General features: G+C 38.2%; 4 protein-coding genes, 1 long non-coding RNA gene and 1 pseudogene across 9 annotated transcripts; 1 reads left to right on the top strand and 5 right to left on the bottom strand.

Annotated features, from left to right (window-relative positions):
• Nucleotides 1-4,729: 4,729 nt before the first annotated feature.
• Nucleotides 4,730-32,239, bottom strand: LOC104457283 (TMV resistance protein N). The gene is made up of 6 exons (XM_039299297.1): nt 31,599-32,239; nt 28,552-29,647; nt 28,177-28,452; nt 26,034-26,846; nt 5,941-6,498; nt 4,730-5,540 (listed from the first exon to the last, which is right to left on the bottom strand). Exons 1-6 carry the CDS (start codon nt 32,120-32,122, stop codon nt 4,947-4,949), a joined length of 3,861 nt encoding a protein of 1,286 aa, XP_039155231.1. The 5' UTR covers nt 32,123-32,239; the 3' UTR covers nt 4,730-4,946.
• On the bottom strand, nt 6,509-13,696 carry LOC104429465 (disease resistance protein RUN1). Its single transcript, XM_039299298.1, has 4 exons — nt 13,052-13,696; nt 8,727-9,831; nt 8,350-8,625; nt 6,509-7,981 (listed from the first exon to the last, which is right to left on the bottom strand). The coding sequence occupies exons 1-4, from the start codon at nt 13,690-13,692 to the stop codon at nt 6,866-6,868; spliced, it is 3,138 nt and encodes a 1,045-aa protein (XP_039155232.1). The 5' UTR covers nt 13,693-13,696; the 3' UTR covers nt 6,509-6,865.
• A 5,082-nt stretch (nt 32,240-37,321) lies between the features above and the next one.
• Nucleotides 37,322-44,019, top strand: LOC120287076 (annotated as a pseudogene).
• Nucleotides 44,020-45,125: 1,106 nt separating this feature from the next.
• Nucleotides 45,126-46,042, bottom strand: LOC120286791. The gene is made up of 2 exons (XR_005545507.1): nt 45,735-46,042; nt 45,126-45,655 (listed from the first exon to the last, which is right to left on the bottom strand). It is a non-coding gene; the product is annotated as an uncharacterized LOC120286791 (long non-coding RNA).
• Nucleotides 46,043-46,048: 6 nt separating this feature from the next.
• LOC104456698 (cyclin-H1-1) lies at nt 46,049-51,830 on the bottom strand. Of its 5 annotated transcripts, none has more exons than XR_005545506.1 (9): nt 51,324-51,830; nt 50,451-50,632; nt 48,654-49,783; nt 48,175-48,233; nt 47,938-48,022; nt 47,693-47,781; nt 47,523-47,606; nt 46,959-47,402; nt 46,049-46,233 (listed from the first exon to the last, which is right to left on the bottom strand). XR_005545506.1 is itself a non-coding variant. In XM_039299300.1 (8 exons), exons 3-7 carry the CDS (start codon nt 48,990-48,992, stop codon nt 47,552-47,554), a joined length of 627 nt encoding a protein of 208 aa, XP_039155234.1. In that variant the 5' UTR covers nt 48,993-49,783; nt 50,451-50,632; nt 51,324-51,803; the 3' UTR covers nt 46,782-47,385; nt 47,523-47,551. The 5 variants fall into 5 exon arrangements, 1 of the variants encoding a protein (XP_039155234.1); XR_005545505.1 differs by having other exon boundaries at nt 46,049-46,280; nt 46,959-47,385; nt 51,324-51,826; XR_005545504.1 differs by having other exon boundaries at nt 46,959-47,385; nt 48,654-48,722; nt 51,324-51,818.
• Nucleotides 51,831-61,016: 9,186 nt separating this feature from the next.
• On the bottom strand, nt 61,017-69,454 carry LOC104416776 (disease resistance protein RUN1). The gene is made up of 6 exons (XM_039299299.1): nt 68,736-69,454; nt 65,607-66,711; nt 65,230-65,505; nt 63,192-64,001; nt 62,249-62,812; nt 61,017-61,521 (listed from the first exon to the last, which is right to left on the bottom strand). Exons 1-4 carry the CDS (start codon nt 69,212-69,214, stop codon nt 63,690-63,692), a joined length of 2,172 nt encoding a protein of 723 aa, XP_039155233.1. The 5' UTR covers nt 69,215-69,454; the 3' UTR covers nt 61,017-61,521; nt 62,249-62,812; nt 63,192-63,689.
• Between the last annotated feature and the right edge of the window lie 2,141 nt (nt 69,455-71,595).

Here is a 71,595-nt window from a genome sequence, read left to right as displayed (position 1 = left end):
TCTTTCTATTCTTTTATGATGAATCAATCACGAGGATCTCATTGGCCTCAATTGACAGTGGCGCTTGATGAGGCTCGCGGCCTCAATGAGATTGAAAACTTTCTTCAAATCCGACGGCTTGGATCTGTGAAGGTAATCGATTTTTTTGTCAATCGGTATCATCCAATGGTCGAGAGTTGGTGGTGTACAGTATAATACTGAACTGTAGAAGTGTTTCATGAGACCATCACCAGAGTCATTAGAAGCAAAGGAAATCAATGCGATTAAAGGGCTTGAATGGTCGCTGGTTTGTTTGCAGGCACTTTTGCTATCAGAAAGATTCGAAGTAATCTTTGCTTTTGCTCTATATGATTTTTTTTTTTTCTAGGGGTGCTACATATTATGGGAGTAAGAAAGAAATTATCATGCCAAGTTCCAACATACGGGCGCACCATCACATGATGAATTGCTCTAGAACTTCATCACATTAGATATCCACCAGTGTCTCGATCTCTCTCGCTCATTGAAAATACCATAGCATCCGAGGTTCTTCCAAATTGGTGGACTCAGTTTATTAGAACTGGCTTGGCCTGAGTAAGAGTGAATAAGCCAAGGCCAGATGAAGATCTCTTACTGATCCCCAAAAAGAAATTCCATGGTCTATAAATTACACAGACCAAATCCACATACGTAGTTGATCACGAACATGCCCGTGAAAAATAAGCCGATGATATTTGTCATCAAGCAAGGAAGACAAATCACTTATTGGAAAGAAACAACGGAAGCTCCACTAATTCATAACATGGTTAGATTATATTGTACACAGTACACCTTAAACAAGCTCCACATCAATCCCCTTTGACCCTTGCATGCCTCTTTATTTTATAAAACACAGCAAGGAAGATTGAGAGATAGCAATCTCCTCAAATCTCGTCTTATTTCACACTAAGAGGCACATGGCCTATTCAATCTGAATTAACCACAAGGGAAAATTGGCCAGAACTCCGCAGTAGGACTTGATGAGGCTCTCGGGCTTGGTGCGGTTGTTGATAGCGTCATGGTAGCCAGGGAAATCGATGTGATTGAAGGGCTTGAATTGGCAAGGGTGTGCTTCATCGATGAACTCCTCGGGTGTCTCGATCATCCCAGTGACGTGCGAGAATGTCCCCAGAGAGTATCTCACTTGACTCTCTTCTGTAATCACTACTCGGTGGTCACAAGCCTTGATCCTTCCGTTACTCCATACGTGATAAAAAATGAGCCACACACAATCAGAAAAGATTTCAATGCACTAGCCCGAACCAGTGCTTAGAAGAATTTTCGCGAGCAAATAAGTTACTCACCACACATGCATCACCAGCCATGACCATGAAAGTAGAAATGAAAGATTGCTCTCCATTAGAAGCTCTCTTGTTCCATCCATTGAAATCAACACAAAGAACTTTAAAATTTATGTCTCAAGTTTGAGCCATCTATGTGACCCGACCCTCCTTGCTTTGTAGTGACGCCATTGAACATTGCCCCTTTTTTTTTTAAAGAATTTTCCTTATTTTGTAGGGAACCTGCTTAATTTGTAAACAATTATCCTTATTTGTAGGGACCTTATTTATTTTTGGTCATTCAATAATCCTCCATCCGCCCTAATAAAAGGTGAGAGCACTGGTTGATTCAGAACAACCGATCACCCCAAATTCAATTGTTCACCCCAAATTCAAGTGGAAAAGCAGCTATGCAATACATACCTCTAAACACGTACACCTTAACCAGCGTCATTTTTTATGCATCAGAAATGAAAAAAAAAAAAGCCAAGAAAAATTACTTAATTTCGGATGACATCATCCACCTTTTCCATTCATTTTTTTTAAAGCCAAGCAAGTTAATTTCAGATACAAAGTCCATCACACATATTATTTCTTGTCATTCTTAATGATATATATTTAGAAAATAAATTCAAATCAAAAGGGAGAAAAATAAGGCATATAATATATATTTTATTTTTCAATTTCTTGTATGTGATTATGAATTACATGGAAACATTGCAATGATAAACAAGATATATATATATATATATATATATATATATATATATATTTATTTATTTATTTAAATTTTGGCAGAAATAGGTGTGTTAAGTGGAGTGGTAATAAATTATAAACCTAACGTGAATCCTCAACGTATTCTTGCTCCTCGGGTTGTCAATGGCACGGAAAACCTTCAATTGAATTGGCTGCCGCTACGCGATTGTGTTGTCGAGGCTAATTCAGTCATAAGTTTGTCCCACCATCAATAACCGTAGAAGCAATAACACATTAAGGATTGCGCATTAGGATCTTTAGCTCCTTACCACTTCACTCATCACTCCTATATTGCCAAATTTTCCAGGAAAAAAATCTTGTTTATCACTACAATATTCCAACGTAATCGTAATACAAAATAAAAATAATATCATGTGCCCTATTTTTCTCCCTTTTGATTTGAATTTATTTTCCTTATATATAATTATAAAATAAGAATAATTAAAAATGATATCTGCGATGTACTTTATGTTTGAAATTGACTTGCTTGGCTTAAAAAAAAAGAAAAAAAAAAAAGAAAAAAAGAATGATGTTATTCGAAATTAAAAAAAATTGAATGATGTATTCGAAATTAAGTAACTTTTTTGGTTTTTTTTTTTTTTTTCATTTCCTATGCATTGAAAAAATGAGTTTGGCGATATGGAGAGAGGATTTCCTATGACCGAGCAAAGTGGAGGTCATGGAGCCCAAGGCACCGCAGATCAAGGCATACTTGTTTAGAGGCATGTTTTGCATCAATACTTTTCTACCTAAGGGTCCGTTCATTTCACGGAAAATATCATGTTTCCGGAAAACATTTTTCTATAAGTTATTTTCTAGAAAATGATTCTATTTTTCTGTTCGTAGAAACACAATTTTGAGTGGAAAATATTTTCCACCGTTCGTTAGCTAATTTAATTGTTTGGGAAAAATAATCAAAAATTGAATTTTAATATTTTTAATTGACCAAAAAATTAGTTTTATTTTATATTTTTTTAAAATGAATTTTTAATTATTTATATTTAAAAAAATCAAAATTTTTATTATTTATTATTTATTATTTTTCTTTTTTTCTTTTTCTTTTCCTTCCTCCTTCCTCCGCCGCCGCCTCCTTCCTTCTCCTTCTTCCTCCTCCTTCCGCCATCGCCGCCTCCTTCTTGCTTGACGATGGCCTACCGCTCCGTGGTCGAGCTCGCCGAGCCCGGCAAACCTCTCGCGAGCTCGGGTGAGACCCGAGTGCCGCCAAACTCACTTTGGATTTGGCGAGTCGCGAGCCGCCTCCCGGTCGGCGAGAGCTCGCCTCGCCGTCTGGTGAGGCCCAATCTCGACTTCGCCGGATAGGGCTAGGCGGAGCCTCACCGGCCCTAGGGCGAGGCTCGAGCCGGCTTGTGGCCGATCGCCGACCATGGCTGGTCGCCGGACACCGATGGGCTGGTCGCCGCAAAGAAGAAGATGAAAAGGAAAGAAAGAAAAAAAAATTAAAAAATCGATTTAAAAAAAAAAGAAAAATAAAGTATAAAAATAAAACGAATATGTATTGATAAAAAAAAAGCAAGATGGAAGAAGTTATGGAAAAATTTTCCACTTCTCGGGAAGTGGAAAATTTTTCTCACTTCAAATGTAGTTTTTTTCCAATGATGGAAAACATTTTCCTTGACTAGTTCATTTTCTGTGAAACGAACGCCGAAAAGTCCGGAAAATGTTTTTTCGGAAGTCATTTTTCACGAAACGAATGGATCCTAAATGTGGGGTGATTGGTTGTTTACATTAATCGGTGCTCTCACCCCTTTGTAAGGACAGATGGAAGATTGCTGAAAAGAGGGTCATCGTTCAATGTCTTTTTATTTATTTTTCTCTTGTGTCTGAACATACAGTTTCCATTTTCATTATATTATTTTATTATTATTATTCATACTGTATTGTTATTTACTATTTTTTTTTTTTTATTAAAGATGCGCTCGGTCCGCATATGAATTGCATTGGGACTTCGCGAATCTAGCCGTGGATATAAATGGGCTAATTATATCCAGCCCTTTTCAATCTTAACCTCACCAACCTCAATCCCAAATATAACCATACTAAGCCCTTCTTTTATTATAGTCGCACCAAGCCTATTTTCCACCATAATCACCCTAAGCGCACACTAAGTCCATTTTCAACTATATATTATATTATATTATATTATATTTCTTTTTCTCCTCAAACTTTCTTGGAAATAAATGCAAGCAAGATCAATGTTCAAGCCTTTAGGCAGAAGCATCCGTGCGTTGTCATCTACTACCTTTGGCCGTCGCCGGAGTGCCTCCGTCGGCCACCGTCTCGACTACCACTGATTCAGAACTCACACGCACGGCCGCAGCATAACCCAAACAAACAAAATAAAAAAGGAACGCGATGAACAAACCGGCGCCAATGAGTTTAGAAGATTAACACGGAGGCCGTCATTTTCCGGTTACTTCCTCATCGGCGACCACCAACGAACGCAGTGGTCAGATTCAATCTCGGCAACGACTGTATCCGACTGAAATCGTGCTCATCTCGAAGTAGAATATATCTCAAGTCGAGACTATTCCAAGGAATTGCTAACGTCACTGAAATTAGTAAATGATATGTAACAAAACATGCCGTGCAGAATATGACACTTATGAATGAGATCACGATCCGATTGACAAAAAGATATGGAAAAACAAACCCACTTGCGATGAATGTTGTGTGCAAAGTCACCCTCTATCGATTTGCATATATCTGAATCTCACATGAGAGATTGAACTGAATGCCATCCGTTACTTCAACAAGGACACAGATATCTTAGGATATCAGGAAACATGTGCCACCCCAAATTTGTTTTGCTGGCTTAATGATTAATTCCTTAAGGTCTGCAAGCCACCCCATAATGCACTCGCCTCTTCCCATTTAATCTGTTTCACTCTCACTAGCTTCCTGTTTCTCTCTGTGTGTATGTGCGAATCTGCGTACAAATTCTTCTCCGATTTCTTCTGGATATCCATCACAATCCTCATAAAGTATAGCTGGATCCACTAATTGATTGTTTTCAAGCATCACCTTTAAATCATCTTCTAGTTGTGTGCATCTTAGCACATATCCCAACCTTTTTACAATTCCACCCGATACACTAAGTTTAATGCTAAATTGTAAATATCTCTCATTAAATTGCCCAAAATCAACTCCTCCCTCCAACACTCCCCACAACACATTTGGTTCGAGATACTGAATCCACACATGATCCAAATCAAATGAACCGAGAGTACCTGATAGCACATTCCGCCTTTGCCCGTGAACTTGTGGCACGATGTCAAAAGATATTTTCTTTTCTCCACCTTCTACACCGATAACAACACAGAAAGCCAATCCTCGAAACTTGTCAAAGAATTCCCGTGAAGCCATGAAAGATATGGTACTATCTTTAGCAAAGACAAACTCCTTTGGCATCTCTCCTCCAGGGCAAACAATTCGAAGATCAGGAGAAATTAAGGAATAACGCCACTTCTGTTAAATGATCAAACTGTTAGAAACACCCAAGTTGTGATAGTTGAAGTAAAAGAGTTTGATTTGAGTATATTGCTTTTAATACACGGGATAGCAAATCATTCCCTTGCAAGTGTTTTAGCCACCCCTATTACATATACATGCATCACTCTAAATTAGATTTGTTTGTTTGTCTAGAATTTTCAGCTTTTGCATTATACCAACACAGTCCAACACAGTGCGCCCAACTTTTAGTATCACCATGCGCGCGCAAAGAGAAAGAGATTGGGAGAGGTCAACCATGTTCATTCCTTATGTGGAGTAATTTGTTGAATTATCTTCTCGTGTGGTCATTTTACTATTTGAGAGAGAGAGAGAGAGAGAGAGAGAGAGAGAGAGAGAGAGAGAGAGAGAGAGAGACCTCAACTGTGAATTCGTCCATCCATTCTTGGGATGGTTTGATTTCCAGGAATGATCTGCTTGTTAGATAATCTTCATTTTGAATCTCATAAAGTATAGCTGGATCCATCAATTGATCATCTTTCAAATCGTTCTCTAGTGGCTTGCATATTAGGCGGAATCCACACTCTTTCACAACTGTACTATCCGAGTCTGCTCTAATCATAAGATGGAATTGACTCCTGCCAAAGACATCTTCTAGTATTTCCCATAGCCACGACATTTCGTAAATCTGAAGGCACACATGATCCCATAATGATGAAGTGACAGTGTTCATATAATCCATCCTCCTTTTGCCATTAATGAGTGCATGGAGACACAAATGAAAATTCTCCATTCGCTCATCTTCTTGGAATACAACATAGGCAGCTAACCACATGAACTTCTTAAAAAATTCCTTTGAAACTATGAAAGATATTTCACCCTCTTCATTACCGCGCAACCACTGTGGCATCTCTCCTCCAGGTAGAAGAAATTCGCTGCTACCATTATACTTATAATGCTCTTTGGGATTAAAATGCTGTCATAGATGTAAGCTATTAGATAATTTTTCTAAATTGGCACATAAAAAAGAGGAGTTTCAATGAGTTAAGGGTAGTCCTAGAGTTTAGCTCTAGTTAGCAATAGCATTACAAAGGTGTTTGGTAATTAATTGGTGGAAACGGGATATTTATTGTAGAAGATTTTGTAATTGGATGAACTTGTATTGTTGACATATATTGTTGAAGCTTTTCATTCAGTGATCCTTGTAATTCCATAGCAAACTAGAGTTCTATAGATAGAGAAAATGTCATTCACGTTGCCCTATTGCCACCTCCACTAGATATACATACAGAATCACTTTATATATATTTGCTTTTCTTAATTAGCCGATCAATCCTGGATTTTCATTGTGTGTGTGTGTGTGTTGGGGGGGGAGAGAGAGAGAGTCTAACCTCAGGGTTGAACAAATCAGAGAGTCTAACCTCAGGGAGGTTGAACGAATCGGAGAGTAGTCTAACCTCAGGGTTGAACAAATCAGAGAGTCTAACCTCATGGAGGTTGAACAAATCAGAGAGTCTAACCTCAGGGTTGAACAAATCAGAAAGTCTAACCTCAAGGTTGAACAAATCAGGGAGTCTAACCTCAGGGTAGAGGTTGAACAAATCAGAGAGTCTAACCTCATGGTTGAACAAATTAGAGAGTCTAAACTCAGGGTTGAACAAATCATTCATGGTCAATCCACTACTAACTAGTTCATAACATGAATTTAAGTGGACATGCTGAACATGAGATATGTTGGAGGCAATTTTACTCGGAGATTTGCAACTTTTTGCTGACAATCCAATCAATTGTGGCGAAATATTGTGGATCTCTTTTAGTTTTTGGCAATATGAAACACCCAACGAGTCTAACTTAGGAAAACATGAAGGATTATGTAGGAATTCTACTTCTGATAGATTGCATCCACCAAGTTCTAGGCGCGATAGCTCACTAAATCCCGTCTTCATGTGGGGATCACTCAAATCCTCCTCCATCTTTGGAAACTTGGTTAGTTTTGAGCAGCCACTGAGATTCAAAGTTTGAAGTTTGTTCAACCTGTAAATGCTAGACGGAAGGATTGCCAGTTTCTTGCATTTATCTAAATATGCTTTTTCCAATGAGACAAGATTTTCTATGGATGCAGGAAGTTCCTCAATTGAAGTCCCAACTAAAATAAGTTGACGCAAGCCTTTGATTTTATCTGGAATATCAGGGAATCTTTGCAATTTTGAGCAATAACTGAGATAAAGACATCGAAGATTCTTGGATTGGAGTACATTGGGGAAATGATGAAGTTCAGAGCACCCACTCAAATTCAACAATTGCATATTTTCATGATATCCAGTTGATCCGTGGACACGCTCCAAGTTTTTGCACTCACTAAGATCCAATTCCTCGAGATTTGGAGTACAGCTGATGTTTGGCATACAAACTAGTGACTGGCATTTATGGAAGTTGATGTACTTTAATTTTTTAAATTCCTGCAAGAAATATCCCGCAGAAAAAAAACTGAGTTAAATATTCATTTAAAATATCTAGCTCCGATTTTTCCCACATCATAATTCATAAGCATTATCGCAAAACTTTGATGAGCAAGTAACTACTTCTATTTTATCGCACTATGTATGTATGTATGTATGTATGTATGTATGTATGTATGTATGTATGTATGGACAATTCTGCTGTTCAGTAGGGCAAAAATCAAAACATTGTTCCGTGTTGGGAAAAGGTGAAATAATATGTTTAAAAGAATACGGTAATTGGAGATGTTTTCCTAAGAACAATAACAAACATCATAAGATTCAATATATAGCTATAAGTAATGAAAAAGCACCAAGTAAATACGTACCTTAAATTGTTTGGGCTCTACCTTGATCTTGCTACTCCGCATATCAAGTCCGACTAATTTCTTTGGACCATGGCTAAATTCTAGAGTCGAACAACAATTAGGCCATTCAAACCACCTTAACCCATTAGGGAGATGAATGGGACCTTGAATAGAATTATTTACATTAAACAAGATGAGCAACCGCAAATTTTTCATCTTTGTGAAAGCATCAGGACCAATATACATATCTTCTGGCTTTGGTAGCTGCAAGACTATGGCTTTTATTGCTTTTGTTTCCTGCATAATTTTATTGAACATATTTAGGTTTATTCGTAACTATAGTAAACACAAGTCAAAGATAAGAATTGATTATGAATAAATACACCAACAAGTCTTACCTTATCTTCTGATAGAACATCAAGAACATCATCACGAAGCCATAATCTACTGCGGTTTATGGGATCATCACGATCTTCATCTTTAACAATATCCATACCCATTAATTGTATTAAGTCATGCATTTGTATTTTCTTTGCCTCTTCACTAATCAAGCAGCGCTCAAGGAGAATTTTTATTCCAATGGTCGTGTGAAATTCACAACTATCAAGAACTTTCTTAATGTATTCCTTACTCCTCCCCTTGAAGAAACATGCAATGTGCAAAAAAATCTCCTTTGCATAAGGCTCCAATCCATCATAACTTACCTTTAACACATCGTTGATCTTTTTATTAGGACTTTTGGCAAGTTTTTGTAAGGTACTTTCCCATTCAGGTCCTCTTCTACCACACAAGAAAGCACCCAACACCTCAAGAGCCAAAGGAAGGCCTCTTGCATAACATAATACCTGATTAACAAGATTCTTGCTTATTTCTATTTCTTGATTTCCTCGAAAAGCATGCTTTCTAAAAAGTTCAAGAGCATCACCATCCTCAAGAGCTGTAACTTCATATATATGACCCTGATTTATCCCACAAGAAGTTAATAGATGCTTATTTCTTGTTGTGATAATTATCCTACTTCCTTTACCAAACCACTTACAATCTCCAGCTAAAGCGTTTAACTGGAATGCATCATCAACATCATCGAGAATGATGAGAACTTTCTTATTACAAAGTTTATCTTGAATTGACTGACTTCCTCCACCAACACTATGGACTATTAATTTCTTCCCTGGTAATACCTGCGATAGCAATTTTTCTTGCAAAGGAACCAAATCAATGGAATTTTTGGAATTTTCTCGAATGCGTTCCAAGAAACAAGCACCTTGAAACTCCCTAAAAATAGCATTATAAATGGCTTTGGCAAAGGTTGTCTTCCCCACACCTCCTTGTCCCCATAATCCTACCATAAGAACATCATCCTTGGACTGTAGATTTAAGATTAGTTTAAGCTCTTGTACTCGGGAATCTATCCCCACCGGAAACATGGCTACATTTATTGGCCTTCGATCCAGTTGAGTTGAGATCTCCTGTACGATATGTTGTATAAACCCCGCTTCATTTCTATCAAGGAAAAATTAGTTAAAATTGTTTATAGAGTAATTCAAAGAAATGAATAAGTAATTAAAGAGAATTGTTGAGGAAGAAACCTAGGTAGCACCGACACGCGACACGCGACACGACACGACACGACACGACACGCAACACGCCATTTCTCAAAAAGTAGAGAATTCCGACATGTTCGACACGTTAAATATTAAATAAATATTTTTATATATACATGATTAATTATTATATTTAAATTAATTTATTCAAATTCATAAATAAAAAATAAAATAAAAAAGAGCCTATAATAAATCTATACTAATAACATTAATAAATTTATTCATAAAAATTTGAAAATACATTTTTTTACTTTAACAAAAATTATCGATGAAATAATTAACTAATGAAAGATTAGAGTCAAAATAAATTTATATTTTTCTATGATGATCAAAATTTATCACTATTTAATATCTAGTGTTTTTATTTTTGAAATAACTTTTTAACCTGTCTATTTATTTAGTTTTTAGCCTTATCATGTATTAATGAAGTTATTTAATGTTTCATATTTCTTTTTAGGATTTAAATGGGTCCCACCCATTTATTTCAGCACATGTTTTCTTCCCCCACCCTCACCCACCCCTGCGCCTGTCATTTCTCCTGCACTTGCGCCTGTCGCTTCCCTTGCACGAGGCTTTCTTTCCCCAGAAGCCGTCGACGCCTCGTCTCTCTCCTTTCTATTCTCCCTAAAAACAGCCCAAAGGGCAAAAACCCTAGCAATCACCATATTTTTCCTCTCCTTTGCTCGGTTTGACGTCTTCACCTCTCTCGCCGCTGCCTCGCCTCCGTTCTTCCCTTTGCCGTCGAAGCCTCGTGTCCAGCCCTCCATCGCGGTGTTGCGGTTTTTCATCTCGGCGTTGCAGTTGGTGGTCGCAGCCGACCAAGACGATCAAGAAGGCTTCTCGGCGCAGTCGGCAGTTGCAGCCTTCTCCGGCGTTGCAGTCAGTGGTCGCAGCCCTCCCTCGCGTGAGCGACGGCTCCCTCACCCTTGCCTCCACCCTCCATCACCTTCTTCCTTCGCACTTGCAGATCCGCCATCCGGACACCCTCCGACGTGCGTGTCGAAAAAGTTGATGTCGAAAAAAGTTGACCACGTGTCAGAAACTCCGACACGCGTTGACCGCGTGTCCGAGCGTGTCCGACACGTGTCAGGGTGTCCGACACGACACGGAGGCCTTTTGAACGTGTCCGTGCTACCTAGGAAGAAACTATCCACAATATATCTAGAGATGATTGTCCGAATATGTTCAACTGGTAAGATGCCCATATCTACATTGGTCTATGACTCTATTTTTCATCTTATTCTTCATGTTATGTGTTAATTTACTATTGCATTTATTAAAAATTCAAGTTAATTATTGGATATGCTAAATGCTGATAGGCATTGTCTTGATCTCTTTACAAAGTTCATCAATTTTTTTTTCCTTAGATTTTCCGAATGCCTTCCGTTTTATCTGGTATTTCTCTTAGCAAAGCAGTAGATGTGATGGAAACCAACAACGTGAAGTCCAAGTTAGCATTACCATGGGGTAAATTCTAATAAAAATCAGAGTGTTTTATCCTTTGGGATGACTTGACTCACACTTTTCAAAGTGGACAAACAAAGACACGTACGCCCATCGTTGGGACAAAGAAAACGATCTTTTAATTACCTTCTTGCTCTTTAGAGCTTCAAGTATTTACAATAATGGCATTAGGGGCCGCATTTCCTTTCAAAAACCTAGTTTTTCATTCTTTCTTCTTATAAAAAAATAAAATAAACATTTCTAATAAATAAAAAAGAGGTCCATAGAAGACAAAATTTATCTTCTGCTATGTATGATGGATACGTAATGAGGTCAATACTCTCTTGACACAAAATTTCGCTCGAGAAAATGACCATGTGGAAGGATGGGAGAGATGCTATTGCGAGAGAGGTGCCCATATTGGTCAATGAAAGGCTTAATGTAATTGAAACAGACTAATTTAAAGAAGCCTGAGGGACAAGCTTCGACTCAAATCCTCGAAGTCCAGAAAATGCAGCAAGATAAATTTGTTTCAAGATATTAGTCGAAAATTTGTTTCAGGATATTTCTTATTTTCGTCTTTTAAAAAAAAAATTAGATCAGCCAAAATAAAAGATTCAATTTACCTTGGTAATTTTACTATCATGAGTTTTTTTAAAACAAAAATATTTTTTTTACAAATGTATTTTAAGATATATGACAAATCACTAAACTGATGCTAATTAATCATATATGGGCCATATGACACAATTACGCTATGTGTCTTGCCGTACCGTGTGTTGCCACGTGGCAATGACATAGCAAAGTTCCCTGCCACATGGTGTACAAATGAGTGAAAACTTTCCCAGCTTTAACTATATATAGTAGATAGAAGATGTCAATATAGATTAGTATACGTTAGTTTTTTTATATAGATTAGTATATGTTAGTTTTTTTTATGTATTATGTACTGTCTTTATATCAGAGACACTTGTTATATTGGACAATTGTGCAATTTTCCATTTAAAGGATTATCAATTTGCAAATTCAAAATTTTGGGTTTCGTTAAAAAAAAAAAAAACATTTCATATTTGTCTGGAATTTTAATATTTAAAATCTACTTATAAAGGGAATGGGCGAGCCGTGCCCCGGCCCTCAACAGGGGAAAATCACGTTCCTGGCCTTCGCCCCAGCCCAGCAGCCTCGCAACCGCATGTCCCCGCGATCGTGACATGCCCCTCAACGTCGCCCATCCTCGCCGTTGTCGCCCGTCTTTCTCTGTGACAGAAGAAAGTCTCAGCCGTCGTTGCCGACCTCCGGCGACCATCTCCGAAGGCTACCCACCCCTCGATCTGGGTTCGACACCCCAGATCTGAGGACGCGAGTGGTCGCCTAAGCCCCTTGATACAGAGAGACGGAGGGGTTGAGGTGACGCGGTTGGGGCTGCGTGGGGACGTAGCAATCGGGCGGCGGCGTGGCCATCGGGGGGCTTTGAGGGGACGAACGGGCTGCTCTGTCTCGCTCGCACATTGTGCTTCGTGTGCTAGATAAGGCGTGATCCGTGTTGTGTGAGTGTGTTTTTGCTTGAGAGTGAGGGGTAAAAAAAATTACCCGACTTTATAGGATCCCAAACCTCGGAGAAAATCAAGCATCAAAAGATCTAGACTAATAGAAGTAGTATAGTTGTTCTCACATACCCATCAGTAAAATGCCACCCGGACAAGCAGCCAGCGTCGTAGAGAGCTTTCTTCCATCTCTTTACCTGCTCCGAATTCTTCCCAAACTTGACCTCATGCTCACCCATAGCTTGTCCATAGTTCTGTTTCTGCCCTCTCACTTCTCTTGGTTCTACTTTGTAAAACACAGGATGGACCATGAGGCCTTTCTTCTCCTTGCACTCCATGATTTTCGTTATCTCTTCCAAACACCATGTTGAAGAGGTGTAGTTCTCAGAGAAAACCACGATTGCAATTCGCGATTCCTCAATCGCTTTCGTAAGTGCAGGTGATATTTGTTCTCCCTTCCTCAGCTCTTCATTATCGATGTAAGTGAATATACCTACTCGATCTAGAGCTGCGTAGAGATGACCGAGAAAGTGATTGCGGACATCTGGACCTCTGAAACTCAGGAAGACATCGTAACTCTTTTTGGACTTCTTGGAGGAAGAAGAAGCCATTACATCGTAACTCATTTTGGGCTCGGAGGAGGAAGAAGAAGCCATTACATCGTAACTCCTTTTGCGCTCCTTGGAGGAAAAAGAACCCATCAGAATCAAGGAAGAGAGAAGGTTAACAATGAGCAATGAGTTGCCTAAGATTTGGTCCTTTGTTTGCACCATTTGATCTTCTCCTCATTTTCTTTATGGGGTGACTTTCTTTTTCAAGGGTCAACGAAGAATATTATATTAGAATTTCAGAAAATGAAAGTGCTTAAGGATGAGCCGAATCTTAGCATGGGATTTTACCGTGTGCTTTAGGTACCTATAGTATTAATAGTAAGACTTTTTTTTCATTTAAGATTACATTTGACCGAGATGTCTTATTAGCACAAATTTTTATATAAGTTGAATTTATTATTACTTAGATTGTTAATGAATTTGATTGCTCGATATGAAAAAGAAAATTCTATGAACGTATTTCATGCGCCCGTCGTTGGAGGCCAGTTTTCTGATTATTAATCAAATGCACATGATGATGGACCCATGACTAATGTACTAGCTTCGGGGAAAACGCGTGTGATGATGGACCCGTGACTAATGAGCTGGCTTCGGGGAAAATGGATTTCATATCTTTAGTCCTTTGTTTTCCTTTTTCTTTTGCGGAAAGTACACGATGATGGACCCGTGACGAATGTACTAGCTTCGGGGAAAACGCGTGTGATAATGGACCCGTATCTTTGCTCCTTTGTTTTCCTTTTTCTTTCGTGGAAAGTAGTGTCATCCCATCCCTTCTAAAAAGGTCAGCTACTCCATTGGCTCCCCTAAAAGTTACTTTAGTCCTTTGTCTTTCTTTTTCTTGTATGGAAAGTAGAGCATCTCATCTCTTTTCAAAAAGGTTAGCTACTGCATTGGCTTCCAGGAAATGACATTCGCAACCAATGCATCTTTCTTTTATTTCTCTTCTTTTGCAAATTATAAATAACCAGTCTCCTCGAAAGATATATCATTTTGAGTTTGTTTTTGTTTTTTTTTTTCTTATGTGCAAATAACGGCATACTACCCCTCATGCACGCACTCTTGCTTAAAAGTTGGTTAACCGTACTTTTATTTTTTTAAAGTGACCAAAAATGAAATCCTTTAACGCAGGTTGAAAAATTGAATTTTATGTCACCCAAATCTATGCCTGATTTGGCAAAATGAAATTACAATTTGTCATATCAGCTTTGGGTTCAAACTGTAGCCACTACAGAAAAGGGGATAAAAGGCATCTAAGTAAATTAAATAGGACTAATTATACTACACTTGCATTAGCTCGATCCTTATGATATCTTTTCTTTTTCTTTTTTTCTTTTGGCTTAGTAAAAACCCAAGTGAATATTTGCTTGTCACTTTCAGAAAAATATAATGAAATAAGGCACCCCGCTCTACAAAAATGATCAAACTTTGATAGCCAAGTGACCCCCACCATTTATGTTTCCTACCAGCTACGTTTCTTTTAGAACAGCACACGCTCATCTCTAGAGCGAATCCAAGGCGAGACTCACAATCCATTCCCATCTGTCGTCCATGCTACGATGCTAGGGAGGACTGTAAAGTAAACGAGAAAACTATGCGCATGTGATAGAACTGTGCGTTCAAGCCGCAGAGTAACGCATTCCACTCGGTGCATATGACCAAAGTTAATTCTTATCTCCACAATTCATATTCTCTTCCACAAAGTCGATGAATTTATTAGAGACCTATTGCACTTTAATAATCATAAATATCTACCTTGTTAAATCTACGGAATCAAGAGAAAGCATGGTGGAAACACACTTGGAAATACGATGATTTTGTGCCGGAAGTTGTTCAATTAGATCCATAATGTACGTGTCAAATGGGACAGCATCTTAAAAGGAGTTGTTACAAACTTTTGGGCACGGAAGACCCTATTCTAATAGTTAAAATTAGCATGATTTTTGCTCTGCCTTTTATGCAAAAGGATGGTGCTTCCATTTTTTTTTCTTTATTGTTTGTCAAAATGAGTGTATTATGATGCACATACCAAGGAAAAATTGTCCAAAATAATCTAAACCTATAGTACTTTAGTCAATTCAGTCATAAATCTTTCAATTATATTAATTGAGTTCTAAACATTTTCACGATGACGTGAATTGCCAAGGTTAATATGGCACTTTTTTTTTTTTTTTTTCCAATTTTGGAGCTAGGTGAGGGTCGGCCGCAACCCTTGCCGGCTCTACCTCCAAAAACTAGAAAAAAGGCAAAGAAAAGTTTTTAAAAAGAAAAAAAAATCATAAAAATTCAAATATTATTAAAATATTATTTTTAAAATGCCACGTTAGCTCCAACTATCCATGTCAGTAATTTCCAGCCAAAATTAATCGAATAGACTCAATTGGCAAAATGTGAAAATGTTTATGACTCAATAGGCAAAATTGAAAAGTTTAGGACTAAATTGATAAAAGTATAATAGGTTTAGGATTTTTTTTTTTTTTTTTTTGACAAATTTCCCCATATACCATAGACAAATCAATATATAATAGGAGCGAAGAAATCTAAAATAAAACAGAAGGCCTATTGGATAATTTGAGAGGATAGCTTTGACATGTAAAACAATTCTAATGTCCTACACATGATGTAGTCATGTGAGTATGTAGATACTTGTGCTGATCTAGTGAAAGCGTTTTGATTTGAGCAGATCTTCACCAACAATTGGTATATTTTCATTTGTAGCTTGGCCACGAAAAATTAAATCAAGCTTCTTTTTCTGAGTTGATTACTTCGTACGCCAATGGCTTGCTTCCCATCACTTTGAAGAGAAGGATTTCTCGCTCCAATAGGCCATTTGGCCCTCACTACAGGGCCTTTCCCATTGGATGCTTTTTGTGGAATTCATTTGCTTAGTAATTTCGCTTCCTGTCAAATCAAAGTATAAGTCATTATCAAAATAATAAGATATTTCTAACAAAAATTCATAAGGAAGACTTCGTCTAGGTGTGAACCGAGACATTGTATTCGGATTATGTTGTCCAAAAAGATTTACGCGTTTGGACTTCAAAAAAGAATGGCACTTCAATAGGGTGAAGTGTCAATAGACCAAAAAGAAAGGAGGTAAAAATGTCCACTAAGGTTGGATGTGACAGGCATTGTGTCGAGAATTTAGCTTATTCTACTACGGTCTCCATTGATGTCATAGATGGGGTTAAAAATATCACTAATGGTAATCAAACCTACTAATTACTCCAATCATTATGAATTCCACGTGATTTGATCATAAGTCTCATTGGTAAGGAAAACCGGTAAGTAATTGGATTTAAATCAATCTTACCAAGCCTTGCTCGGCCACATATTGATGACTTCATAAATCTAAAGAATTTCTTAGTTTTTTAGCCTGCCTGGTAGGATTGAAGATTCATTAAAAAAAGAAAAAGAAAAAAGAAAGAAAGTGCATTTGGAGAAAGTTGATGAATTAATGAGTTTCAAGTTTTTCTAGTTGAACTATATTAGAAAGTATATTTAACTTTCCTTGTAAAGTGTAGCCAAAAACGAGAAACTCCAGTACACACTACATTTGCTTAGTAATTTCATTCCTGTCAAATCAAAGTGTAAGTCATCATCAAAATAATCGGATACTTCTAACGAAATTTGGCAAGGAAGACTTCGTTTAAGTGTGAACTGAGATATTGCATTCAGATTATGTTATTGAAAAGGATTTACGTGTTTTGACTTTGATAAAGAATGACACTTCAAATTGGTAAAGCGTCCACAAACCAAAAGAAAGAAGGAGGGGGTGGAGGGAAGGGGAGAGGGAGTGTCCACTAAGGCTTATTCTACTTCTGTCTCCAATGACATCACAAATGAGGTTAAGAATATCACTAATGTTAATCGAGCCTACTAATTACTTCGATTATTATGAATTCCATGTGACTTCATCATAAGTCTTATTGATAGGAAAACCAGTAAGTAATTGAATTTAAATCAATCTTACCAAGCCTTGCTCGGCCATGTATCGACGACTTCATATATCTAAAGAATTTCTTAGTTTTTTAGTCTGCTTGGTAGGATTGAAGATTGATTAAAAAAAAAAAAAGAGTGCATTTGAAGAAATTTGATGAATTAATGAGTTTTGAGTTTTTCTAGTTAAATTATCTTACAAAGTATATTTAAATTTCTTCATAAAGTCTAGTAAAAACGAGTAACTCCTATAAGCACTACATTTGCTTAATAATTTGATTCTCTATCAAATCAAAGCGTAAGTGATTATCTAAATAATTAGATATTTCTAACGAAAATTCGTAAGGAAGACTTCATCTTAGTGTGAACTAAGATATTGCATTCAGATTATGTTGTCCAAAAGGATTTATGCATTTGGACTTCAAAAAGGAATGGCACTTCAATAGGAGTGTCCACAGAGAAAGGGTAAAAAGTGTCCACTGAGGTTGGATCTGAGGTGACCTTTGAGTAATGGTGAAGATATCAACATTAGAGAAGATTGATGGCTCAAGATCAGAGTAATTAAGGTGGTCCGCGAATCTGGCCAGAGAAAGTAGCTGAATTAATCAACAAGAAAGAATCCAGATGGAAGGAAACCGTTGGACAGAATTTGTTTGATGAGCTGATTATTAATGAAAGTTTTAGCAATTCCCTTGCAGATGAAGATGAGAAAGAGAAACTTATTAGTTGGGGACCTATTCTGGGAAGCACTTCCAACCATCTCAGACACAAAAACATTCAGCAGCAAACAGATCAAGCATCATCATCATCATCATACCAGACCCCTAAATCTCTATGGCATTTGATACGGAAGTTGATTACCACTCCAAAAATCAGGTTTTTCATTTAGAGTTTGTGCCAAAAGGCACTTCCCACATAAAAAAAAAGAATTTTGTTCACTAAAAGAAAATTTTACCTGCCATCTTGCCTTCTGTGCCAACAAAGCCTAGAAACAGTTGAAAACCTCTTCCTTCACTGCGGACGGATGAAAGAAGTCTGGTTGAATCCTGCAATAAAGCTGCAGGTCTCGTTCAGGGGTCTCAAAGGAATGGAAGGGTGGTTCTTAAACTACCAAAAGATTTGCAAAAATTATGAGTTTTTTGGGCTGCACAGCGGGGCATCTTAGCATATGCGGAAGCCATGAAACTCTTCAGTTCACGAACTGAAACTAGTTATGGAATTCAATAATTGGGTTTTGAGAAGTGCACTTTCTGATTGCGATGTGCTAGCATGGGACGTGGAACCTTTCAGGCTCTCATCACCGAATGCAAGAGTCTGATGGCCCAATCCTCTTAACTTGTACCCTTCTTTTCAATTTCATCATCCTTTTTCTCTAGCAATTGATTCCGCTAACTAGCTTGATTTCTGAGTTTGCTCCTTTTGTGACCAACCACTACCACTACTTGCTCCTTTAAATGTTGAGTGGCCATGCTAATTGGACTCACTTATTTGATGTGACCAAACCCATATGATAAAGTGAAGTCTATTTTTTCCGCTTTCACATGAGAAGTAGTAATTAAAGATGTAAATCTTATCATTTAAATATACTCAATTGGTAAAATAGAAAACTTAAAACGAGGCGAAAAGAGAAATAAAAATACCAGCAATGGCACACGAATGGTACAGTAGGCAGCCGATACCTGGGTAGAGTGCCCTCTCTTGCTTTTCCAAATCAGCTCTTAACTCTTAATATGGAAGATTGACGTATTGCAATTACATTCGATGAAGCAAGTAACAGTAGGTGACGGAAGGATCGAATTGCACATAAAAAACATCAAGCAAGTTGAGATACTCAATCTAAAGAAAAGTTTGAAAGACAATCAATTGTTCACCCCAAATTCAAGTGGAAAAGCAGCTATGCAATACATACCTCTAAACACGTACACGTTAACCAGCGGCTTCGTGGGCTCCATGACCTCCATTTTGCTTGGTTATAACAAATTATATTGCAAACGTCATTTTTTAATGCATCAGAAATGAAAAAAAAAAAAATCCAAAAAAGTTACTTAATTTCAGATGACATCATTCACTTTTTCCGTTTTTTTTTTTTAAAGCCAATCAAGTTAATTTCAGATAGAAAGTCCATCACACTTTCAATTTCTTGTATGTGATTATGATTTACATGGAAACTTCTTCTTCTTCTTCTTTTTGGGAATTTTGGTAGAAATAGGTGTGTTAAGTGAAGCGGTAATAATCCTGACATGAATCCTCAATGTGTTATCGCTCCTCGGGTTGTCAATGACACGGCAAACCTTTGATTGAATTGGCTGCTGCTAGATGATTGTGTTAGCGAGGCCAATTCAGTCGGAAGTTTGCCCCATCATCAATAACCCTAGAAGCAATAACACGTTAAGGATGATTGTGTTAACGAGGCCAATTCAGTCGGAAGTTTGCCCCACCATCAATAACCCTAGAAGCAATAACACGTTAAGGATGCACGTTAGGATCTTTAGCTCCTTTATGTGTATTACCACTTCACTCATCACTCCTATATCTGCCAAAGTTTCAAAAAAAAAAAAATCTTATCTATCACTACAATATTCCCACGTAATCGTAATAAAAAAAAATAACATTATGTGCCCTATTTTTCTCCGTTTTGATTTGAATTTTTTTTCCTTATATATAATTATTAGATAAGAATAACAAAAAATGATAAGTGTGATGTACTTTATGTCTGAAATTAACTTGCTTGACTTAAAAAAAGAAAAAAAGTGAATGATGTTATTCGAATTGAAGTAACTTTTTTTTTGGCATTTTTTTTTTTGTTAAAGTAAGAATATTTTTCGGCATCTTTTTTTTTTTTTTCAGAGAGAGGATTTACTATGACCGAGGAAAATGGAGATCATGGAGTCCAGGGCGCCCAGGGCGCCGCGGATTAAGGCATACTTTTTTAGAGGGCATGTTTTGCATCAATACTTTTCCACCTAAATTTAGGGTGATTGGTTGTTTTGCATTAATCGGTGCTCTCACGTGGAGGATAGTTGAATTGTCGAAAATAAAGAGGGTCATTGTTCAATGTCTTCTTATTTATTTTTCTTGTGTCTGAACAACCAGTTTTCATTTTCATTATATTATTTTATTATTCTTTATTCTTTATTGTTATTTACTCTTTTTTATTAATTAAAGATGGGCTCGATCCGCATATGGATTGCATTGGGACTTCGCGACTCTAGCAGTGGACATAAATGGGCTAATTATATCCAGCCCCTTTCAATCTTAACATCACCAAGCTCAATCCCAAATATAACCATAAGCGCACACTAAGTCCATTTTCAACTATACATATACACGCACGCATCTATATTGGATCTTTTTCTCCTTTTTTTTTTTTTTTTTGGTAAAGTGATCTTTTTCTCCTTTTGTTACTCACAGAATCGAACAAACTTACTTGTAAATAAATGCAAGCAAGATCAATGTTCAAGCCTTTAGTTAGAAGCATCCGTACGTTGTCATCTACTCCCTTTGGCTGTCGCCGGAGTGCCTCCGTCGACCACGATCTCGACTACCACTGATTCAGAACTCACACGCACGGCCGCAGCATGACCCAAACAAACAAAATAAAAAAGGAACGCGATGAACAAACCGGTGCCGATGAGCTTAGAGATTAACACGGAGGCCGTCGTTTTCCGGTTACTTACTCTTCGGCGACCACCAACGAACGCAGTGGTCAGATTAAATCTCGGCAACAACTGTATCCGGCTGAAATCGTGCTCAGCAATCAATAGGCAGTCAAAATAATCCACACGAATTTAGTTCAAGAATTTCGCCGAACGAATGGTGCGCAGTTGATTGAGGAGCAGATTTTTAACCATTTCAAGTTCAGATTCCACCCTAGGTTCGAGCTTACCAACGCTAGATGCTCGCAATCAGAGAAAAACTCAAATGGATCGCGTCAACGGAGGATTCAATATCTGAGCTGCAGTACGGGTAGAGAATCGGAATCGGAGCCTGCGGAAGAGCTTCACAACTGGAAGGTCTCGGCGCCTCGGGATCCCGGTCGGCTTCGGAACGGGCGGGAGACGGCGGCGCCGGCAAAGACGGCGGAAGGCGTCGGGAGGGCGATGGGGGAAGTCCTCTGGAGTGAAGACACGAGGCGGTGAGGAAAAACGACTCCCAACTCTTTCGGTAACCGCGATTGAGAAGAAAGGCGAAAGAAGCGGCGGCGGCGGCGGCGGCGGTAGAGATGACCTTGCAGCGACGATGGGCCGCGTCGACGGGCGAAAGAGGAAGAAAGAAGGAGGTTTCTCGGATCGCTTGGCTAGAAAAGATATCCGTTTTTCTCTCTCGTTTTCTCAGCTTTGAACGAAGGGAGTCGGTTACAGGAGAGAGAAAGATGAGGAGAGAGAACGATGTCTTGCTCAATTGGGCACATTCTACTCAAATAAAGTTTTCTAATTCAAAGAAATCGCATAATATCGTGATACATTTTAAGCTCCTTCCCTATGTAGATAGCCACGTTAGCAATTATTGACGGCCACTAATCAGAGGATTGCATTAGAATTCTACACAAAATGGCAAAATAAAAAATCACATAATATGTATAAGACTTGATAATTCTCTCCTAATAAATAAAAAAAGATTTGATTTTATATGGTTCACGACTTATCACTTCCATTAACGGAAGACTAGCACTTAGATAGAAACAAGAGAAAAAACGTATGAAAGATCGAAACGATATGATAATAAGTGAAAGGGTGAGATTACGAGTCATGACCTTACAAAACCCAATTTTGTAGAATTTTATGAAATCATTATCAACTATTCTAAAAAAATGAAGTGTTTGATAAAAGTATTCTGGTATTTCAATTATGTAACAAGTTTAGTTTAAAGTTAATTGCGAGAAATTTTTGTTCAAATACCATATGTGCTATAGGTCTTGAGGGCATGCAAGTGATTGGTTTTCTTGTCTTCTTTATGAATTTTGATATGCTTTTGGGTTCTTTTTTAAATAAAAAAATTTGACTTGTTTTATGACCTGGCGTTCACTTATCATATTTTCTTAATTCCTATTAAAAAAATCACGTTAGATTTACAGCATACCACATTAGCAATATTGGTAGATATCTCGTCAAAAGGATTAAATTGCACATTTTTCAAAATATATAGAACCTGCTTGTACTTCTTTCTAATTTTTTAGGAATTGATTGTATTTTGGACCAATCATTATGACTTTTAGTGTAATTTTCCCATTCATATCAATACTACTATATCAATGTTTTCAATGCAATATCGGGCAACCGCGCAAGTCCATATATAAAGGAGAAGAACTTGATTGAAATAATATATATACACACACATAAATAATGTCAACATAATGCACAAGCACATGAATAATGAAGTCCATAAACTTGAAAGGTGGAGCAACACATAAGTCACCGCTGAAGATTGTGGTCCACAGGAACAAAATGTGGGAGAATTGGATTTTATAAGATGTCAGCAATTTCTGGATCGGTTTCCTGTTTTGATCTGTTATTATTTCAAAATTTAATCATCAAAAGAAAGAAAATTACTTTTCAAAAGCATTGAGAAATTATCCAAATTAGAATCCATGATCCCAACGTGTCTATAAAAAAGCTCCATATGATAGCGATTCATTGATTATGCTCAGTACTCTAGTATATTTCCCGTTAGCATATATGAACATGAAAAGTTGTGTGCGCTAAACCTTTTGGTAGGCTTACATATGGCCGAATATACGTAATCATCATCGTTGAAAAGCACCATGTAGATGACTAATGTGAAACCTGTAAGATTAAACAAAATAATTTTTTTTTTAAATGACAAGGAGATATATATATGTAAAAATGGTTGAGAAGCTTTGCCATTAGCTGTGCTTGCCAAGTACGTAAAAAAAAAGGCAGCAAATCTGGAAAATAGTTCCCGGGTGACTGAGGTCTCAATGGACATAAAATTGGAAAATCTGAAATTAATTACATGCAACCCAAATTAAAATTCCAAGACATCAGATACAATTGTAGCCAAGCACAACTGTCACTGTTCGAAATATTCTTTAACTTAGATCAGAACATTGAAACATTCCCAAAGATGGCATATCAAAGTAGAATATATCTCATGTCGAGACTATTCCAAGGAAGTGCTAATGCCGCTGAAATTAGTAAATGATATGTAACAAAACATGCTGTGCAGAATGTGACACTTGTGAATGAGATCACTATCCGATTGACAAGAAAATATGGAAAAACAAACCCACTTGCGATGAATGTTGTGTGCAAAGTCACCCTCTATCGATTTGCATATATTTGAATCTCACACGAGATATTGAACTGAATGCCATCCGTTACTTCAACAAGGACACAGATATCCTAGGGTATCAGGAAACATGTGCCACCCCGAATTTGTTTTGCTGGCTTAACGATTGCTTCCTTAACATCTGCAAGCCAACTCATATTGCACTCGCCTCTTCCCATTTACTCTGTTTCACTCTTACTGGCTCGCTGTTTCTCTCTATGAATCTGCATATGAACTCTGCTACGGTTTCACATGGATATATATTGCCATCCTCGTAAAGTACAAGTGGATCCACTAATTGATTGTCTTCAAGCATTACCTTTAAATCATCCTCTAGTCGTGTGCAATGGAGCACATATCCCAACCTTTTCACTGTTCCACCCGATAGACTAAGTTTAACGCTAAATCGTAAATATCTCTCGTTAAATTGCCCAAAATCAACTTCTCCCTCCACCACTCCCCACAGTACATCTGGTATGAGATACTGAATCCACACTTGATCCGAATCAAATGAACCAAGAGTACCCGATAGCCCATTCCGCCTTTGACCGTGAATATGCGGCACGATGTCAAAAGATATTTCATTTTCTCCACCTTCTACACCGACAACAACACAGAGAGCCAATCCTAGGAACTTGTAATACAAGTCCTGTGAAGCCATGAAAGATATGGTACCATCTTCAACAAGGATAAACTCCTCCGGTATCTCTCCTCCAGGGATAACACGTCGGAATTCAAGAGGAACTAAGGAATACCTACACCTCTGTTAAACGAGTAAATTGTTAGAAATACGCAAGTTTTGATAGTTAAAGTAAAAGAGTTTGATTTGAGTATATTCTTTTTAATTCAACCAAAGTTGTTCTACAGTAACTAGACATTGATCCTTGCTTACATTATAAAAATTACTCATGGGTTATCAAATCATTCCCTTGCACGTGTTGTAGCCACCCCTATTACATATACACGCAGAATCACTCTCAATTAGACTTGTTTATCTGTCTAGAATTTTCAGCTTTTTATATTATACCCACAAAGTGTGCCCACCTTTCAGTATCAACATGCGCGCACAAAGAGAGAGAGATAGAGAGAGGTCAACCATGTTCATTCCTTATGTGGAGTAATTTGTTGAACTATCTTCCCGTGTGGTCATTTTACTATTTTGCAAATCTTTTGCTTCATTTGAACTGTCTTCCTCTTTGCCTATTTGATCATGTTCATGCGTGCAAAATCACCCTATATTAATTGTTCATCTAGCATTTTCAGCGTTTGCAATATACACACAAACACCCAACATAGACTCTGTATCAATCACGCAGAGAGAGAGAGAGAGAGACCTCAACTGTGGATGTGTCCTGCGTAGCTATAAGTGGGTATGGTTCGGCAAAATCAGCTTCCTTTAAACTTGTTTGACAATCTTCATTCCAAATCTCGTAAACTAAAGCTGGATCTAGCAATTGATCATCTTTAAGCAAAATCTCCAAATCCTCCTCTAGTGGCTTGCATATTAGGCGGAATCCACACTTTGTCACAATTGCACCGGTCCCTTCTGATATAATCATAACTTGGAATTGGCTCCTGTCATTTGCGCCAAAAGCATCTTCTAGTCCTCCCCACAGCTCGCACGATTCCCAACGGTCAACCCACACATGGTCCAAACATGACACTAGATTGTAATAATTACCATGATCAGAAGACATCATGCGTTTGCCATTAACGAATGATTCAAGACAAAATTCATAATGGCCCATGCGTTCGTTGCGGAATACAACACTAACAACTAATGCCACAATCTTCTTATACAAGTCCTTTGAAGCCGTGAAAGATAAATAACCCTCTTTATTAGGGAGCAACCACCATGGCATCTCTCTTCCAGATAGAAGAAAATGGCCTCCGGGATAAAAATGCTGTCATACATGTAAGCCGTCAGATAGTTTTTCCAAATTGGCACATAAAAAGAGAAGTTTCAATCAGTTAAGTTGGTAGTACTAAAAAAAAATTGGTAGTCCTAGAGTTAAGCTATAGTTAGCAATAGCATTACAAAGATGTTTTGTAATTAATTGGTGAAAATAGTTAATTTATCGTTGAAGATTTTGTAATTGGATGAACATGTATTATTGAAGTTTTCCATTGGATGATCCTTATCATTCCATAGCAACTAGAGTTCCATAAATAGAGAGAATATCATTTATGCACAAATCACTTTCCATATATTTGCTTTTCTTAATTAACCGGCCGATTCTAGATTTTCAGCCTTTAGAGAGAGAGAGAGAGAGTCTTACCTCAAGGTTGACCAAATCATTCACGGCCGATCCATTGTTGACCAGTTTAGGACATAAAGGTAAGTAAGCATCCTGGACATGATGTATGTCGGAGGGAATTTTACTCAGAGATTTGCAATCTTTTGCTATCAGAGAGTGCAATTTCCTTGGAATCTTGAGAATCTCTTTTAGTTGGTGACAACCCGAAACATCCAACTTATTTAAGCGAGGAAAACATGAAGGATTCTCTAGAAACTCTACTTCTGATAGATTGCATTCATTAAGGGTTAAATAAAGTAACTGAGGAAATCCCGTCTTCGCATGGGGATCACTTGAATCCTCCTCCTTCTTTGGAAACTTCATTAGTTTTGAGCAATTTGAAAGGTTAAGATTCTTCAGATTTTCTAATTTATAAATGCTAGGTGGAAGGATTGCCAGTTTCTTACAATGGGATAAATCTATATTTTCCAAAGAGACAAGATTTTCTATGGATGCAGGAAGTTCCTCAATTGAAGTTTCGGTTAAAGAAAGTCTATGCAAGCCTTTGATTTTATCTGGAATATCAGGGAATCTTTGCAATTTTGAGCAACAATCAAGACCGAGAAATAAAAGATTCTTGGTTCGGAGTACATCGGGGAAATGATGAAGTTTGGAGCAAGAATACAAATTCAAAACTTGTAAATTGCCATGATATGCAACTGATTCGTGGACACGCTCCAAGTTTTTGCACCAATTGAGATGCAATTCCTTGAGATTTGGAGTACCATCGAGGTTCGGCGTACAAACCAGTGATTGGCATGAACTAAAATTAATGAACTTCAAATTTTGAAGGTCCTGCAAGAAATATTCAGCAAAAAAGAAAAGAAAAAAGAGATATATATTCAATTAGAAGATCTGACTTTGATTTTTCACACATCATAAATCATAAGCATGATCACAAAACTTTGATGAACAAGTGTTGGTTGTTTATTTGTAAAACAACAAAGATGCTTTTTCTTGTCCCACATAGGAATGGAGGAGATGAGCCAATTTATAAGTATGACCCTTTTATAGTGCGTTCAAAGAAAAGGTTCGGATGTGAGCTAGACTTTACAATACCCGTGTGCGGGTGTACAATTATTAGGTGCACTTAGCACTTAGCACGTTTGTGCGCCCGCGATTTAATTAACACTAACCCATTTATTTTTATTTTCTGTTGTACAGTTATCTTATTAACATTTATTAGTTGAAAGTTTTTTTTTTAATTAAGTAATTTAGGAAATTATGAAGTCCCATTGTATTTTTAATGTTGTACAGTTATCTTATTAACATTGATTAGTATAAAGGGTTTTTTTTTTTGTTTATTAAGGAATTTAGGAAATTCTGAATTTTATTTTTTTTAAAATTACTATTTTTTTTTATTATTATTCTGAATTTTACGTGTCTCTTCAGGACAACCTTTGAGGTTATACTTGTTCAATTCACAATCTTTCACGAAAGGTTGCATTTATTCATTTTGCAATCTTTCCTGAATGGTTGCGTTTGTTTACTTGCAACCTTTCGTGAAGAGTCGCTTATATACGTTAAGACCTATTTTTATGTATATGTTAGTTTTTGGCATGAATGAGAATTGAGTCATTTTCAAGTTTTTTTTTTTTTTTTTTTTCAAAACTACAGTCATCTTTTCAATTGTTTTCTAGAGAGATCATGGAGAAATATTAGAATTGTTATTGCATATTTTCATTTGAGACTTTGTTATATCTTGAGGATATTTGTCGGTGACCATTAGCAATTTTGTAGCGTAAATAAATCCTTAAAAAAAAGTAATATCACGCCTCAAAGTCCGACTTGATTACTCTATCCGATTTGAAGCCGTATTTTCCAACAACAAGTACCTTCTTCTATTTTTTTGTGGTCAATGTGTATGTACATATGCATATATGTATGTACGTACGTACGTACGCATGCATGTATATTTGAATATGTATACTCTTTTCCTAAATAAATTACTTATGAACAATTTTGCTGTCCAGTAGGACACAAATCAAAATATTGTCCCGTGCTAGTAAAAGGTGAAATAATATGTATAAAAAAAATATAGTAATTGGAGACGTTTTCCTAAGAACAATAACAAACATCATCAGATTTAATATAAGTAATGAAAAAGCACCGAGTAAATACGTACCTTAAAGTGTCTGGGCGCTCCCTTGATCTTGCTATTCCGCATATCAAGTCCGACTAATTTCTTTGGACCATGGCAAAATTCTAGAGTCGAACCACAATTAGGCCATTCAAACCACCTTAACCCATTAGGGAGATGAATGGGACCTTGAATAGAATTATCTACATTAAGCAAGATGAGCAACTTCAAGTTTTTCATCTTTGTGAAAGCATCAGGACCAATATGCATATCTTCTGGCTCTGGTAGCTGCAAGACTATGGCTTTTACTGTTTTTGTTTCCTGTATATTTTTTCAAACATATTCAGGTTTATTTGTAACTATAGTAAAAAAAGTTAAAGATAAGAATTGATTATGAATAAATACACAAAGAAGTCTTACCTTATCTTCTGATAGAACATCAAGAACATCATCACGAAGCCATAATCTACTGCGGTTTATGGGATCATCACGATCTTCATCTTTAACAATATTCATACCCATTAATTGTATTAAGTCATGCATTTGTATTGTCCATACCCCTTCAGTAATCAAGCAGCGCTCGATGAGAATTTTTATTCCAATAGTCGTGTGAAAATCACAACTATCAAGAACTTTCTTAATGTATTCCGTACTCCTCCCCTTGAAGAAACAGGCAATGTGCAAAAAAATCTCCTTTGCATAAGGCTCCAATCCATCATAACTTACTTTTAACACATCATTGATCTCCTCATCAGGAGTTTCGGCAAGTTTTTGCAAGGTACTTTCCCATTCATCTTCTCCTCTACCACATAAGAAAGCACCCAACACCTGAAGAGCCAAAGGAAGGCCTCTTGCATAATGCAAAACTTGATGAACAAGATTGCTGCTTATTTCTATCTCTTGATTTCCTCGAAAAGCATGCTTTCTTAAAAGTTCAAGAGCTTCACCCTCCTTAAGAGCTTTAACTTCATATATATGATCTGGATTTATCCCATGAGAAGTTAGCAGATGCTTATTTCTTGTTGTGATAATTATCCTACTTCCTTCACCGAACCACTCTTGCTCTTTGGCTAAAGCATTTAACTGGTGTGCATTATCAACATCATCAAGAATAATGAGAACTTTCTTACTACAAAGTCTTTGTTTAATTAACTGCCTTCCTCCACCGACATTGTAGATTGGTAATTCCTTCCCTGGTAATAATTGTGAAAGCAATTTTTTTTGCAAAAGAACCAAATCATTGGAATTTTCTCGAACGTGTTCCAAGAAACTAGCACCTTGAAAGTCTCTAAAGATAGCATTATGAATGGCTTTAGCAAGGGTCGTCTTCCCTACACCTCCCTGTCCCCATAATCCCACCATAAGAACATCATCCTCGGACTGTAGATTTAAGATTGTTTTAAGCTTTTGTACTCGGAAATCTATTCCCACCAGATCCTTGTCTACATATAATGGTGTTCGACTTAGTTGAGTTGAGATCTCCTGTATGATATGTTGGATAAGCCCCGCTTCATATCTGACAAGGAAAAGATAGTTGAAATTGCTTATAGAGTAATCCAAAGAAATGAATAAGTAATTATAGAGAATTGTTGAGTAAGAAACTAGTCCGCAATGTATTTGGAGATGATTGTCCGAATATGTTCAACTAGCAAGATGCCTGTGTCTCCATAGGTCTATGACTATATTTTTCATCTTATTCTTCATGTTATGTGTTTTTATTATTGCATTTATTAAAAATTCAAGTTAATTATTGGATATGCAAAATGCCGATAGGCATTGTCTTGATCTCTTTACAAAGTTCATCGAATTATCTTGTTTTTCCTTAGATTTTCCGAATGCCTAACTTTTTATCTGGTATTTCTCTTAGCAAAGTAGTAGCTGTGATGGAAACCAACAACGTGAAGTCTGAGTTAGCATTACCATGGGGTAAATCCTAATAAAAATCAAAGTATTTTATCCTTTGGGATGGCTTGAGTCCCACTTTTCAAAGTGGACAAACAAAGACACGGACGCCCGCCGTTGGGAAAAAGAAAACTATCTTTTAATTACCTTTTGCTCTTTAAAGCTTCAAGTACTTACAAGAATGTCATTAAGGGCTGCATTTCCTTTCAAAAACCTAGTTTTTTTATTCTTTATTCTTATAAAAAAATAAAATAAACATTTCTAATAAATAAGAAAAAGGTTGACAGAACACAAAATTGATCTTGTCCTATGTATGATGGGACACGTAATGAGGTAATTACTCTCTTGACACAATATTTCGCTCGAGAAAATGACTATGGATACAAAGGATGGGAGAGATGCTCTTGCGAGAGAGGTGCCCATATTGATCAATGAAAGGCTTGATGTAATTGAAACAGAGACTAATTTAAAGAAGCCTGAGGGACAAGCGAGATACTTGTTATTTTTGTCTTAAAAAAAAAAAAATCAGATCAGCTGAAATAAAAGATTCAATTTAAGTTGATAATTTTACTATCATGAGTTTTTTTAAAACAAAAAATATTTTTTACGCATGTATTTTAAGATATATGACAAATCACTTAACTAATGATAATTAATCATATATGAGCCATATGACACAATTATGCTATATGTCTTGCCCCACCATGTGCTGCCACGTGGCAATGACATAGCAAAGTTCCCTGCCACATGGTGTACAAATGAGTGAAAACTCTCCCAGCTTCAACTATATATAGTAGATATAAGATGTCAATATGTATAGATTAGTTTTTTTTTTATGTATTATGCACTATTTTTTATATCAGAGAAACTTGTTATATTGGACAATTGTGAAATTTTCCTTTTTAAAGGATATATCGATTTGCAAATTCAAAATTTTGGGTTTCGTGAAAAAAAGTTCATATTTGTCTGGCATTTTAATATTTATAATCTACTTAAAAGAACGAAAAAGGGAATGGGCAAGCCGTGCCCGGGCCCTCAACAGGGGAAAATCCTGTGCCTGGCCTTCGCCCCTGCCTAGCAGCCGCATGTCCCGGCGATCGTGACATGCCCCTCAACGTCGCCCGTCCTCTCCGTTTCCCTGCTGTCTTTCTCTGTGACAGGAGAAAGTCTTAGCCGTTGTAGCCAGCCTCCGGCGACCATCGTCGAAGGCTACCCAACCCCCGATCTGGGTTCGATGCCCCAGATCTGGGGTCGCGAGTCGTCGCCTAAGCCCCTTGATACAGAGAGATGGAGAGGGGCTGACGTGATGCGGTTGGGGCTGCGTGGGGACGTAGCAATCGGGCGGCGGCGTGGCCACCGGGGGGGCTTTCAGAGGACGAACGGGGTGCTCTGTTTCGCTCGCACATGGTGCTCTGTTTCGTGTGCTGGCTAGGCGTGATCTGTGTTGTGAGTGTGTGTTTGCTTGAGAGTGAGGGGTAAAATTACCCGACTTTATAGGATCCCAAACGAAAATCAAGCATCAAAAGATCCAGACTAATTGAAGTAGTAGAGTAGTTCGCACATACCCATCAGTAAAGTGCTCCCCGGACAAGTTGCCAGCATCACAAAGAGCTTTCTTCCATCTATTTACTTTCTCCGAATCCTTCCCGAACTTGACCTCATGCTTAGCCATAGCTTCTCCATAGCTCTGTCTCTGCCATCTCACCTCTCTTGGTTCTACTTTGTAAAACACTGGAAAGACCTTGAGGCCTTTTTGCTCCCTGCACTCCATGATTTTCGTTAACTCTTCCAAACACCATGACGAAGAGGCGTAGTCCACAGAGAAAACCACGATCGCGATTTGCGATTCCTTGATCGCTTTCATAAGTGCAGGTGATATTTGTTCTCCCTTCCTCAGCTCTTCACTGTCGATGTAAGTGAATATCCCTGCTTGATCTAGAGCTACGTAGAGATGATCGAGAAAGTTTTTGCGGACATCTGGACCTCTGAAACTCAGGAAGACATCGTAACTCCTTTTGGACTTCTTGGAGGAAGAAGAAGCCATTACATCGTAACTCCTTTTGCGCTCCTTGGAGGAAGAAGAAGCCATTACTTCGTAACTCCTTTGGGGTTCCTCTCAAGGAAGAGAGAAGGTTAACAATGAACAATGAGTTGCCTAAGATTTGGTCCTTTGTTTGCACCATTTGATCTTTTCCTCATTTTCTTTATATATCTGGAAGAGAGGGGGGGGGCGGGGGATGGGGGAGGAGGGGGGCGACTTTCTTTTTCAAAGGTCAACAAAGAATATTATTAGGCCTTTCAATTATATTAGAATTTCAGAAAAATGAAGGTGCTTAAGGATGAGCCGAATCTTAGCGTAGGATTTTATCGTGTGCTTTAGGCACCTATAGTATTAATAGTAAGACTTTTTTTCAATTGAAGATTACATTTGACTGAGATGTCTTATAAACACAAATCTTTATGTAAGTTGAATTTATTATTACTTAGACTGTTAATGAATTTGATCGGTCGATATGAAAAAGAAAAATTCTATGAACGTATTTCATGCGCCCCTTGTTCAAGGCCAATTTTCTGATTATTAATCACATGCACATGATGATGAACCCATGACTAATGTACTAGCTTCGGGGAAAACGCGTGTGATGATGGACCCATGACAAATGTGCACATGATGATGGACCCGTGACTAATGAGCGGGTTTCGGGGAAAATGGATTCCATAACTTTAGTCCTTTGTTTTCCTTTTTCTTTTTGCGGAAAGTACACGATGATGAGAAAATATTCAGTGGTTTGTGCGCACCAGGTCATCCACTGACCTGGTGCGCACGAACCAATGAAATACCGGCACGTGTCCCCGAGCGGGACCCGCTAGAAAAGGAAGGCGCTGATTTTTGGTCGGCTCGGCTCGACTCCACCGCGAAGAAAGGACGGTCATCGTATTCCTCCCGCTCAAAATTTTTTCTCTCTTCACTCGAATTTGCTGGGTTTTTCTCTCTCTCCTCTCTCGCCTCTCTCACTCTTCCCTCCCTCTCTCTTTTCTCTCTCCGACGAACAGACGCGACCTCCCGCCTCTCTGTGCCCTCCCTCTTTGCGACCGGCGAACCACCGCCAAAGAACCGACGAACTACCGCACTGCACGGCGAGAGGACCGCGACCTCCTCTCTCTCTCTCTACCCTCCCTCTTTCCGACCGGCGAACCACCGCACGAGACCGGCGAGAGGACCGCGAGCAATCGACGAACCACCGCACGGACTCGGCGAGAGGACCGCGACCTCCCTCTCTCTCTACCATCCCTCTTTCCTACCGGTGAACCACCGCGAGCAAATCGACTGGGTATTTTTTTGTTTGGGGGGGATTTTTTTTTTTTTTTAAAGGGCCGAGGGGGGCTTCTTTGTTTGTGCTGGCCGACGACGGAGAAGGCAATCATCGAAAGGAGAAGCACTGGAAGAGGAGACTCGATGAGGACGAGGAAGTCATCTACAAAATCGAAGTTCCGGCAAAAGTGACTGCGGTTGATTTGGCATTCGCCAGATGTTGTGTGTTTCGGATGGGTTTGGAGCTGTTTCGCGAGTCGTGGGTAAATTTTGGTTCGAGGGTTTAAGATGCTAGTGTCCGACTTCGGATGGGTTAAAGTCTTTCGCGGACCATGTTGCTCATAATGGCTATCGAGATGCTGTGTGGTTCAATCTTTTCTTTGATGTTATGATGTTTCCGAAGGTTTTTTTTTGTTATCTTTTCGGTCGATCAATGTGAAGGACTAATTGCATGTAATTAGAGACTTCATAAACACATTACCACCTGAAAAAGGCTCAGCTTTTGAGTAGTCCATGTGATGTAGCATTTATAGTGTGCATCGAGGCTTTTCTTACTTATGTGTTAATAGTTTCTTTTAATAGTCTCGAAAGATTGGTACAAGTTAGGACATCTTTTCACCACTTTGTGAAGAATTCTAGTTGTATGGGGAAGCGGGTTGATATTCTGACCCTTGGGATTCCCGGTTCATGATAATGGTCCTAAAAGGGGTTGATCTTGAATTTAGTTTATGTTCAACATTTTGTCATGCTAGATGGGTCGGTCAATCCCCAAATTTTATAGGTACTATCGTCGGCAAAACGTAACAAGCCTTTTTAGATTTGGTCAACAGGTTGCGATATTGACTCCTTAATGCTGTTGGCTTTATTTTGAATCATGTCATCTAGAAACTTCATTATTTAGTTATAAGTCAAGTTTTTCAAAGAGATGACGGGTTTATCATCATTTTAGTATGTATTGGTAATTAATGATTATTCTTCTTGATAAATTCCTGCATGTAGTGTAGAAATGACTATACTATTATCATAATAAGGTATCCTCTAGGAAATGCACAGATACGACTTGCTTTGCCTCGAAGGGTTGCTCAGGCCCTACGTGTATTCAATAAGCAGGAGGAGACACCTCAATACAGCTTCGTAACATCAGCGGGGGATCAATGCTTAAGATGCATGTAAAACCAGAGGGTACCGATATGTGAGGATTGATCTGTCTAGATTGATCTATGCTGGAATCATTTATTACTTGAGTGACCATTTATGTGTTGCAGACCTCACAAATCCGTCCATACGTTGTTTCTGCTGTCTTAAGAGGGATAACATTTGATGAAGCCAGTTATAACAGCTTCATTGATCTTCAAGACAATCTCCATCAGAACATTTGCCGGTATTAATTTTTGGATCTTTAACATGCAGCATAATACCTGTTTTCCTTCTCTATTTCAAGATTTCAGGTTTGAGAGGGAGTGGCGGGGGACAACACATTTTTGGGAAGCTTTTACTGTGTTCATTTGAACCTTAAATGTAAAGAAGAGCGACCGTGATCTTACATTGAGATGCAACGTCCTATATGGCTTGTCCAGAGCAATGGTTTTAAAAAATTTCCAGCATGCAGCCAATTGTCTTTGCAAGCGTGCATTTTAGTGTGATACAATAATGTTACTTTATAAATTAAAGATGTGAGGGAAGCATTATTTATTTTTATTTTTTTTAAAATAAGTCATGGCTTCACTGTTGCTTATGCTCTATGTGCTCAGTAGGGGCCATATATATTATTACCCCTTAGGAGGGCTTTAAATTGTGAGAAATGCCTGGATGTGAAGAGAGGACTCTGCTAAGTTGTTTTGAATAATTTGGTGAAGTGGTGATGATAGATATGTTGCTTGAACTAGTTTTCATTCTCGAGATCTATATTCAATTTGATATTTTATTTGCATGTAATAGATGCCCAGCCCCTCAATCCCTCCACTTAGTACAAAGAGATGCTTGTGCTTATGCTAGATCCTCAAAATGTTCTGCTTGGATTGACATGCTCGGATTCTCTCGATATTTTAGGCGAAGAACACTGGTTGCAATTGGGACTCATGACTTGGATAAGCTAGAAGGCCCCTTCAGCTATGAGGTGTGTGTTTGAACTAATCGCCTAAACTAGAATCTAAAATGAAGAATTATGCACATGTCCTACTATCCTCGCTTGAAGCTAAGGCCCAGCTAGAACTTAAATTGAAGATTTTCAGATTGCTGGCATAATGGATCTTGTCATGATAGAGTGTTATCCGGGCTGGAAGCTTGTGCTCACCTATTCTTTCCTTTTTTTCTCTCTATATATTTAAATGCCTGAAGGATTCCCTCTTGAAGCTTCTTTCTACCCCAAACTTTGCCTCAAAGCATCTATTACATGTTTTCGAGGAGTTGCAGCTAGCTAGACAAGCTTTGACCAGTTCAAGTTTTGTCATCCTCTCGAGCTTGTCCCAGAGGATGGTATTACTATATATATCCGAGATACTCTATTTTGATCCCAAAAATTCATAGTATTATGTTTCCCTATCAGAGTGCTCATCTACTAGATAAAGCATAGACGTAAAATGACATGACAAGGAATTGCACATTTGGCTTAGCTTAATATGTATGAGTCATATATTTGCTACAGCTAAATGTTTCTTCTTAATATGTCAAGTTATATATCTGCTACGGCTAAATGTTTCTTAGAGCAAAGTATGATAAAATGTTACGAAAAGTGCAGCGTATCACCGACTCATGTTCCTTTTCCTTTGGTCTCAGCTTTGCCGCCTTCCAAAGATAAGTTTCGTCCCTTGAAGCGGTAGTTTCATGATAAAGATTGTATTTTTCTATTCATGCATGTGCCATGAGTCTGATCTCGTAGTGAAGATCTATGTATTTGTAAGGATTTTGTTAATCTGTTCTCTAGGGGCAATTCTTAAGTAGTTGATTAAGAAATTTTTATGGTTTTCAATTGGATGCACAGATTGTTCTTGTGGTGTTTGTAATTTTTCTTTGGAAAGTGAATCATATTAAATAAGTATGCTTAACAAGTGCCCTTTTGTTAACAAAGTGCTCTAAGGAGACTTACTAAGTAACTAAAAAGGAAATTTTGTAGTTTCCAATGCATTAGCGTGTTATTTCTAATTACTATTTTGCAAAGTGAATTATTCCAAATTAAGTATGCTTAACATGTCAATGCCACTTTTGAGTTCATGAGATTGCTTTCATTTATATATTTGTTTTGTTTTCTCTACCAACTGTGATTGATGTGTTGGCCGATCACGCCTTAGTTTCTTTCCGATATTAGGTGAAGAACTTCAGAGCTGATGAACTAATGGAATTTTAGAAGGTGGGTCCTCAATAGCTGCTCCTTTTAATGGTCTTTTTATAACTGTCATATTTGTTTTGTTACGTATATCTTATGCTTGGAACTTGCTTATTCAAAGTGTGCTAGTTGATATCTTCCTGTAAATGAAGAATTATGTAATAGTTCCTCATTTTTGCCATGTTGTTTTACCTGTTTTCGCTACTTTGTTGCAGTCAGATTTGAAATTGAAGAAGTTCTTGCACATAATAGAGAACTCGCCCGTGTTCCCTGTTATCTATGATTCAAAGAGGTATCTTGGTTTCTTCATACACTCTTCTTTGTAATGTGAGTTCCATGTATAAATATGAAGTGTGTATATTGATGTTAAGGGAAAATAATAAATAACCACTTAAATGTAATGACATGTTGACTTAGTTTTGATTCAACCATTGCCACTTAAGTCATTAATATTGCAACCTTGAGTTATTTGGGGTTGATCGATGCATTAGCTTCAATTTGCAAAGAGAAAATAATCTAGGCCTTCAAGCATCTTCTGCCACATTAAGCCACTAAGTGCTAGGTCTCGTTTATGAGTTGAAGTGAGATCGATTGTTCTGTTTAGGTGTCACTAGTGTTCTCAAAAGTACTAGAGTTGCCTGGGCAGGCACCCAATGTGGCGACTTCAAAAGCACCTCAAGTGGATATTTGTGAGTACAGCGGATCCCATGAAAGAACGTCCTCTTATAACTGCAAACACTGTTCTGTCCATACTTGCTGTAGATTACCCAGTCGACAAAGTAGCATGCTATGTCTCAGATGACGGGGCAGCGATGCTCACCTTTGAAGCCCTTTCCGAGACATCAGAGTTTGCAATGAAGTGGGTCCCATTCTGTAAGAGATTCAATATTGAGCCTAGGGCCCCAGAATGGTATTTTTCTCAGAAGGTTGACTATTTCAAGGACAAAGTGAATCCTGAATTTGTGAGAGAACGCCGCGCCATGAAGGTCTTCAACTTTTAACCTTTTCAAGTTTGTTGTGTGACTTTTATCTACTCTTGTGTGTGAAAGCCAATGTGGCGTCTTTGCCTTTTACATAATCAAGGAGACTGCTTGTTTCTAGATGTCTTATATTGGCTCTCTCACCTTTATTGTTGCAGAGAGAATATGAAGAGTTCAAAGTTCGGATAAATGGGTTGGTGGCAATGGCACAGAAAGTTCCTGAAGAGGGTTGGACAATGCAGGCTGGCACTCCGTGGCCTGGGAACAATGTCAGAGATCATCCTGGAATGATCCAGGTGGATGCTGCTTTCGGGAATTTTTCTATTATTTGTGGCATAAGATTTATGAAGTTGGCTTACATTCAGAGAATTTAAAGTCGTCTTTCATTTAATCATCTCTATGCAGGTTTTCCTTGGCCAAAATGGTGACCGTGATGTTGAAGGAAATGAATTACCTCGGCTAGTTTATGTCTCTCGCGAGAAGAGACCTGGTTTTGATCATCACAAGAAAGCTGGTGCCATGAATGCTCTGGTATGAATCCCTGTCTACCCGAAGTACCTTTCAAAGTCTGGACTTACTTCTCAGCTGTTTATGTCATCTCTCTCAAGTTGCTGAATTACCTGCTATTTTGTGAGTCGTTAATCAAGGTGCGGGTCTCAGCAGTCATCACAAATGCCCCTTATTTGCTGAACGTGGATTGTGATCATTATATAAACAACAGCAAGGCTCTTCGAGAAGCCATGTGCTTCATGATGGATACAATTTCGGGCAAGAAGATATGTTATGTGCAATTTCCATAGAGATTTGACGGGATAGATCGTCATGATAGATACTCAAATCGTAATTTAGTATTTTTTTGATGTAAGTAAACATATATATAGGCCTCATTAATATTGTAATGTTCTTCCTTTCCTTTTTTCAGAAAAAAGCAAAGTATTCATATATACTTATGTCTATACTTGTTGAATCTAGATAAATATGAAGGGTTTGGATGGTAAACAAGGACCAATTTATGTCGGAACTGGTTGTGTCTTTCGGAGGCAGGCCTTGTATGGATATTGTTGACACCTATTTTAAAATTTAATTTATCTTTTAGAAAATAATAATAAAGCATTTGGTTGTGGAGGGAAATTTAAAAATAAAAATAAATTGAACCAAATTTCAAAATTTAAAAGTTCGACAATAATGTGATTTCGGAGTCGCTAATTTGTTGAGCGGTTGAGTGAATATCTCACCTGCAAAAACGAATTGGAGTTTTCTCTATAAATAGAGAGAAGGGAACTTCGGTATGGTTGAAATATCTATTAATATTTCTAGAAAGAGTATTTTATTGAAGGATTAAGTTATTACTCAACAAAGAAAAATTCAAATTATTAAAGGATGAGATCAATTCAGAAGTGCTTTTTTAGTTATTATAGCAGACAGAATTCCATTGGTCTAATTCAGGACCTTCCGATAGGTTTTGACTCTATCTATATAGAATAGATATTTAATTTCCAATCGATATTATAGTATTATACTACAAACATATCAATATAAATAATATCAATTCGGTCCTTAGATTTATTGATGGCCCTCGAGGAGCCGTATGAGGTGAAAATCTCACGTACGGTTCAAAAATTTAAAAAAGTGACAAGAGAGAAAACAGAGGAGAGGGTCCGTCGGATTTCGAGGAAAATATAAGAAAAAGCCTGCAGAAAAGTCAAGAAGCAGGGAGAGTGACGTGAGAGAGGGGGAGAGAAAAAAGAAAAGTCAAAAAGGTGAAAAGTGAAAAAAAAAAAAGAAGAACAGGAGATGACGTGAGAAAACAGGAAGAATAGGAAAAAGAACACTATTCTTCTTCTCCGGAGGTTTGCTTCCGTCTACCCGCGCCCCGTCCGCTTACTGCTGGCTCCGCACCGCTGCCGCCGCTTGGAGCCACCGCCGCGCCGCCTCTGGTCCGACGCCTAGCGGTCCCTTCCATCCGGAGCTAGTCTCGAACAGATCTGTAACCGCACAGACCCGCGACCAAGCTCGAGCTGATTGCCTCACCACCGCGAGCCCAACGCCCGAGCTCCGCTCCTGCAGCTAGATCTGACCACTGCAACCTCCGACCGGTGACCTGACGCTGCAAACCAAATTGATTCGCCCTGTCCGTTGCCGATCGGCCCTCTGTCCGTCCGGCGAAGCTACTGCGCGCCCGACGCCCGCAGCGCACCTCACCGCTCCACTCGCCGTCCACCGACGCTCGCCTCGCCTCCGCCCGGTGCCCGACGCCGACCTGAAACCCCACCGGACGCCGAGCGACGCACGCCACAGCAACCGCCTGTCCGCTTTGCTCCGCCTCTTCCCGACGCCGAGCCGCAACCCGCTCCACTTGCGCCCGAGCCCGAGCACCTTTGCTGCTGTCCTCGCTGCACCTCCATTCTGCCCAAGGTCCTCCCCTGTTTTGTTGCAGGTCTACCTCGCTGAACCTCCAACGAACAGCTCGACCCCTTGGTGAACCACCATTGCAGGCTACCACTTGTGCCGGCGCCACCCGAGAAAGCCGTATCAGAATAGGTAAAATTCTTGGTTTAAATTTAGTTCGAATATTCGAACTATGATTTGTTTTGATTTATTTTTATCATTAGGAAATCTATCATATTAAGTTATGATAATAAAAAATATTGAGCCACGAGACGTCGGTTTAGATTTTTGATTATTTAGACTTTTCATGGAAAATTCTTGAATTACTTTGCATTATTGATGCCCATTAAAATAATATGTCGTCGATTTACATTGATGGGTTTTTCAATAGGACACATATTTTGGGGCATTATCATTAGTTGCTCGCTACATATCATGCATCAAATGTCATATCTAGAATTTAGTCGCATTTTAGTTTTTTCTAAGATTCATGTAGAATTAGGATGATTTTCCTTTAATAAAACCAAAAAAAAAAAAAATGTTATTTTGGTTATATGGGGTGCGAATGGTAACGTTTCTATTCTTTTTTATTTCGTGAACGTAAAAAAAAAAATGTTTCATTCGGGAACAATTTTTGAACAAAAGAACGCGTTTAGTAACGTTTGTTTCTAATAAAAAATGAATAAAACACGTTTAGTAAATTTTATTCTTTTTTGTTTCTTTTAATTTTTTAAACATTTTTATTTTATTTTTCATTTTTCCTTTCTTTTTATTTTTTTTTTTAGGCCGGCCACCGCCTCCCATGATCGGCCGACGGGCCTAATTCTCGCCCAGCCATGGCGAGGCTCGCCGCCCCGGGCGAGGCTCGCCTCGCCCGGATCTGGGCGAGCCCGAGCTCGCCCGCCAAGGCGAGGCGAGGCGTCGCGGCGCGGGCGAGCTCGGCCTCGCCGACCATGGCCGAGGCCGGCAACCGGCGAAAGAAAAAAAGAAGAAAAAAAGAAGAAGAAAAGAGAAGAGAGAGAAGAAGCGTTTCTTCAAAATTGTTTTTCGAACAAGAAATAACTTTTTTTTTTTTTTTTTTTTTAGCTCCAATTTTGTTCCGGAATAAAAAACGCAACCGAATGCGTTTCTGTTCCTTTTGTTCCCTGAACAAAAAGTACAAAAGTGTTCCATAAACACTTTTTGGAGCGTTTCCATGCAGGCCATAGATTTCATAATGTGCACGTTACATGTTGCGTTTTAATTAGTGGGTTATAGGTTAATGTTTTAACATTCTCATTATGTAGTATTTTCTTTTAAAAATATATATATAAAAATGCCAAAAAAATTAGCATTGCATCATTACGTTACTTTCTTTTAATAAAAATTACTAGGTCATTTCAAATAAATAAAAAACACAAAATTCTTTTACTTGGTTAATTAATAGGTTAGTTCATAATTAATTCCATTTCATATCATCATTGTTTAATATAGGTTGCATATGTGTAATAAAAAAATCATTAAAAAAATCACAAAAAGAACATGCATATAGAATTATTATGTCATTCATCCCATGTCATGAAACACATGCATGTTTAGGATTATATAAAATAAATTGCATACATATAGTGATAGTTTAAGTTATGCCATATGATTGCATCTCACATATCATTAAAGTAAAATTCATGCATATCAAATTTAAATTAAGATTACATTTAATTAGGTGTCATGTCATTTAGAAATCATGTTTAGGGCATGCATTTTTATTAGCATTTTTATTGAATGTAATTTTATTGATTGTGCACCCGCATGACCACCATTTGCATGTTAGTAGCTTAAGTTTAAATTAATCAACATTGCCTGGAAAATATTTTTAAAAAATTAAAATAAAAGGTACGAAAAGGGCGTTAGACTAATCTAGCGTAACCATGTCCCCGGACCTATTGAATCTCTGGTTCGCAATAGTAAAGTATTCTTCCATACTTTACTTGGGTTTCTAACCAGCCCTAATTGGTGAGTGGCGGCTCCAAATTGAATATAATTGCATGTCTAAATGAGTTAATTTCTATCAAGTCGCGATTGGTAGGACTTTGGAGGGTCCGTGCCAAGTCTTCAGACTTAGTAATCCATTAGCCCTTTCGAATAATTCACCCTTCAAAAAAAATTCGGGAAGGTCGCGACAAATATGATGCCCCGATAAAAAAGAAACCTCCTGGGAAAACATGTAACTGTTGGCCAAAATGGTGCTGATTGTGTTGTGGATCTAGAAAAAGAGGTAGGGAAATGAAGTCCGATGAGCAAAAGAAGACAGGGAGGAACAGGGAGGCTTCAAAGCAGATTCATGCACTGGAAAATATTGAAGAGGGAATTGAAGGTGCCCATTTTCTATCTAAATTAATCTTTGGACTTGCATGTTGTTCCACTTGTATCAAGTCGTTGATTTTCCAAATATATGCTTTATCTGAAATCTTCATTTTTTACGCTGCATTCATTTCTACGATTGTGATTTCACATAGTAGTCTTATGGCGCTTGCTTGTTATTTCTTATAATAGAAATGGATAGATGCAAAATGATACGTACTTTTTGGAACTATGTTTCAGGTATAGACAATGAAAAATCATCACTAATGTCCCGAGTAAAGTTCGAGAAGAAATTCGGTCAATCCCCAGTTTTTATAGCTACAACCCTGATGGAAGAAGGTGGTGCCCCAAAGGAGCCACTACTGCATCACTTTTGAAAGAAGCCATTCATGTCATTAGCTGTGGTTACGAGGACAAAACGGAATGGGGAAAAGAGGTAAAGATCTTACAATTTCAGCAGAAGTCACTGCTTTTGATACTGTATCGAGATTGTCTACTTTGCATTGCGCTTATTGTCTACTTGTAACTATCCCTTAGGTGGGCTGGATATATGGCTCCGTTACAGAGGATATTCTAACGGGCTTCAAGATGCATTGTCATGGCTGGCGATCTGTATACTGCGTGCCTAAACGGCCCGCTTTCAAGGGTTCAGCTCCAATAAACCTATCAGATCGCCTGCATCAGGTTCTCCATTGGGCTCTTGGAAAGGTTGAGATCCTTTTGAGCAGGCATTGTCCGATATGGTATGGGTATGGCTGTGGCTTAAAATGGTTAGAGCGGTTTTCTTACATCAACTCGGTCGTCTATCCTTTGACTTCCATTCCCTTGATCGCATATTGTACTCTTCCAGCCGTTTGTCTTCTAACAGGAAAGTTTATTGTCCCTGAGGTAAGTTCCACCACACTTCCAGGAGTTCTGTGCTTGCTCGAGCAATTGATTTTGCTTGATTGCAACAAGACCATTGCTGACTTTACCTTTTCAACATTGTTGCAGATGAGCAACTATGCTAGTCTCATTTTCATGGCACTCTTTATATCTATTGCGGCTACAGGCATCCTTGAGATGCGGTGGGGTGGTGTCGACATCCACGACTGGTGGAGAAATGAGCAGTTCTGGGTAATTGGTGGGGTCTCCTATCACCTGTTTGCTCTCTTCCAGGGTCTACTAAAAGTTTTGGCTGGAGTCAGCACAAATTTCACGGTCACATCCAAAGCCGGAGATGATGGAGAATTCTGTGAGCTATACCCCTTTAAGTGGACATCACTGTTAATCCCTCCCTTGACTCTGCTCATCCTAAACATAATTGGAGTCATTGTCAGCGTTTCAGATGCCATCACTAATGGCTACGAATCTTGGGGTCCACTGTTTGGTAAACTTTTTCTTTGCTTTGTGGGTCATTGTTCATCTGTATCCCTTCCTCAAGGGATTCATGGGAAAACAAGATCGGTTACCTACAATCATAATTGTTTGGGCAATTCTTCTTGCCTCGATTTTAACTCTTTTATGGGTCCGAATAAACCCTTTCATTTCCAAGGACGGCATTGTACTAGAGGTGTGTGGATTGGATTGCAACTAGTATTAGGTGAGCTGGAATGTTGTAGTCACTAAAAAATTTACCTGTAGAAATTTTGTTGCTGTATTTTGCACTTGATTTTGTTTTTTGGTTGAAGACTCGAAGAGGAGGGCACCCTTTTGCAATTGGAGGTGGGATTCATCAATGAGAAGGCTCCTTGAAGGGTATATGTACAAAAAAAGGAAAATTGAAAAGAAGAAAGGAAAAGTATGATTTTTGGCAGATGTGGACCTTGAGTTGTGCAAAATCCTCTCGATTGTTTCCGCGTGTTTAGTGTTGCAATGAGGTGGATGAAACAAGATAGTTTTTAACTCCGGAAAAGTAAATCTCATAATGCTACTCAAGAAATGTAGCACTTTTTTCAAGTGATGATCTATCTTTTTATCAATACTAGCAGGGGCTGCTGAATCATACCGTTTCCGCATTTTCCGTTGTTTTCATACTCCAATGGGACAAGCGGGATGTTTCTGGAAATATTCTCGCTGCATATGCGAGCTTCTGCATTTGTTTTATATCAGTACTTAAAACTTGTTAGGCACCCCGTTCATGTGAACATGGTACACTTGCTGGGTGGATGGACTTGGACGTGGAGACGGAAGCGATTATTGCACTGGTCATTAAAATTTGCATGCGGATGTCAAATCTATTTTCAGAAAGCCGCATGCACTGTGCAGCGTGATCAGGGGATTAACTTTGTTAGTTAAGCTATGATGACTTTTCCCCATTTTAATAATTTAGATTGAGAATTAGGATTCTGTATTCTGTGTTCTTGCATTAGTATCTTCACGCAAAAACAAAGATGACAACAATTGAAGCTCGTGGTGTTTTACTTTAGTGAAGGGTGTCGTGCCAAGAATCCAACACAAGCGCACTTTTAGGACGTTCAGCCTGACTCAGAATTTTCGTAGTTCACACAATTGGCTGTTTTCCCGATAAGCTTGTCTTACAGGAGAAGATCGACTCGATAAAATGGAAATACACAATTCGCTGTGGTCTTGTAACACGTCTCTTTCTTCATGTCAATTCCTAATTCAATATTTTCATTGCCATCACCTTGATAACTCGGATGACATTGAAATACATCTGAAGGAACACTATCACTTGCATAAACTTTAGCACGTTCGTTCTCACTTGCATAAGGCACTAACATTTCCTCGGGCACTCCCATCTTCCAACTTCTCAAGATCGATATACTCTGCAATCATGGCAGAGACTTCCCGCTCCATTGACTCTTTCTTGTTCTTGATTGTAAGCTCATTTACAGTTTTGGCAGTCAATGCCATGGTCGTCTGGTGTGTCTGTCCCTTCATGTTCCATAGCATGGGAGTATTCTGACATAGCCATGTCCTCAGGATGCTCATCGTCGGTGACTCTGAGGACAGCTCCCCCGTCTTCTTTGGTTTTCAACGGAGACTTGTTTAAAAATTAATTTGTGCTTTCTTGAATTCCGCAGTTTGCTCTGCAGGATGATCCTCGTGATCTTTCAAACCTTCTACAGCAACTACTGGAGCATTTTCTCCCAACTTTGTGCTCCTTACCTTTACAGTATCGGCAATGTTTACATTTCAATTACTAAGTCTCGCTTCCTCGGTGTCTGCATCCACTTCACTTTCTGAGTTGTCAGCAAAGACAGGGCTCATTGTTAGTATGTCTGCTACTCCACTTGACTCTCCAAAGACTTGTTTTCTGCAGTGGCAAACAAAACACTAATCCAATATAATCAACAAAGCGAATGTAGGAATTAAGGGTTTACATTATGAAATGAAGATGGGAATAAGTACTTACTGTGAATCAACGTATCTATGATTGATGAAACCGAAGAGATTTTAGGATATTTGCTCCTGTCTTGTTTCTAGATTTAATCTTTTCTAACTTCAAGAGGATTGTAAGTAGCTTTACTTCGTTTCACTCTCAGTATGACAATGGCCATTAAAACGGTTAATATCATAGGATACTATCACATTAAAACGGTTAATATCATAGGATACTATCCATGTTTTTTTGCATAGCAATGTATACATACCCCAAAAATCAGTCCAGAGGACAACTCCACAGTTTAAAAGGAAAAATAGCTATATAGATGAGTACCTTTACTGCAGCTGTACGTATAACAAGCAGCACAGCCACCATCCCCCACTCGTACATCAGCTTCAGCGGCCCTTCCAATGGCACAAACTACTGCACTCAAACCAGCCCCAACTGAAAAATGAGCAGTACCATCAAATGTCTTCACACCCTCAGTTGATCTCAACACTATAACGAAGTCTGTCAATTCTCCTCCAGCCTGCAATCACCCTTGACTGGTTACTATTGACTGGAATAAGGATATCTCTACATAAAAATATAACACAAAATCAAACATTTCTTGCAGGGATAATCTTTTCATTTATGTATTTGATTTTTACTATTATTGTTGTTATCATTTCGGGAGGAAGGGGAATCGACTAAAGATTTCTTTAGTCGATTTTTATGTTTTATGCAAGACTTCTTTGCTCGAGCTTAAGCCACACAAGCAGAAGCTATTAATGCGATAGACATGTTAACAGAAAGGGAACGATTATAAGTAACACAAGGGCAATCTCTGGCTCAGGGACTTCTCCCACTTCCACAAAAAAGCAAAACACAAATTCAGAGAAAGGGAACAGAGATGCGGAAAGGAACTTGAAAACTCAATGGCAACATGGTAATCAAACAAAAAGTCCAAATCTCATCCTGAGAAATACTGTTCTTAGATAGAGTTCCAGAAAGGAGAAACAAATGGCACATTCCATGAAATAGAAGGATGACAGACCAGACATTTACAAAGGAAAATTCTCACAGAGAGGTCAAGCATTCCGGATGGAGTAAAAAATCAAATTGGTGTTTATTATCTAAACAATCATTTTGAGCACGTTGATTCACGTGGTTAATCTGCAGACTGCATGAAAGCCAAAAACACTTGTTGGTTCCGACGCTTGGCCCTTAAGGTTGATGAAATCAAAATCCAGGTATACGATAAAACAAGCCTACCTGTGCTCCCCACCCTATTCCACATGAAGAAATTGCAGAAGGTGGAGACCATGAGCTGTCTTCCGTACGAGAAACCACAAGGCCTGTTCCAATACTGTAGGTTACCATCATACCAACTTTCACAACAGTAATTATCGAATACATGACTGTCTCGACCTGCTGATTTACACCACCAGATGAACACAAAATACACAAAGTAGTTTATGTAAATTCTCAACTTCCCTGGTCAGCGATGCTCCTAAATCAATTGCTTTTCAAGAGCTCTTTCAAGCTGCTAGATGCCCACTGTTTTCTGTCACTTCCATACTGTGGAATATTTTCGTGATACAAAACAAGCTTTGGAGAGTAAGTTCAGCAACCATGGTCGCAGTAGATGCATATTTGGATGAGTGTGGCACTAATGATGATGCCTCAGCTGTGCATACACCTGCCATATATCAATGACTAGTTTCTTAAGAACTTGAAGCATTTCTGAGGAGAAGTCTAAAACAGGACAAACCAAGCAATCAGAACGGTTTGTAAGGAAATAATGAGAGCAGTACACAAGGGACACATATGACATACTGTCAAGCAAGAGATGACCCCTCTTGCATCTAGCCTGCACTCCGCTTGGATTTGTGCTTCGATTTCTTGTCTCGTTTCTTACTACTGCAAAGCATCAATCTCATAGGTTTCACATGCCAATTGTTATCAAGAATAAAAGAAATCAGAGGACAGGGGTTTGAAGGAATTACTCATCATGTGAACTAAGGCCCCAACAAGACCTCAGCTTCCTGTTGATGTGTTTCATATCTTTCTCAGAAGGGAATTTATATGTCCTAACCTGTATTCAGTCAGCAGCATGAAGAACAAATTAGAAACTTTTTATCAATACCTAGAACTTGGTTCACATGACTTGCATTTTCAAGTAGAATTGAGATCGCAAGACCAGCTATGCTTTTATATTTTGAGATAAATGCGAGAAAACTTGAGGATTTACCGAGGAATCTATCGCATTCAGATGCTGAATGAGCTCTGTGCTGCTGTGAATGGAATTTTGGCGTATGAGCATGTTCTCTAGGTATCTGAAAAGAAGCATAAATTTCAATTGACCCAATCATCATTACAACTAAGGTACCAAGAGAATCAGACCAACTGGCTGCCCCAATGTAGAGATGTCTATGGCAAGTAATTCTTATTGTTGGTTTCATAAAAAAAAAATTGAGTTGCTTTTAACCTTTCATAGTCCAGAACTCTATGCACCTCATTAGCATGACGCAAAGCCGCCAATGCCAGCTGCACCAGAAATCATAAAAAGCCTTTAAGAATATAACATGGGAGTTCAGCTACACCATCAAACTAAGGAGAAATTCTAAAGGTTTTATTCAGTGAGGTAGAGACCAAGATCTTAGAAGCACTCAAGAGTTATAATTTCCAAACACATCCACTATCACCGGTATTGCAGCCAACATTTCTAAAGGTTACAAAATTGCTCCTGCACCATATTTCTCTGTTGCCCAGATACCCATTTAACACGTTGAAGCATCTGACATGAGTTCAACTCCTTTTTATTCGAACAAATCTATACTCCTCATATAGAGTATATAAACCTAATGGGAAATTATCCAAAAATTGAAAGCAAGTTGCCGGGCCTAAAAATTTGCTCATGAACCAAGTAAAAGTAGAACTGTAAGAAAAGGAAAATACAAGAAGTACCTGTCCAGCAGGAAAGAGAAGTGGTGCATCAGTAACCACAATTTTGTCTACCTCCTCCTTTGCAGTTTCCTGGAAATGATCGAGAACCATAATGCAGAAAATTAGTGTGACATAAGGATATGAGCAGTCTATTTCCAAAAGTACACATTTGCAGCAGTAATATAAATAAGAAGAAGAATATAAACAGGAACATATAAAACGAAACAATTGACTTAACATACTGTTGAACGAAGATTCTATAACGCTTGGGTCAGAGGCTCTCACATACATAAGGCAGAAGCCATGTAATAACACTATTTGAAGTTCATCAAAAGCATGCAAATTTCTGAGCACAAACATCCCCAGCAGTATGGCGAAATGCCAGATGTCAGCTCAACCCACCTGCTTATTGTAGCCTTTAAGCTTAATTTCCTTCCAAGGGTCATGCTTCTCTAATGTCAAGCAACTGAGTTGATGCACATGGGTGGTTTTGTGTTTACTTCCCACATGTTATACTTACAACTAAGGTTCTCACTCAGTTAGATCTGTTAAGAAGTGAATAAGTTTATTGAGGTAGATATACAGTTCCATAAAGTGCTAAAGACTGGCCTAGCGCATACACAAATATAACAGGGCAACAATTTGGCATTTCTCAATTGCATGTTCATCTACAAACAGATACGCTCAATTTTAACAACGGTTTAAGGCGATGACCCACTAAGCATATGAGGTGGTTGTTGTCATAAGGAACTGGCATCGAAAGCTTTCTCCCTTGAGTTAAGTTCCTCAATAGGTAAAACTCCGCTACAATTGAGAGGAGATCCTTCATCTCAGCCCCACTAGCTGCGATCAAGACTCTACCATCGGAGTTAATGGTTATTTTTTAATTTCAGACCAAATCTCCCATGAAATCTGAGAGAGTGCTCTGAGTGGAAAATTGAAAGTTAGGGTAGACGAGAGAAGGAATGATGGGCAGGCGATGCATGTCAGTTTCCACTGAGTGAAGACCCGTTAAATCAGATACTAGAGACATATCTAGTCCAGCCTTTTCAGCACAACTCAATCCAGACATGCTAAACTCAAAGACTTCTCTCTGCATGGTGGATTGTTCAGCAATTCCTGCCTAGGGGCCCAGTAATTGAGTTGGACATCTGCAATCATAATAAATAAACCATTACTTGACCATCCCCTCTCACGACAAGTAACCTGTTTAACTGCAAAGAGCACTGCAACACATGCCCTACAAGAGCTATATTGTTTTCTTTAGAAGCAGATCTTGGCTTCAGTGATCTCCTAAACCTATATAGATGGTTCAGCACTTTAGCCAGTTCTACCAACCTCAACAGTAATCCCCATTTGTTGTTGAAATTCAGTTTCCATGAATTTTCTGACCATACAAATGCAAGTGCCATGAATAAATTGCTAGTTTCAGTTTCCATTAAGCGTATGATTCTACAAATTCGTGTGGCCTAATATAATTGCTTATACCATCAAGCACTTGCAAAAGGATACAAATTCATATTCTTAAGTAGTTTTGTGGTAAGATGATTTAAAACTGTAAGGGTGATAAATAATAATGGCCCCAAAAAATTTCATTATCTCTGTGGCATGAAGGGTGAGATTTTCATCAAATGAAATCAATGACTTGAAGCTTGTAATTAACAAATTTACATGAGAAATAAATTATACCCAGAAGGAACGCGAGCACTTTATTTCAAGGTCTCTCCTTTTGGACAAGCTGACATATAACGTGAATTGATTTAAAAAAAATAAAAAATAAAAGAGATAGAGATCTTCAACTGAGTATTACGTGCATACCTTGCAAATCTAGAATCATGGGATCTTTCTCCACAGAATCAATCTGCACACACTGCTTTGCTGCTAACAGTACATATAGGGGGTTCCACTGCCTCCTTGAATTGATTAGGACTGAGGGTCATGGATCCCAATCTTATAATGTCTTGTCTTGTCCTAGCAGCAGGCAAAATTGGCTGAAGATCCTGCACTTTCCATAATTAGATTTCCCAAATGCAGGATGCAAAATAACAAGGAACCGACACATGACCAACATTAGCCATTTCTATAATCTAACATAGAACAAAAGAAAATCCCTAGCAAACATCACTGCACATAGATCTAAACCACCCTAAACAATTGAGGAGGTCAGAATCAACACAGACAAAGCTTCGCAACGTGCAAGCACCAATGAAAAGCAAAATTTAATTGCAACTTCGCAGCACTCTTTAAACCCGAAATCACCAAGCTTGGAGCATCAAGCCACGGAGGTCAAGATGGAGTTGTAAAATTTCAATCTTTTAGACAGAGTGGTGAAAAACAAAAAACTCGTGATCAAGAGATCTTACATAGATGAATCTCCTAGAGAACCAGAGTTTTGCAACACATCAGAGGCCCAGTCAACGACGTGCACAGTGCAGCATCGAAACTCACAAAAGCCGCAGCTAACGACGAGCTCCAGAGCTAAAACACCACACGACCCAATCAAAGACTGAACGCCAAGCAGCAAACACGGAGCTGCCACGACAACAGAACAAAATCGACAACACCGCACAAGAATCAACCGACGGAAGCTATCCAAAGCGCTTCGGCAATCCCTAGCACGAAACCCAGTTCGTTCCGATTCGAATCCGCGACGGACGGAATCGAGAGGAACCGAGAGAAGTCGAGACTCACCCTGACGACTCTGCTCGCGCCCTTGCTCCTGACCAAGAACGAGGCTCGGCGGATAACCATGCGAAGCCATCAAGCAGAGCTCCGCCATCATCGACCAAGAACGAGGCGAGGAGGGAAGCGCTTAGGGTGAGTGAGAGGGCTCGAGACAGAGAGGAGGGGGGCGCTTGGGGTGAGTGAGAGGACTCGGGACAGAGAGGAGAGGAGTGCTTGAGGAAGAGAGAGGCAGAAGCGGGAAGAAATAGCGCGCGCTCCGTTGAAAAGAAGAGAGAGAAAATGCAGCAGGCCTCTCCTTCTTCGCCGCGCCGTCGACCCCGCCAAAGTCCGCCGAGATCTCCATCGCGACCGAGCGGGCTAGCGTCAGGGACAGCGCCCGGTCAGCGGCGGGGAGCCTGGTGCCGCTCGGGAACGAGACCGACATGACCAGCGAGGCTTTTGGGCAGCCGGAGCCGGAGCCGGAGGAGGTGGGATGCGCGGAGAAGGAAACAGAGGAAGGCTCTGAGCGTTCTCGGTTCTTTTATGAGGAGAGAGAGAGAACCGGCCTATTCAAGTGAGGAGAGAGAGAGAAATTTTGAGCGGGAGGAATACGCAATACGCTGACCGTCCTTTCTTTTCTGCAGGTGGAGCCGAGCCGAGCCAGCCGAATACCAGCCCTTTTCTCATTTTTCAGGGGGTCCCGCTCGGGACAGGTGTCGGTACCTGAGTGGTATGTGCGCGCCACGTCAGCGGATGACGTGGCGCGCACGAACCACTGAATATTTTCTCCATGCACGCACTCTTGCTTCAAAAGTTGGTAAACCATACTTTAATTTTTTTTTTTTAAAGTGACCAAAAAAAGAAATCCTTTAACGCAGGTTGAAGAATTGAATTTTTACGTCACCAAATCTATGCCTGATTTAGCAAATGAAATCACAATTTGTCATACCAACTTTGGGTTCAAACTGTAGCCACCACAGAAAAAGGGATAAAAAGCATCTAAGTAAATTAAATAGGACTAATTATACTACAATTGCACTAGCTCGATTCTCATGATATCTTTTTTTCTTCTTTTTTTTGGCTTAGTCAAAAACCAAAGTGAATAGTTGCTCGTCACTTTCAGAAAAATAAAATGAAATAAGGCACCCCGCTCTACAAAAATAATCATTCTTTGATAGGCAAGTGACCCCCACCATTTATGTTTCCCACCAGCTACGTTTCTTTTAGAACAGCACACGCTCATCTCTAGAGCGAATCCAAGGCGAGACTCACAACCCATTCCCATATGTCGTCCATGCTACGACGCTGGGGAGGACCGTAAAGTAAACGAGAAAACTATGCGCATGTGATAGAACTGTGCATTCAAGCCGCATTCCACTCAGTGCATATGACCAAAGTTAATTCTTATCTCCACAATTCATATTCTCTTCCACAAAGTCGATGGATTTATTAGAGACCTATTGCACTTCAATAATCATAAATATCTACCTCGTTAAATCTACAAAATCAAGAGAAAGCATGGTGGAAACACGCTTGGAAATACGATGATTTGGTGCTGAAAGTTATTCAATTAGATTCATAATGTACGTGTCAAATGGGACAGCATATTAAAAGGAGTTGTTACAAACTTTTGGGCACGGAAGACCCTATTCTAATAGTTAAAATTAGCATGATTTTTGCTCTGCCTTTTATGCAAAAGGATGGTGCTTCCATTTTTTTTCTTTATTGTTTGTCAAAATGAGTGTATCATGATGCACATACCAAGGAAAAATTGTCCAAAATAATCTAAACCTATAGCACTTTAGTCAATTCAGTCATAAATCTTTCAATTATATTAATTGAGTTCTAAACATTTTCAAAAATTCATTCACTTTTGCTGACGTGAATTGCCAAGGCTAATATGGCACTTTTTTTTTTCTTTCCAATTTTTGGAGCTAGGTGAGGGTCGGCCGCAACCCTTGCCGGCTCTACCTCCAAAAACTAGAAAAAAGGCAAAGAAAATTTTTTAAAAAAAAAAAGGAAAAAATGCCACGTCAGCTCCAACTGTCCATGTCAGTAATTTCCAGCCAAAATTAGTTGGGCAGACTCAATTGGCAAAATGTGAAAAGGTTTATAACTCAATAGGCAACATTGAAAAATTTATGACTAAATTGATAAAAGTATAAAGGATTATTTTTTTTGACAATTTTCTCCATATACCATAGACAAATCAATATATAATAGGAGCGAAGAAATCTAAAATAAAACAGAAGGCCTATTGGATAATTTGAGAGGATAGCTTTGACATGTAAAACAATTCTATTGTCCTACACAGGATGTAGTCATGCGAGTATGTAGATACTTGTGCTGATCACGTGAAAGCGTTTTGATTTGAGCAGATCTTCACCAACAATTGGTATATTTTCATTTGTAGCTTGGCCACGAAAAATTAGATCAAGCTTCTTTTTCTGAGTTGATTACTTCGTACGCCAATCGCTTGCTTCCCATCACTTTGAAGATAAGGATTTCTCGCTCCAATAGGGCATTTGGCCCTCACTACAGGGCCTTTCCCATTGGATGCTTTTTGTGGAATTCATTTGCTTAGTAATTTCGCTTCTTGTCAAATCAAAGTATAAGTCATTATCAAAATAATAAGATATTTCTAACAAAAATTCATAAGGAAGACTTCGTCTAGGTGTGAACCGAGACATTGTATTCAGATTATGTTGTCCAAAAAGATTTACGCATTTGGACTTCAAAAAAGAATGGCACTTCAATAGGGTAAAGTGTCAATAGACCAAAAAGAAAGGAGGTAAAAATGTCCACTAAGGTTGGATGTGGCAGGCATTGTGTCGAGAATTTAGCTCATTCTACTACAGTCTCCATTGATGTCATAGATGGGGTTAAAAATATCACTAATGGTAATCAAACCTACTAATTACTCCGATCATTATGAATTCCACGTGATTTGATCATAAGTCTCATTGATAAGGAAAACCAGTAAGTAACTAGATTTAAATCAATCTTACCAAGCCTTGCTCAGCCACGTATTGATGACTTCATATATCTAAAGAATTTCTTAGTTTTTTAGCCTGCCCGATAGGATTGAAGATTCATTAAAAAGAGAGAAAAGAAAAAAAAAGAAAGTGCATTTGGAGAAAGTTGATGAATTAATGAGTTTCAAGTTTTTCTAGTTGAACTATATTAGAAAGTATATTTAACTTTCTTTGTAAAGTGTAGCCAAAAACGAGAAACTCCAGTACACACTACATTTGCTTAGTAATTTCATTCCCTGTCAAATCAAAGTGTAAGTCATTATCAAAATAATCGGATACTTCTAATGAAATTTGGCAAGGAAGACTTCGTTTAAGTGTGAACTGAGATATTGCATTCAGATTATGTTGTCGAAAAGGATTTACGCGTTCGGCTTTGATAAAGAATGACACTTCAAATTGGTAAAGCGTCCACAAACCAAAAGAAAAGGGGGGTGGAGGGAAGGGGAGAGGGAGTGTCCACTAAGGCTTATTCTACTTATGTCTCTAGTGACATCACAAATGAGGTTAAGAATATCACTAATGTTAATCGAGCCTACTAATTACTTTGATTATTATGAATTCCATGTGACTTCATCATAAGTCTTATTGATAGGAAAACTAGTAAGTAATTGAATTTAAATCAATCTTACGAAACCTTGCTTGGCCATGTATCGACGACTTCATATATCTAAAGAATTTCTTAGTTTTTTAGCTTGCTTGGTAGGATTGAAGATTGATTAAAAAAAAGAGTGCATTTGGAGAAATTTGATGAATTAATGAGTTTTGAGTTTTCCTAGTTAAATTATCTTACAAAGTATATTTAAATTTCTTCATAAAGTCTAGTAAAAAACGAGTAACTCCTATAAGCACTACATTTGCTTAATAATTTGATTCTCTATCAAATCAAAGCGTAAGTGATTATCTAAATAATTAGATATTTCTAACGAAAATTCGTAAGGAAGACTTCATCTAAGTGTGAACTAAGATATTGCATTCAGATTATGTTGTCCAAAAGGATTTATGCATTTTTGGACTTCAAAAAGGAATGGCACTTCAATAGGAGTGTCCACAGAGAAAGGGGGAAAAGTGTCCCCTAAGGTTGGATGTGAGGTGACCTTTGAGTAATGGTGAATATATCAACATTAGAGAAGATTGATGGCTCAAGATCAGAGTAATTGGGGTGGTCCGCGAATCTGGCCAGAGAAAGTAGCTGAATTAATCGACAAGGAAGAATCCAGATGGAAGGAAACCGTTGTACAGAATTTGTTTGATGAGCTGATTATTAATGAAAGTTTTAGCAATTCCCTTGCAGATGAAGATGAGAAAGAGAAACTTATAAGTCGGGGACCTATTCTGGGAAGCACTTTTAACCATCTCAGAAACATAGACATTCAGCAGCAAACAGATCAAGCATCATCATCATCATACCAGACCCCTAAATCTCTATGGCATTTGATACGGAAGTTGATTACCACTCCAAAAATCAGGTTTTTCATTTAGAGTTTGTGCCAAAAGGCACTTCCCACATAAAAAATTTTGTTCACTAAAAGAAAAATTTACCTGCCATCTTGCCTTCTGTGCCAACAAAGCCTAGAAACAGTTGAAATCCTCTTCCTTCACTGCGGACGGATGAAAGAAGTCTGGTTGAATCCTGCAATAAAGCTGCAGATCTCGTTCAGGGGTCTCAAAGGAATGGAAGGGTGGTTCTTAAACTACCAAAAGATTTGCAAAAATTATGAGTGTCTTTGGCTGCACAGCGGGACATCTTAGCATATGCGGAAGCCATGAAACTCTTCAGTACACGAACTGAAACTAGTTATGGAATTCAATAATTGGGCTTTGAGAAGTGCAATTACTGATTGCGATCTGCTAGCATGGGACGTGGAACCTCTCATCACCGAATGCAAGAGTCTGATGGCCCAATCCTCTAAACTCGTACCCTTCTTTTCAATTTCATCATCCTTTTTCTCTAGCAATTGATTCCACTAAGTAGCTTGATTTCTGAGTTTGCTCCTTTTCTGACCAACCACTACCACTACTTGCTCCTTTAAATGTTGAGTGGCCATGCTAATTGGACTCACTTATTTGATGTGACCAAACACATATGATAAAGTGAAGTCTATTTTTTCCGCTTTCACATAAGAAGTAGTAATTAAACACGTAAATCTTATCAATTAAATATACTCAATTGGTAAAATAGAAAACTTTAAAACGAGGAGAAAAGAGAAATAAAAATACCAGCTATGGCACACGAATAATACAGTAGGCAGCCGATACCTGGGTAGAGGGCCCTCTCTTGCTTTTTCCACATCAGCTCTTAACTCTTAATATGGAAGATTGCCGTATCGCAATTACATTCAACGACGCAAGTAACAGTAGGTGACGGAAGGATCGAGTTGCACATAAAAAAGATCAAGCAAGTTGAGATACTCAATCTAAAGAAAAGTTTGAAAGACAATCAATTGTTCACCCCAAATTCAAGTGGAAAAGCAGCTATGCAATACATACCTCTAAACACGTACATCTTAACCAGCGGCTTTGTGGGCTCCATGACCTCCATTTTGCTTGGTTATAATGAATTATATTGCAAACGTCATTTTTTTTATGCATCATAAATGAAAAAAAAAAGAAGAAGCTAAGAAACATTACTTAATTTCGGATGACATCATCCACTTTTTCCATTTTTTTTTTAAAAGCCAAGCAAGTTAATTTCAGATAGAAAGTCCATCACACTTATTATTTCTTGTCAGTCCATTACACTTATTATTTCTTGTCATTCTTATCTAATAATGATATATATTTAGAGAATAAATTCAAATCAAAAGGGAGAAAAATAAGGCATATAATATATGTATTTTTATATATATATTTTTTTCAATTTCTTGTATGTGATTATGATTTACATGGAAACATTGTAATGATAAACAAGATTTTTTTTTTTTTTTTTTTTTGAAATTTTGGCAAAAATAGGTGTGTTAAGTGAAGTGGTATAATCCTGACATGAATCCTCAACGTGTTATCGCTCCTCTCCTCTGGTTGTCAATGGCACGGCAAACCTTCGATTGAATTGGCTGCCGCTAGACAATTGTGTTAGCGAGGCCAATTCAGTCGGAAGTTTGTCCCACCATCAATAACCCTAGAAGCAATAACACGTTAAGGATGCATGTTAGGATAGTTTAGCTCCTTTATGTGTATAACCACTTCACTCATCACTCCTATATCTGCCAAAGTTTCAAAAAAAAAAATCTTATCTATCACTACAATATTCCCATGTAATCGTAATAAAAAAAAAAATAACATTATGTGCCCTATTTTTCTCCATTTTGATTTGAATTTATTTTCCTTATATATATAACTATAAGATAAGAATAACGAAAAATGATAAGTGTGATGTACTTTATGTCTGAAATTAACTCGCTTGACTTAAAAAAGAAAAAATAAAAAAAGGTGAATGATGTTATTCGAATTAAAGTAACTTTTTTTTGGCATTTTTTTTCATTTCCTATGTATTGAAAAAATTGACGTTTGGCAATATAGAGAGAGGATTTACTATGACTGAGCAAAATGGAGATCATGGAGCCCAGGGCGCCGCGGATTAAGGCATACTTTTTTAGAGGCATGTTTTGCATCAATACTTTTCCACCTAAATTTGGGGTGATTGGTTGTTTTGCATTAATCGGTGCTCTCACCCTTTTATAAGGACAGATGTAAGATTGTTGAATGGTCGAAAATAAAGAGGGTCATTGTTCAATGTCTTTTTATTTATTTTTCTCTTGTGTCTGAACAATCAGTTTCCATTTTCATTATATTATTTTATTATTATTTATTCTCTATTGTTATTTACTATTTTTTTTTTTATTAAAGATGGGCTCGGTCCGCATAGAAATTGCATTGGGACTTCGCGACTCTAGCAGTGGACATAAATGGGCTAATTATATCCAGCCCCTTTCAATCTTAACCTCACCAAGCTCAATCCCAAATATAACCATAAGCGCACACCAAGTCCATTTTCAACTATACATATACACGCACGCATATATATTGGATCTTTTTCTCCTTTTGTTACTCACAGAATCGAACAAACTTACTTGTAAATAAATGCAAGCAAGATCAATGTTCAAGCCTTTAGGCAGAAGCATCCGTACGTTGTCATCTACTACCTTTGGCCGTCGCCGGAGTGCCTCCGTCGGCCACCATCTCGACTACCACTGATTCAGAACTCACACGCACGGCCGCAGCATGACCCAAACAAACAAAATAAAAAAAGGAACAAGATGAACAAACCGGTGCCAATGAGTTTAGAAGATTAACACGGAGGCCGTCGTTTTCCGGTTACTTCCTCATCGGCGACCACCAACGAACGCAGTGGTCAGATTCAATCTCGGCAACGACTGTATCCGACTGAAATCGTGCTCAGCAATCAATACGCGCTCAAAATAATCCACACGAATTTAGTTTAAGAATTTCGCCGAACGCATGGTGCGCAGTTGATTGAGGAGCAGGTCTTTAACCATTTCAAGTTCAGATTCCTACCTAGGTTCGAGCTTACCAACGCTAGATGCTCGCAATCGGAGAAACAAACTCAAATGGATCGCGTCAACAGAGGATTCAATATCTGAGCTGCAGTACGGGTCGAGAATCGGAATCGGAGCCTGCGGAAGAGCTTCACAACTGGAAGGTCTCGGCGCCTCGGGATCCCGGTCGGCTTCGGAACGGGCGGGAGACGGCGGGAGGCGTCGGGAGGGCGATGGGGGAAGTCCTCTGGAGTGAAGACACGAGGCGGTGAGGAAAATCGACTCCCAACTCTTTCGGTAACCGCGATTGGGAAGAGAGGCGAAAGAAACCACGGCGGCGGCGGCGGCTGTAGCTGTAGAGATGACCTTGCAGCGACGATGGGCCGCGTCGACGGGCGAAAGAGGAAGAAAGAAGAAGGTTTTCTCGAATTGCTTTTGCTAGAAAAGTTTCTCGGATCGCTTTTGCTAGAAAAGATCTCCGTTTTTCTCTGTCGTTTTCTCACCTTTGAACGAAGGGAGTCGGTTACAGGAGAGAGAAAGATGAGGAGAGAGAAGGATGATCTTGCTCGGTTGGGCACATTCTACTCAAATAAAGTTTCTAATTCAAAAAATTTGACTTGTTTTATGATCTGGCATTCACTTAACATCATATTTTCTCAATTCCTATTAAAAAAGACCACGTTAGATTTCCAACACACCACATCAACACAATTGGTAGATATCTCATTGAAAGGATTAAATTGCACCTTTTTCAAAATATATAGAACCTGCTTGTATTTTTTTCTAATATTTTAGGAATTGATTGTATTTTGGATCAACTATTATGACTTTTAATGTAATTTTCCCATTCATATCAATATTACAATATCAATGATTTCGATGCAATATTGGGCAACCACACAAGTCCATATATAGAGGAGACGAACTTAATTGAAATTAAAAAAAAAATGTGCGCATAAATAATGTCAACAGAATGCATAAGCACATGAATAATGAGGTGCAAATGGTGCAGCAACACATAAGTCACTGCTGAAGATTGTGGTCCACAGGAACAAAATGCGGGAGAATTGGATTTTATAAGATGTCAACAATTTATGGATCGTTTTTCCGTTGTTGATAAGTAATTATTTCAAAATTTAATCATCAAAAACAAAGAAACTAACTTTTCAAAAGCATCGAGAAATTATCCAAATTAGAAACCATGACCCCAACGTGTCTATAGAAAACCACCATATGATAGTGATTCATTGATTATGCTCAATACTCTAGTATATTTCCCGTTAGCATATGCACACGAAAATTTGTGTGTGCTAAACCTATTGGTAGGCTTATACATGGACAAAAGTACATAATCACCATTGTTGAAAAGCACCATGTAGATGAATAATGTGAAACCCGTAAGATTAAACCAAATAATTTTTTAAAAAAATGATAAGGAGATACATATGTAAAAGTGTTTGCGAAGCTTTGCCATTAGCTCTACTTGCCAAGTGTGTAAAACCAAAAAGGCAGTAAATCTGGAAAACTGATCCCGAATGACTGAGGTCTCGATAGAAATAAAACTGGAAAATCTGAAATTAATTACATGCAACCCAAATTAAAAATCCAAGACATCATATACAATTGTAGCCAAGCACAACTGTCTTTGTTCAAAATATAAAATTAAACTTAGATCAGAACATTAAAACATTCCCAAAGATGGCGTTTCAAGTAGAACATGTCTCAGTCGAGACTATTCCAAGGATGCACTAACATCACTGAATTTAGTAAATGATATGTAAAACTAAACATGTTATGCAGAATATGACACTTATCAATGAGATCACGATCTGACTGACAAGAAAATATGGAAAAATGAACACACTTGCTATGAATGTTGTATCCAAAGTCATCCTCTATCTATTTGCATATATTTGAATCTCACATGAGAGATTGAACTGAATGCCCATCTGGTACTTCAACAAGGACACAGATGTCCCACATATCAGAAAACATGTGCCACCCCTAATTTGTTTTGCTGGCTTAAAGATTGCTTCCTTAAGATCTGCCAGCCAACCCTTACTGCACCCACCTCTTCCCATTTAAATCTGTTTCACTCTCATTGGCTCTCTCTCTCTCTCTCTTCTCTCTCTAGTGCACTCTGCTAGCTTTCACTTAAAATCACTTACGAATTCTTTTTCATTAGCTTTGCAAATATGTTGTATCCTCCCAAAGTGCAGCTGGATCCATTAATTGATTATCTGCAATGATCGCCTTTAAATCATCCTCTAGTTGTGTGCATATGAGCACATATCCCAACCTTTTCACTGTTCCACCCGATAGACTAAGTTTAACGCTAAATCGTAAATATCTCTCGTTAAATTGCCCAAAATCAACTTCTCCCTCCAACACTCCCCACAGCGTATTTGGTACAAGATACTGAATCCACACTTGATCCGAATCAAATGAACCAAGAGTACCTGATAGCCCATTCCGCCTTTGATCGTGAATATGCGGCACGATGTCAAAAGATATTTCCTTTTCTCCACCTTCTACACCAACAACAACACAGAGAGCCAATTCTCGGAACTTGTAATACAAGTCCTGTGAAGCCATGAAAGATATGGTACCATCTTCAACAAGGATAAACTCCTCCGGTATCTCTCCTCTAGGGCTAACATGTTGGTCATCAAGAGGAAGTAAGGAATACCTACACCTCTGTTAAACGAGTAAATTGTTAGAAATACCCAAGTTTTGATAGTTAAAGTAAAAGAGTTTGATTTGAGTATATTCTTTTTAATTCAACCAAAGTTGTTCTACAGTAACTAGACATTGATCCTTGCTTACATTATAAAAATTACTCATGGGATATCAAATCATTCCCTTGCAGGTGTTGTAGCCACCCCTATTACATATACATGCAGAATCACTCTCAATTAGATTTGTTTATCTGTCTAGAATTTTCAGCTTTTATATTATACCCACAAAGTGTGCCCACCTTTCAGTATCAACATGCGTGCACAAAGAGAGAGAGATAGAGAGAGGTCAACCATGTTCATTCCTTATGTGGAGTAATTTGTTGAACTATCTTCCCGTGTGGTCATTTTACTATTTTGCAAATCTTTTGCTTCATTTGAACTGTCTTCCTCTTTGCCTGTTTGATCATGTTCATGCGTGCAGAATCACCTTATATTAATTGTTCATCTAGCATTTTCAGCGTTTGCAATATACACACAAACACCCAACATAGACTCTGTATCAATCACGCAAGAGAGAGAGAGAGAGAGAGAGAGAGAGAGAGAGAGAGAGAGAGAGAGAGAGACCTCAACTTGTTCATCTAGCATTTTCAGCGTTTGCAATATACACACAAACACTCAACATAGATTGTGTATCAATCACGCAGAGAGAGAGAGAGAGAGAGAGAGAGAGAGAGAGAGAGAGAGACCTCAACTGTGGATGTGTCCTGCGTAGCTAGGCCTGGTTTGGCAAAATAAGCTTCCTCTAAACTTGTTTGACAATCTTCATTCCGAATCTCGTAAACTAAAGCTGGATCTAGCAATTGATCATCTTTAAGCAAAATCTCCAAATCCTCCTCTAGTGGCTTGCATATTAGGCGGAATCCACACTTTGTCACAATTGCACCGGTCCCTCTTGCTGTAATCATAACTTGGAATTGGCTCCTGTCATTTGCGCCAAAGGCATCTTCTAGTCCTCCCCACAGCTCGCACGGTTCCCAACGGTCAAGCCACACATGGTCCAAACATGACACTGGATAGTCATACTCACCATGATCGGAATACCTCATCTCTTTGCCATTAACGAATGATTCAAGATAAAATTGATTATAGCCCGTGCGTTCTTTGCGGAATACAACACTAACAACTAATGCCACAATCTTCTTATACAAGTCCTTTGAAGCCGTGAAAGATAAATAACCCTCTTTATTAGGGAGCAACCACCATGGCATCTCTCCTCCAGGTAGAAGAAAATGGCCTCTAGGATAAAAATGCTGTCATACATGTAAGCCGTCAGATAGTTTTTCCAAATTGGCACATAAAAAGAGAAGTTTCAATCAGTTAAGTTGGTAGTACTAAAAAAAAATTGGTAGTCCTAGAGTTAAGCTATAGTTAGCAATAGCATTACAAAGATGTTTTGTAATTAATTGGTGAAAATAGTTAATTTATCGTTGAAGATTTTGTAATTGGATGAACATGTATTATTGAAGTTTTCCATTGGATGATCCTTATAATTCCATAGCAACTAGAGTTCCATAAATAGAGAGAATATCATTTATGCACAAATCACTTTCCATATATTTGCTTTTCTTAATTAGCCGGCCAATTCTAGATTTTCAGCCTTTAGAGAGAGAGAGAGAGAGAGAGTCTAACCTCAAGGTTGACCAAATCATTCATGGTCGATCCATTGTTGACCAATTTAGGACATAAAGGTAAGTAAGCATGCTGGACATGATGTATGTCGGAGGGAATTTTACTCAGAGATTTGCAATCATTTGCTTCCAGAGTGCAATTTCCTTGGAATCTTGAGAATCTCTTTTAGTTGGTGACAACCCGAAACATCCAACCAATTTAAGTGAGGAAAACATGAAGGATTCTCTAGAAACTCTACTTCTGATAGATTGCATCCATTAAAGGTTAAATACTGTAACCGAGGAAATCCCGTCTTTGCATGGGGATCACTTGAATCCTCCTCCTTTTTTGGAAACTTCATTAGTTTTGAGCAATTTGAAAGGTATAGAGTTTTAAGATTTTCCAATTTATAAATGCTAGGTGGAAGGATTGCCAGTTTCTTACAATGGGATAAATCTATAGTTTTCAAAGAGACAAGATTTTCTATGGATGCAGGAAGTTCCTCAATTGAAGTTCCGATTAAACCAATTTTACGCAAGCCTTTGATTTTATCTGGAATATCAGGGAATCTTTGCAATTTTGGGCAATAATTGAGATCAAGAAGTAGAAGATTCTTGGACCGGAGTACATTGGGGAAATGATGAAGTTTGAGCACCCACTCAAACTCAACAATTGCAAATTGTCATGATATGCAATTGATTCGTGGACAAGCTCCAAGCTTTTGCACTCACTAAGATTCAATTCCGTGAGACTTGGAGTACAGCTGATGTCCGGCATACAAACCAGTGACTGGCATGAATGGAAATTAATGAACTTCAAATTTTCGAGGTCCTGCAAGAAATATTCCACAGAAAAAAGAGATAAATATTCAATTAGAAGATCTGACTTTGATTTTTCACACATCATAAGTCATAAGCATGATCACAAAACTTTGATGAACAAGTGTTGGTTATTTATTTGTAAAACAAACAAAAGATGCTTTTTCTTGTCCCACGTAGGAATGGAGGAGATGGGCTAATTTATAAGTATGACCTTTTATAGTGTGTTCAAAGAAAAGGTTGGGATGTGGGCTAGATTTCACAATACCTACATGCGGGTGTACAATAATTAGGCGCACTTAGCACTTGGCACGTTTGCGCGCCCGCAATTTAATTAACACTAACCCATTTACTTTTATTTAATGTTGTACAGTTATCTTATTAACATTGATTAGTATAAAGGTTTTTTTTTTTATTAAGGAATTTAGGAAATTCTGAAATTCTGAATTTTATTTTTTAAAAATTACTATTTTTATTATTATTATTCTGAATTTTACGTGTCTCTTCAAGACAACCTTTGAGGTTATACTTGTTCAATTCACAATCTTTCTCGAAAGGTTGTATTTATTCATTTTGCAATCTTTCCTGAATGGTTGTGTTTGTTTACTTGCAACCTTTCGTGAAGAGTCGCTTATATACGTTAAGACCTATTTTTATGTATATGTTAGTTTTTGGCATGAATGAGAATTGAGTCATTTTCAAGTTTTTTTTTTCATAACTACAGTCATCTTTTCAATTGTTTTCTAGAGAGATCATGGAGAAATATTAGAATTGCTATTGCGTATTTTCATTTGAGACTTTGTTGTATCTTGAGGATATTTGTCGGTGACCATTAGCAATTTTGTAGGGTAAATAAATCCTTAAAAAAAATAATATCACGCCTCAAAGTCCGACTTGATTACTCTATCCGATTTGAAGCCGTATTTTCCAACAACAAGTACCTTCTTCTATTTTTTTGTGGTCAATGTGTATGTACATATGCATTTATGTATGTACGTACGTACATACGTATGCATGCATGTATATTTGAATATGTATACTCTTTTCCTAAATAAATTACTTATGAACAATTCTGCTGTCCAGTAGGGCACAAATCAAAACATTGTCCCGTGTTGGTAAAAGGTGAAATAATATGTATAAAAAATATAGTAATTGGAGACGTTTTCCTAAGAACAATAACAAACACCATCAGATTTAACATATAGCTATAAGTAATGAAAAAGCACCGAGTAAATACGTACCTTAAAGTGTCTGGGCGCTACCTTGATCTTGCTATTCCGCATATCAAGTCCGACTAATTTCTTTGAACCATGGCTAAATTCTAGGGTCGAACCACAATTAGGCCATTCAAACCACCTTAACCCATTAGGGAGATGAATGGGACCTTGAATAGAATTATTTACATTAAACAAGATGAGCAACCTCAAGTTTTTCATCTTTGTGAAAGCATCAGGACCAATATACATATCTTCTGGCTTTGGTAGCTGCAAGACTATGGCTTTTATTGCTTTTGTTTCCTGTATAATTTTTTCAAACATATTTAGGTTTATTTGTAACTATAGTAAAAAAAAGTCAAAGATAAAAATTGATTATGAATAAATACACCAACAAGTCTTACCTTATCTTCTGATAGAACATCAAGAACATCATCACGAAGCCATAATCTACTGCGGTTTATGGGATCATCACGATCTTCATCTTTAACAATATCCATACCCATTAATTGTATTAAGTCATGCATTTGTATTTTCTCTACCTCTTCACTAATCAAGCAGCGCTCAATGAGAATTTTTATTCCAATGGTTGTGTCAAATTCACAACTATCAAGAACTTTCTTAATGTATTCCTTACTCCTCCCCTTGAAGAAACAGGCAATGTGCAGAAAAATCTCCTTTGCATAAGGCTCCAATCCATCATAACTTACCTTTAACACATCGTTGATCTTTTTATCAGGACTTTTGGCAAGTTTTTGTAGGGTACTTTCCCATTCAGGTTCTCTTCTACCACACAAGAAAGCACCCAACACCTCAAGAGGCAAAGGAAGGCCTCTTGCATAACGTAATACCTGATGAACAAGATTCCTACTTATTTCTATTTCTTGATTTCCTCGAAAAGCATGCTTTCTAAAAAGTTCAACAGCGTCACCATCCTCAAGAGCTTTAACTTCATATATATGACCCTGATCTATCCCATGAGAAGTTAGTAGATGCTTATTTCTTGTTGTGATAATTATCCTACTTCCTTTACCGAACCACTCACAACCTCCGGCTAAAGCATTTAACTGGAATGCATCATCAACATCATCGAGAATGATGAGAACTTTCTTATTACAAAGTTTATCTTGAATTAATTGACTTCCTCCACCAACACTGTAGACTGCTAATTTCTTCCCCGGTAATACCTGCAATAACAATTTTTCTTGCAAAGGAACCAAATCAATGGATTTTTTGGAATTTTCTCGAATGCGTTCCAAGAAACTAGCACATTGAAACTCCCTAAAAATAGCGTTATAAATGGCTTTGGCAAGGGTTGTCTTCCCCACACCTCCTTGTCCCCATAATCCTACCATAAGAACATCATCCTTGGACTGTAGATTTAAGATTGTTTTAAGCTCTTGTACTCGGGAATCTATCCCCACCGGAAACATGGCTACATTTAATGGCGTTCGATCCAGTTGAGTTGAGATCTCCTGTACGATATGTTGTATAAACCCCGCTTCATTTCTATCAAGGAAAAATTAGTTGAAATTGCTTATAGAGTAATTCAAAGAAATGAATAAGTAATTAAAGAGAATTGTTGAGGAAGAAACTAGTCCACAATATATCTAGAGATGATTGTCCGAATATGTTCAACTAGTAAGATGCCCATATCTTCATGTTATGTGTTAATTTATTATTGCATTTATTAAAAATTCAAGTCAATTATTGGATATGCTAAATGCTGAGGCATTGTCTTGATCTCTTTACAAAGTTCATCAATTTTGTTTTTCTTTTGTTTTTCCTTAGATTTTCCGAATGCCTTCCGTTTTATCTGGTATTTCTCTTAGCAAAGTAGTAGCTAGGACGGAAACCAACAACGTGAAGTCCAAGTTAGCATTACCATGGGGTAAATCCTAATAAAAATCAAAGTGTTTTATCCTTTGGGATGACTTGAGTCCCACTTTTCAAAGTGGACAAACAAAGACACGTACGCCCATCGTTGGGACAAAGAAAACGATCTTTTTAATTACCTTCTTGCTCTTTAGGGCTTCAAGAATTTACAAGAATGTCATTAGGGGCCGCATTTCCTTTCAAAAACCTAGTTTTTCATTCTTTCTTTTTATTAAAAAAATAAAATAAACATTTCTAATAAATAAAAAAGAGGTTGATAGAAGACAAAATTTATCTTCTGCTATGTGTGATGGGATACATAATGAGGTCAATACTCTCTTGACACAATATTTCACTCGAGAAAATGACTATGTGGATACAAAGGATGGGAGAGATGCTCTTGCGAGAGAGGTGCCCATATTGGTCAATGAAAGGCTTGATGTAATTGAAATAGAGACTAATTTAAAGAAGCCTGAGGGATAAGCTTCGACTCAAGTCCTCAAAGTCCAGAAAATGCAGCAAGATAAATTTGTTTCAAGATATTAGTCAAAATTTTGTTTCAGGATATTTCTTATTTTCGTCTTTTTTTTTTTTTAATTTAGATCAGCCAAAATAAAACATTCAATTTACGTTGGTAATTTTACTATCATGAGTTTTTTTAAAACAAAAATATTTTAAGATATGTGACAAATCACTAAACTGATGCTAATTAATCATATATGGGCCATATGACACAATTACACTATGTGTCTTGCCATACCATGTGTTGCCACGTGGCAATGACATAGCAAAGTTCCCTGCCACATGGGGTACAAATGAGTGAAAACTCTCCCAGCTTTAACTATATATAGTAGATGGAAGATGTCAATATAGATTATTATACGTTAGTTTTTTTTTTTTTTATGTATTATGTACTGTCTTTATATTAGAGACACTTGTTATATTGGACAATTGTGCAATTTTCCTTTTAAAGGATTATCAATTTACAAATTCAAAATTTTGGGTTTCGTTAAAAAAAAAAAACATTTCATATTTTTCTGGAATTTAAATATTTAAAATCTACTTATAAAGGAATGGGCGAGCCGTGCCCCGGCCCTCAACAGGGGAAAATCACGTGCCTGGCCTTCGCCCCAGCCCCTCGCAACCGCATGTCCCCGCGATCGTGACATGCCCCTCAACGTCGCCCATCCTTGCCGTTGTCGCCCCCGTCTTTCTCTGTGACAGAAGAAAGTCTCAGCCGTCGTTGCCGACCTCCGGCGACCATCTCCGAAGGCTACCCACCCCTCGATCTGGGTTCGACACCCCAGATCTGAGGACGCGAGTGGTCGCCTAAGCCCCTTGATACAGAGAGACGGAGGGGTTGAGGTGACGCGGTTGGGTCTGGATGGGGACGTAGCAATCGGGCGGCGGCGTGGCCATCGGGGGGCTTTTAGAGGACGAACAGGCTGCTCTGTCTCGCTCGCACATTGTGCTCTGTTTCGCTCGCACATTGTGCTCTGTTTCGTGTGCTATATAAGGCGTGATCTGTGTTGTGTGAGTGTGTGTTTGCTTGAGAGTGAGGGGTAAAATTACCCGACTTTATAGGATCCCAAACCTCGGAGAAAATCAAGCATCAAAAGATCTAGACTAATTTAAGTAGTAGAGTTGTTCTCACATACCCATCAGTATATGGCCACCCGGACAAGCCGCCAGCATCATAGAGAGCTTTCTTCCATCTCTTTACTTGCTCCGAATTCTTCCCAAACTTGACCTCATGCTCACCCATAGCTTTTCCATAGCTCTGTTTCTGCCCTCTCACTTCTCTTGGTTCTACTTTGTAAAACACCGGAAGGACGTTGAGGCCTTTTTTCTCCTTGCACTCCATGATTTTCGATATCTCTTCCAAACACCATGTTGAAGAGGCGTAGTTCTCAGAGAAAACCACAATTGCAATTTGCGATTCCTCGATCGCTTGCATAAGTGCAGGTGATATTTGTTCTCCCTTCCTCAGCTCTTCATTGTCGATGTAAGTGGATATCCCTACTTGATCTAGAGCTGCGTAGAGATGACTGAGAAAGTGATTGCGGACATCTGGACCTCTGAAACTCAGGAAGACATCGTAACTCCTTCTGGGCTTCTTGGAGGAAGAAGAAGCCATTACATCGTAACTCCTTTTGGGCTCCTCAGGAGGAAGAAGAAGCCATTACATCGTAACTCCTTTTGGCCTCCTTGGAGGAAGAAGAAGCCTTGGAGGAAAAAGAACCCATCAGAATCAAGGAAGAGAGAAGGTTAACAATGAGCAATGAGTTGCCTAAGATTTGGTCCTTTGTTTGCACCATTTGATCTTCTCCTCATTTTCTTTATATATCGGGGGGGCTGCCTTTCTTTTCGAAAGGTCAACAAAGAATATTTTTAGGCCTTTCAATTATATTAGAATTTCAGAAGATGAAGGTACTTAAGGATGAGCCAAATCTTAGTGGGATTTTATCGTGTGCTTTAGGCACCTATAGTATTAATAGTAAGACTTTTTTTCATTTAAGATTACATTTGACCGAGATGTCTTATCACACAAATCTTTATGTAAGTTGAATTTATTATTACTTAGATTGTTAATGAATTTGATTGGTCGATATGAAAAAGAAAAATTCTATAAACGTATTTCATGCGCCCCTCGTTGGAGGCCAATTTTCTGATTATTAATCAGATGCACATGATGATGGACCCATGACTAATGTACTAGCTTCGGGGAAAATGAGATGGACCCGGACTAATGTACTAGAAAAAATTCGCGGGAAAATACGTGATAATGGACCCGTGACAAATGTGCACATGATGATGGACCCGTGACTAATGAGCTGGCTTCGGGGAAAATGGATTCCATATCTTTAGTCCTTTGTTTTCCTTTTTCTTTTGCGGAAAGTAGTATAATGGACCCCTGACAAATGATGATGGACCCGTGACTAATGAGATAGCTTCAGCACAGATTCCATATCTTTAGTCCTTTGTTTTCCTTTTTCTTTTGCGGAAAGTACACGATGATGGACCCGTGACTAATGTACTAGCTTCGGGGAAAACGCGCGTGATAATGGACCCGTATCTTTAGTCCTTTGTTTTCCTTTTTCTTTCGTGGAAAGTAGTGTCATCCCATCTCTTTTAAAAAGGTCAGCTACTCCATTGGCTCCCCTAAAAGTTACTTTAGTCCTTTGTCTTTCTTTTTCTTGTATGGAAAGTAGAGCATCTCATCTCTTTTCAAAAAGGTTAGCTTACTGCATTGGCTTCCAGGAAATGACATTCACAACCAATGCATCTTTCTTTTATTTTTCTTCTTTCGCAAATTATAAATAACCAGTCTCCTCGAAAGATATATCATTTTGAGTTTGTTTTTGTTTTTTTTTCTTATTGCAAATAACGGTATACTACCCCTCATGCACGCACTCTTGCGTCAAAAGTTGGTTAACCATACTTTCATTTTTTTTAAAGTGACCAAAAAATGAAATCCTTTAACGCAGGTTGAAGAATTGAATTTTTATGTCACCCAAATCTATGCCTGATTTAGCAAATGAAATTACAATTTGTCATACCAGCTTTGGGTTCAAACTGTAGCCACTACAGAAAATGGGATAAAAAGCATCTAAGTAAATTAAATAGGACTAATTATACTACAATTGCACTAGCTCGATTCTCATGATATCTTTTTTTTTTTTTTTTGGCTTAGTCAAAAACCCAAGTGAATATTTGCTCGTCACTTTCAGAAAAATAAAATGAAATAAGGCACCCAGCTCTACAAAAATGATCAAACTTTGATAGGCAAGTGACCCCCACCATTTATGTTTCCCACCAGCTACGTTTCTTTTAGAACAGCGCACACTCATCTCGAGAGCGAATCCAAGGCGAGACTCTCGACCCATTCCCATCTGTTGTCCATGCTACGACGCTGGGGAGGACCGTAAAGTAAACGAGAAAACTATGCGGATGTGATAGAACTGTGCGTTCAAGCCGCAGAGTAACGCATTCCACTCAGTGCATATGACCAAAGTTAATTCTTATCTCCACAATTCATATTCTCTTCCACAAAGTCGATGGATTTATTAGAGACCTATTGCACTTTAATAATCATAAATATCTAACTCGTTAAATCTACGGAATCAAGAGAAAGCATGGTGGAAACATGCTTGGAAATACGATGATTTCGTGCTGAAAGTTATTCAATTAGATCCATAATGTACGTGTCAAATGGGACAGCATATTAAAAGGAGTTGTTACAAACTTTTAGGCACGGAAGAACCTATTCTAATAGTTAAAATTAGCATTATTTTTGCTATGCCTTTTATGCAAAAGGATGGTGCTTCCATTTTTTTTTCTTTGTTGTTTGTCAAAATGAGTGTATCATGATGCACATACCAAGGGAAAATTGTCCAAAACATTCTAAACCTATAGCACTTTAGTCAATTCAGTCATAAATCTTTCAATTATACTAATTGAGTTGTAAATATTTTCACATTTTGTCAATTTAGTCTATTCAGTTAGTTTTAGCTAGAA

Source organism: Eucalyptus grandis, chromosome 8 (genome assembly GCF_016545825.1).
Source record: "Eucalyptus grandis isolate ANBG69807.140 chromosome 8, ASM1654582v1, whole genome shotgun sequence".
NCBI classification, from domain to species: Eukaryota; Viridiplantae; Streptophyta; class Magnoliopsida; order Myrtales; family Myrtaceae; genus Eucalyptus; species Eucalyptus grandis.
Note: the sequence above shows the minus strand (reverse complement) of the source record. Positions and strands in the feature narration are given on the sequence as shown.

Bases quoted from the DNA above. Each gene is read 5' to 3' on its own strand.
- LOC104429465 (XM_039299298.1), bottom strand. From the start codon at position 13,692: ATGGTGCAAACAAAGGACCAAATCTTAGGCAACTCATTGCTCATTGTT. The intron at 9,832-13,051 runs GTATGTGAGAAC...TTTCCTTGATAG, and splicing joins GGGTGGCATTTTACTGATGG to AAATGAAGCGGGGTTTATAC. The intron at 8,626-8,726 runs GTAAGACTTGTT...AAAATTATGCAG, and splicing joins ATGTTCTATCAGAAGATAAG to GAAACAAAAGCAATAAAAGC.
- LOC104457283 (XM_039299297.1), bottom strand. From the start codon at position 32,122: ATGGCTTCTTCTTCCTCCAAGGAGCGCAAAAGGAGTTACGATGTAATG. The intron at 28,453-28,551 runs GTAAGACTTCTT...AAAAATATACAG, and splicing joins ATGTTCTATCAGAAGATAAG to GAAACAAAAACAGTAAAAGC. The intron at 26,847-28,176 runs GTACGTATTTAC...TATTTCTTGCAG, and splicing joins GAGCGCCCAGACACTTTAAG to GACCTTCAAAATTTGAAGTT.
- LOC104456698 (XM_039299300.1), bottom strand. From the start codon at position 48,992: ATGTTTGTGCTCAGAAATTTGCATGCTTTTGATGAACTTCAAATAGTG. The intron at 48,234-48,653 runs GTACTTCTTGTA...TTTCTGGTGCAG, and splicing joins TTCTCTTTCCTGCTGGACAG to CTGGCATTGGCGGCTTTGCG. The intron at 48,023-48,174 runs GTTAAAAGCAAC...GCTTCTTTTCAG, and splicing joins AGAGTTCTGGACTATGAAAG to ATACCTAGAGAACATGCTCA.
- LOC104416776 (XM_039299299.1), bottom strand. From the start codon at position 69,214: ATGGCTTCTTCTTCCTCCAAGAAGCCCAGAAGGAGTTACGATGTCTTC. The intron at 65,506-65,606 runs GTAAGACTTGTT...AAAATTATACAG, and splicing joins ATGTTCTATCAGAAGATAAG to GAAACAAAAGCAATAAAAGC. The intron at 64,002-65,229 runs GTACGTATTTAC...TATTTCTTGCAG, and splicing joins TAGCGCCCAGACACTTTAAG to GACCTCGAAAATTTGAAGTT.